The sequence below is a fragment of the Setaria viridis genome, chromosome 3 (assembly GCF_005286985.2).
Source record: "Setaria viridis chromosome 3, Setaria_viridis_v4.0, whole genome shotgun sequence".
NCBI lineage: Eukaryota > Viridiplantae > Streptophyta > Magnoliopsida > Poales > Poaceae > Setaria > Setaria viridis.
The window spans coordinates 7374189-7443424 of NC_048265.2; the positions used below are offsets into that span (position 1 = coordinate 7374189).

The following is a 69236-nucleotide window of genomic DNA, read 5'->3' on the forward strand; positions in this document are numbered from 1 at the left end:
CGAGATGGAATTGATATTCTGATTAGTGCTCACCAAATCATCACTTTATTGGCTGATTAGCTCAAGGCTTATGAAGCTATGATACAACGGGCATATGTTTTGCTTTGACCATCATCAACGGTTAAACTACCGTATAGATATGTTCATGTTACCACTTACCAACCAGGCTCATCTTGAAGGATACTTTCAAAATTTGTATTTATGTTTATTTAAAATAATATATTTTTTATATTGCTAATCAAATGAGACCGTGCATATATTGCTCATTTTTTTCAACCATTCGAAAATTTCTATATACGATGGGCTTCTATATCAGGATCCGAGGGAATAATAAATTTACATAACAGATTGTCAGCACAAGTCCCATTTCTGTGACGGAAGGTCGTGTGTTGAATCATCCATTTGACATAGCCCTTGTTTACTTCACCCCCAACTCCTAACTTTAGCACTATGCAAAAAGAAGATTCCCCATCACATCAAACTTGCGGTACATGCATGGAGTACTAAATGTAGATGAAATTAAAAACTAATTGCACAGTTTTGTTGTACTTTGCGAGACGAATCTTTTGAGCCTAATTAGTCAATGTTTGGACAATAATTCACAAATACAAACGAAACGCTACAGTGTGCTACAGTGCCAGCACAGTAATTTGGCACCTCCCAATTTGGCCAAGGCCTTGTTTAGTACCACCCAAACTCCTAATTTTGACACTATGCAAAAAGAAGATTCCCCGTCACATCAAACTTGCGGTATGAGTACTAAATGTAGACGAAATCAAAAACTAATTGCACAGTTTTGTTGTACTTTGCGAGACGAATCTTTTGAGCCTAATTAGTCAATATTTGGACAATAATTCACAAATACAAATGAAACGCTACAGTGTGCTACAGTACTACAACAGTAATTTTGGGCACCCAAATTCAGGGCAACTAAACAAGGCCCAACTAAACAAGGCCATAGCCCATATCGAAAAGCCCAGAAAATGGAACAGAAAATTAGTAACGGGCATTATATTATATGGGCCACAAAGTTCCATAGAATCATGCTAACAAGCTTGTTCTTTTCCATCACGCACAAGAAGCCCCCACTCATGCTATATGGGCAGTATTATTCTATACGGGCCAAACAGTTGCAGGGCCTAGGCAACCCCTCCTGGGCCCTGGCGACAAAACAAAACAGCTCGTCCCAACTCAATTTAGACCCTTTCCCCAAAACAGGCGGCACACAGTTATTGTACAGCTAGTGTACAAGTACAAGACAAACGGGCATTACACAATTATATTCATGTGTGAAACATAATTTTCAGGAACTAAATCAGCACATGAAAAATTCGCCATTCCGTGCAACAAGTCATGCATTTTCTAGAGCCTCTAAGAAAACAACCCTTAACCCCGGTTGCCCTTACTATGTCCTGAGCTCTGCTTCTACATTGCAGTCTGATCAGCATCACATTATAGGGTGTGTTCTCCAGGTCAATCTATTGATTGAGCCTATAGCTTCTTCCTCTGAAGGCACCAGTACCGCCGGTGTTGGCTGGTGGTCGGACTGGAGAGTTTGCCTGCACACCTATTCTGAATCGAGCAACGATGCTGTGTCTGTGCAAGTGCAGAGGTTAAGGAGACAAACAGAATATTGATGTAGCTATCTGCAATCTGAGATAAAACTATTTGCTCAAGACCGTGTAAAAGGATACACCCATTTCGGAGTCTTCAGATAATTCTTTCCAGTGGCTAGTGGGTGCAACACCGCCAGGAAGTAGTATAGATGTCCAACCATGATACCCAGAAGGCCAGGCAGTAACGGTGATCCAAATATCACATCCAATCCGAGCATAGCCCATGGAAGATAAAATGACTGCAAACAAGAGAGTATCATCAACAACTTGGACATATACTGGCAGGTCCACAAGGGCTACTGCATCGATTGTGCAACATAAAGATGGACGATGCACTCAATAGTTCAGTGATGTTGCATACCCTCAATTGGACGAGGCCGTACATATTTATCTGAGAATTCGGATACTCTCGGCTCCAAACATATAGAAGCATGCTGACCATAGGTATTCCCAAGAATGAAAACTCAAATAGGGGAATAGCTGACACTACCTGATTCAAGAAATACACAATCGACGCATGTTTAGTAATTGTCTCTTGGTTTGCGAATCGAAAAGGGTAAAACTAACCACTGACCAGTAGTGAGATAGCTCCAAATATCATCATCCACAAGAAATCTGCAGTCCGCTTTTCGAATGCACCCTTTTCCAACTGCACACCATACCTTGCTCTATATGCCAAAATGAATAAATCAATTTCGAACAACTACTGCAAGTTAACTATTGATAATATTGTGGAAGTAACCTGTTCACTAATTGGTGTTCAGAAAAACTAACTTACATCATCAGAAGGCGAATACCAAAGTTGATGGAAAATGGGCCCAGAAAAAAGAAATTTGTAAATAACCTCCATATCTGTAAGGCAAAAAAAAACATTTAAAAAATAAATAAGAAGATAAGATTGTAAAACAAGTATTGTACAAATTCCAAACATAAGCAGATGACAGACTGCACCACAGATTAAATTGATAAGACGATACTCTGATATGTTTATAAACGTACAGCAGGAGAGATATAGCAACAGATATTCCAAATCCAGGAGGAACAAATCCTTATCCTCCCCAATCTAATAATCAGACAAGGTGTGAATTCTGGGTACCATATACTATGCAGAGGTAATAATTTAGAAGGGGTCATTTATTCTTTGGTTGCCAGTTTATTAAAGAGTTGTTGTGACTTGATTGCCATTCAGTGTTACATCTCACTAGATACGGCTGTCGTGGAGAATCATTACCTAGAGAAACATTAAGGAATTAGTAAATTTTAGTGCTTGCATATACTCTATCTAGTCGCAAAGGAATGGTCTAATCTTTGAGAAGATTCCTCCCAATAAACATTTATGGAAGATAAGGTCAATTTCTGACATGGATCTCTTAAAGACAAGGGCGAGCCTTATCTTTTTCCTTGGCTTCATTTAATTTAAAGGCTCGTTATTTGATGATCTTGTAATTTTGATTTGACATGTGTGTTTTCCCATGTATCCATGGTCTCATACACCTTTTGTATACACCTATGCATAATATATAATTATTTAGTAGGGTCCTCCTCACCCAACTGTTCTAATAAAATCAGCACGTTGCAACTGTTATGATATACTCTAACAGCGACATCCCTCCTATGCAGACTTACAAAGTTTTGCAGGCACAACTGAGGAATCTGAATCTGCAGAAATCTGGTGCGATTAGGATAAGGAAAAGGGAAAACAGAAGCTAACCTCAAAGTTCTTGAACACCCAGGGGTAATATAAGGCAATAAATTTTGGGTCCAGTATCCGAAGCTGAACCAGGACGGTGGTAAAGAAACACAACGTCCCATATGCCTTGCTTATAGGTGGGAGTGAATTGTAGTACCTGAAATAGGCAAGTAAGTGACTACACATGATACAGAGCAAAACTAGCAAACTACTGGTCACTGGACATTTCGTAACTCTGATCAGAATTTTTCATTTCAATGGTGATTATGACAGGCTCATACCACGTTTGCCCCCATTATTGCATACGGAGTATGCTATATTACAAATGGACCAATGTTTATCATAGGGGCATACACTACCTGTTTTCCGGACAAATCAAAATAAATGATATGACAATAGTTAAAGTGATCAGCATAGGTGCAAAGACCTTACAGCAAAAGTACTTCCTCCATTTCGAACCATAATGCATACAGTTTTCTAATCTTGTTTAGTAATACCTAAGTTTAAAGGAAATTTGATCGTGATCTCTTTTTACCCTCATTTATTGTCTCTCTGTCCAGAAAAAAATATTAGAAAATTTACCCAATATAAACAAATTTATTCAGATTTGCTGAATGTAGGTTCTTCACAGAGTATTTACATACTATGCCAATCATTTACGCATAAAAAGGTAAAGATAAAAGGGTTCTCATTGGAGATTGTTGATATTCGAAACAACGATTGAAACAAAATGGAGGTAATAACCTCCTTGATCATCGTATTTGGGCACATATGCAATACAAAAGGTAAGAAAGGAGTGTTTAACATAGTCAATTACAAGCAGGCCTAAAACTGGTGGCAACACCAAAGCCCATATCAATACCCCAGGTCTCTAGTAACAAATATGAAGAGAAAAAAGAAATCAGAAAAGTTAACAGCTACATGGTCTGAGAAGGATGCCAAACCAGTTCAGTCATTATAAACTACTCCCTCCGTCCCAAATTGTAGGTCGTTTTGGCTAACTATGCACCTATATATAGTGTATGTCTAGATGCATAATAATATCCATGGATCTAGAAAAGCCAAAACGGCCTACAATTTGAAACGGAGGGAGTAGTACAAAATGGCAGAAGCAAGAGCAAATTCATGTATTCTAACTCTCAGCACAGATAGTTTTAATCAAGTCCATTTTCAAATTTGATGAGGCCGTCCCTTATATTATCAAGGATCATCAAACCGGATGTCTTCGAAGCAAGTATATTGTCAGCACAGTTTCCCAACAAATAGGCTTATTAAGGTGAAAGACAAACCGCACCCATTTGTAAATTTTGAAGTCAGCATAGTGCAAGAGCATCACTACTTTATAGACTAGCTCTGCACTTCAGGTGATGCACACTACAGGTCTTCCCTTGGTATTAAACAACTGGAGAATCACGCTTACGTCCAATCCATAACACTTCAGTGACACATAGATCAGAGTTAACGAAGAACATCATCCAATCAGCCTAAATACCACAAACCCTAAGGGTCCAAATTGGCATCACGAACACGCGCCCACAGGCCACAGCCTCCTACCCTCACAACACCCAGGATAAACCCACCATACTGGATCAAAATGATAAAATTAATCGATTATTCGGAATGGTCTAGCTCAAATTTTTCCAGCGATCCCCAACAGGAACGAGGCGGCCTAAAAATATACCACATCTGCGCGTCGGAATCTGAGATTGAAGCTCAAAGTCAGACGAAACCGCTGTCAGATTCGAGGGTACTCACTCGGCCGGCGAAGACATCTCGTCGCGTCGATCGATCCGAGGCTTCGGTGTCTCCTGGTCCAGTCTCTCGCGTCCGCGTCCTTCTCCTCGTAGGTCCGTTCGAAGCTTGGGGAGGAGGAGAAGAAGGGCTGGGGGTGAGAGGGGGAGGTCGCCGCGCCTGCGCGAACCTTCCTAAGGAGAAGAAGAGACACGGACCGTTGATTGCAGATCGGAGGGGTGACAACGGTTGGACACGTAGGGGGGCGCGCTGCGGCGCAGGCGATTGGTCGGGTTACGCGGCTGGGTGCTGAGGTGGCCCTGGTGACGTGGTTAATCGTGCGTTTGCATGAAATTCCACGGAATTTTAAATCCTGTTCGCAGTAAATAGAATAGAAAAAAATTGGAAAGGAGGCTGCTTCTAGCGGCTGAATGTATGATCTGGCGCTAGCATCGAACGCATTCTTCATTGTTCCACTATGGCAGCAACAAGCAATATTCGAGTGATCTGATTCGAAAAGAAAACCACCCACCTCAATCTGAACAAATTGAGACAAAAAAAAAACTAACGCAACATCTTCTGGTCGAGGTTCAATTGTAATAAAACAGCCACACCAAAATTGCCATGATCTCCCATTCCATGCAGTGCAATGGTGCAATAAATAGGGACGTCCTATGGGTTACAATCAAGCACCAACGATAAAAACTTGATTCTATTTTAGAAAATGGATAATTTTATAATTTATGATTGAAAATTACCATATAAACCCCAAATCAAATTGGGCAAATATGCTACAAACCATGCAAGTATCTGCCATAGACTTGTATACTTTCCACACGTGAAACTAGAATGTCGCAATAACAAACTTCACTCCCATGCTAGCATGACAAAAAAATGATGATGAAACGTACTCATGGTAGCACGAAAAATGATGATGAAACGTCCTTATGGTAGCATGACAATTTCAATTGGCATACTTTTCAGCCAATCCTCACCGACAATGCAACATCTCTTCTCTGCTTCACTCCAATGGTTTTCCAATTCATTTTTTTTTAAAAAAAACAAATATCTAAAAGAATTCCAATGCAACTCTTCAAAACATAGAAATGGCGAGATGACTTATTTCACGATAAGTTTGGAGGATACTTTCCCTTTTCTTCGAAGCCACTAACGTGGAACATTGGCTTTACATCGGATCGAGATTAGATGTTTGTGATTCCATCACAAAAAAATAAAAAGATTAGATGTCTGTGGTAAGTATATAGATATGGTTGTGAATCTTTTTGGAGGCGATTGGCCTGGTCATGCTGCTGTTGCGCGCTTGTGGTCTCGGGGCCTTGGATTGGATCACCCGATTGACCCAATAGTTAGAGGAGGGATCAATTACATGGGTCGTCGCGAGGAAAGGAGGCCACAAGAATCCTTCTTGCTGGAATATGCGGGGGAGCAGAGCCTCCTCGCGCGATGCCGCGGTGCGTGGCCCCGTGGCCGTGACGGGCGGTTGCAAGTCAGGCCGGCCGTCGTCGGGCGGGCTCCCGCCGGGGACGAACGACTACGAACGACTGAGCGAGTGCTTTGTGCACCGAACAGTGCACCACCGCAGGGATGGGTGCGGTGTTGTGTGGTGGCCTTGTGATCGGGGAACCCAAAGTACCCAGGCCCCTCATCCCACGTGACGCGACCAAGGGTCCTTGTGTCCCGTAGAGCCATGTGCCCGCCCGACCGGTGATTTCTCTGCCCGGCTACCGGGCTCTGATCTTATCCCAATCGCCCAGGCAGGCTCCCGTGCCGTCCGGTCCCCGGCTGACACGGGCGCGGCAGCGTGGCCGAGGCAGCAACAAACCAGCCGGATGCCCGGATCCAAGAACAAACCACGTCCCCTTCTCCTCTATCTCCTCCGCACCGGCGGCCGTCCTCTCCCTTCGTCGAGGCACGGATCGGAAGCCGAGCAGGTGCAGCGCCCCTGTTTGCGCCTCCTTCCTCTCTGCTTCCTCCGCCCTGCCAGTGCCAGGACAAGACAAACAAAAGGAGAGGGATTCTTTTTTAGAGCCAACAAGCTGTGTGCATTAGCAAATACTGGTTGAGTCGTGCGTCGAGTCAAACTATCACACTACGCTTTGAAACGCCAACTGGTGTAGCATTCGTAAGGCCCAAGTAAGGTGATGATAGGGATGGTGGTGCTACACGAGTCCGTGTGGTGACAAAAGGCAGGCGGCACGCGTTCGTAGCGCCCAAGCAACAAAGAATTCCCCGTTCTCTCTCCCCAAAGACTGCGAAATAGGGGAATGCAAAATTTGCATGTGCTTTTGTTATTTTTTTCGTTGCCTCGTCTCTCATTGAAGAAAAAGTATACAGCATCGGATTGATCACATTCTATTTAGCTCATTTAAGCTATGGTTCTAAGTTTGGGAACCATATACCAAGATACAACCGTTTCGTTGATCCCGGTACAATCATTCTAATTTGTTATCACCGGTTTTGGAAACGAGACAATTAATACTCTCATACGTTGGACGAAGTGAAACTTGTCTCTCCTCGAAGACTTATGATCGCAAGATGTTTTGAATGACACCAAATTTAGATTAATAAACATATAAAGATCGGTTTCTTTTTTTCTTGAGCTCTGCTCTTGTCGTGCATATTTCGAACCAGCCAACTAGGTATGTGAACCCAAAGCACCTGCTACATCCAAAGCCAAAATCAGAAAGGCAAAATCATGATTCGATGAACAACGAAAAGATCTGCAAATTTTATCTTCTGATGCTGCACGATTGGTGGGGTTTATCAGCATCTTGACCAGGCAACCCCAATCATCCCACAAAACCCAAACAGCCCCCTCCTCCTTTCCCCGTCTATAAATAGATCCCCAGAAACCCGATCCCCAAAACAAGCAGCGCACCAGGATCCTCTCCCCGGAGCAGTTTCCAATCCCATCCTCTTCTTCCTCTCCCTCTCTTGCAGTTGGAGCAGCCAGCGATCGAAGCAGCAGCCATGGACGGCGGCAAGAAGGGCCGGAACGCGCACAAGGCCTCCGCCGACCACCGCAGCGACCGCAAGTCGGCCACCGGCATGAGCGGCGACCCCAAGAAGGGCGGCCGCGGCGGCAAGTTCACCTGGGAGGGCGCCGACGGCTACGCCGACGAGGACCTCGACCTCATCTCCAACAAGAACAACGGCGGCCGCGCCGGCAAGGGGGGCGCCACCGCCAACGCCGCCAAGAAGGACGACGGCGACGACGAGTAGGCCTCGGCCTCCGCCCGCCCGCCCGGTCCGATCGGTTGCCAGCAACTCAAGCAAGTTCTCCTATTGTAATTCCTCAGTCGCTGTTCGGTTCTCGAGTCGAATAATCATGTGGGTCTAGGCGTCGTGTTCGCGAGTTTGTAGCCTGCTACTAGCGGAGAGCCAGTGGGCGATCGACGGGCCGTGCAGGGTCTGTAGATATCATCATCTCACCTCCTCTGTCCTTGACTTGCTGATGTTTGGGGTCTGAATTCTCAGTTCTTGGAAGGACTTATATTAATTTCCAGAGTCGTTGGCTGAATCGTGTTGTCTGCTGCTGTTCTTTGCTCTGAATCACTTCAGCACCCACTCTGGACTTTACTTTTGCGTTTGTTCATGATCGCCAGGTGCAACGTCTTTTACGGTTTCAGTCTTTCAGATGAGCAGATCCGTAACTGAAGCAGACAGCAAGGAAGGAAGGGGAATGATTGCAATGTTAACCTTTTTTTATTTTCGGGTGAGGGATTGCAATGTTTATCTTGAATTGGATAACGATGACTCTGCAATTTTTCCAAACGATCTGTTTTCATGACAACTCTGCTGTCTGTTGTCACTTGTCACCCATGCCTTTCCTTTGTTCACACTGAACAGACACTTCTCTGTATAGGCTGTAGCAGCACGGATCACGGAGCAAACGATGGATTCACTGAATTATCCCAACTCGTATGGCATTTCTCTGAAGATCTCGTATGATCTCGCAGTTGCATGCATCTTTGAGCAGTTCAGTGACCAGGCCATTCTCTGCAGCATTTTGTGATTCACAGTTGCAAGGAGTCGCTCTCGCGATCGTTGTCCTACCACCAGCGTATGAAAATCATTCATCACCACCCTTCCATTTTTTTAGATGGGAGATGGGTCCCCAATAATCTAAGGAAAGCGGATTTGTCATCATTCGGAGTCTATCCAAATACAGCGAATTTTTTTTATCCTATTGTATGGATAACCTGGAACAAAATGTTCATCTACTTACAGTTGATGGAGGCAAATAGTACGTGGCATAGAAATCACATGAAACAATGTCGCCGTGCTGCCAAACTGTTTCAGCGCTTGATGAACATTTGCAGGTCCATGATGACAAAATTGATGTTTATAACTGAGGAATATTGTGATAAACTAACCAATGGTAAATATTTTGATACGGAGGCAGTAATAAAGGATAACTCCGACTTTTTGTGGAAAAAGAAGAATAATCCAATGGGATAGCTGCATCAGCCCAACTCATTCATCATTGTCTTCAGGTTGGCCCTAACAAAATGAAAAGCCCACGTTAGAATAAAGGGCGCGTGCGGCCTGCAAAATAATGGCATTGCCGCCTTTCCCTGGAATCGTCCGTGGCCCATGGCCCAAAATCAAGAGAGACTTCCCATTTTGTTTCAGTCACCACTCTGCAAAAACAAGCTCATCGTTGTCCACCACATGCGTGGAGGCGTGGAGCCCTGCCGAAAGACATGCAAGAGCCCAGCTTCAGCGCCGCGCATGGCAGCATAGCGTGGCGAAAATAGCGCCGGCGCTCCGTATAATTCAGCAGGCACGCATGCGAGTGATCCCATCTCATGGGCCCAACGTATGATGATAGAAGAGTTTCACCACGTGATCTCGGCCCACCAAATGATCAGGTCCAATAATGTATAATGTATGGCCGTGCAATTAGTGGCTTTTCCGCTACCTCCCAAAAGAATTGTGGCTTTTCCCCTCCAGCTCTGCTCAGCTATCCGCCAAGCGAAGCGAGGGTGTTCGCCCAGCTCGCTTGGGTTCGATTCCTGGACGGTGTTTCATCGGTGTTTTTTCCCAATTGCACTCAGGATTAGTACTAAGTTTGTTAGAGTACACACACATACACATAACTAGTACTGCACATTTTTCGTGCACCGGAGGTTTAGACCTCCTAATATCTTCCATAAACGTGTGTATGGACGCGCACGCGTGTGCGTGCGTGGTGTGAGTGTACAGTGTGTTGGTTATGTGCGTCCTTGTTCCTTTTAAAAAAGCTATCCGCCAAGCATGCCAGCACTGGAGCATAGCATCTTCAGGGAATCAGCGGTAGGATGCATGGGATGTCCGTGGATTAGATAATCTGCATCTTTTGGCTCGTGTTTCTTCAGGGATCATACAACTCACGGAAAGGTAACGCGAGATTTCGGAAAAGGTCTGTCTGAAACTTGAGAGTGTCAATGGTGCAGCGGTCCCATGCGCTGTGCGAGCACGGAGGGCTCTCTGTACTGCACTGCAGTACTGGTCCTGTGCCGTCGTGCCGAGAAAATTCAAAGTGTGTCCATCTTCAGCGGTAGGCATGGAGAGGCCAACCAGCAACTGCTCTCCCGTAGCCGTAATAATGCAGCTCGTGGAGGGAACGGAGGCGGGGCAGCCTTGTTCCACTGATCAATCCAAGCACACTACTATTCCTTAAACTAACCCAAACTAACCTGTCCTGGGCATCGAACAATGGTGTTCTTCAGTTTTTACTTACTCTGCTCCAAAGGCACGTTCCTGTCCATTGAATGTTATTTGATACGTTTGTGTTTGATTGCTGTTAGCTGGATGGTATACGGACTTATCCACTAACCACCTTTCAATGAAAAGCATGCTTGTACTAAACAAAAAAGAGACCCTCTTACAGTCTTACTTATATTACCAAGTGTTGTCAGAGAGATGTAATGATGTATCGACCTAACAGGAGCAATAAGTAACGCACGGACTGATGTTGGTAATGCACGTAGTCCAATAACTCCGCTACCTAATTATGCTGCTGATTAGTGAACTAGTTAATAAACCGCTTCTCACCATTGTTCTACCGATATAGCATTCCAAATTTACATGACAAGGATGCCTTGCGTTGACAGTTGCAACCACATAGCATTTCGAGCCAATTACCTTTTATGGGACTAACTAGTTAAAATCTTTTAATGCAATTTTGTTCTCGTTCACGAATTGCACAACTCACTGAGGCCACTGTACTACGAAGCAGGAGAAAGATTTCGATCAATTTTATAATATATTCAGTGATCCTTGTAATATAAACTTGGATTATAGCGTCTATCAGTTCAGCTTGAGCTCGGGATTTTATATTACAAAAGAGGCGGAGTAATGAAATAAAACCATGCCAATTAAGGATCTGGGTGAGATAAATCGAGGCGCTATAACGTCATTCCACAAATCAAGATAAATATTAACTTAGGGCGTGTTTGGCTGACCGCGCCAAAACTGCTCCTGTACCGCCAGACGTTTCATCTGCCCGCCTTTTGGCATCGCGTGGTGCATAAAATAAACTAATCTCATGAACGATGGTCTGGCTGCGTTGCAACTTTGGCAACCAACCAAACGCGTGACTAAACTTAGGCGCGAGACCTTCGGCATGGCGCGACGAGTTCTTGTAACGAACCAAACACGACCTGAAAACCTGGAAAAGTCATCTTTTTTTTCCTTCACTAGTAAAGCTGTCTTAAACGACTCCTAAATGAAACATTTTAAGTTTTACTTATTGATAGCTACCTTTTTTGTCACTGATTTCAACTCGTCAATCAAGAGAGGCTTGTTCGCGAGTAGACCTGAGTATTTTAAGCACAGCCTGGTCCGAGCCTGATGGGTTTTGGCTCGCACACGCCAGCTACCGAGCCAGGCGTGGTCAACGAAAATCAAGCCCGAAAACAAAGGCCAGTCCAAGCCCACCCAAATAATTAATTTTATTTATTTTTCAACTAAAAAAGAATGGGCGTCCCAAGCTCGGCCCGACAACGCACATGTGCTGTTCGTGGGTTTCAGTTCAAAATGAACCGGACTTTTTGCCGATCTAACTTGCAAAATGCTCACGTCTATTCACGAGTCCAACTAGCAACGCTATTTTGCCAGGACAACCTCCACCTCCTCTCTCTCCCTCTCTCGTCTCGAGTCTCATGTCTCAATTCAAGGACAAGGCAGGACAACTAAATGGTACTGCAAAGCAATCAGACTAGGGATGTCAACGGGGAATTCCCCGTCGGGGACTAGGTCCCCATCCCCGTCCCTGCGGGGGAAATTTTCCCGTCCCCGTCACCGCCAAAGCTCGCGGGGGACGTTCTGCTCCCATCCCCGCCCCCCGGCGGGGAATATATCCCTGACGGGGTCCCCGTCGCCGCCTCCCTCCACTGCATGCTCGACCTCCACGGCATCAGCTGCTACTGAGCGACGCACATGACACGGTCTGCACCCTCCGGCGGTCCGGCCACAAGCATCAAGTTGTTTTTAGCACAAATGCAAGTATGAACTCAAACGAGAGATAAGATTGGAAATAGGAGAGGGACGAGAGCTCTAGAACAGAGGGGACTGCTCGATTCTCAATTTCTGCTTGGATGATAAACGCACAGCAATACATGGCGGGGGCGTCGGGTCTTCTGTCTTGTGCTAGTAGCTCGCGCTAGCGCCGGCCGGCATGCCACGTGCTTGGAGGGCAAGAGGCTGCAGGCTACGGAGAGTAATCGATGAGAGGAGGGTCGGAGTCTCAGAGAGGCCTCGCGCAGTCGCACGGTTGCAGCGGCGGCCATGAGCGGTCCGTGGGGAGGAATCGATGGGAGAGCTGAAGAGAGAGAAATGGACAGAGATAGAGTTAGTTTGGTGATATTTCTAGTACGCTAATGGGCCTTAGGCCTTAGGTTGGTTGGTTGGGCTGGCTGTATGGTTCGATTGGTCGTATGCACGTTGCAGCGTACCGGGGATGGGGAATGGCCGATCATGACGGGGATCAGATTTCCCCCGTTTAACTCCCCGTGGGGGATGAACTAGCACCATCCATGTCCCGGAAATTCCCCATGGGGCATCGGGGGTCGGGTCCCATTACCATCCCTAAATTAGAGACTTTTCACAAACTGCCAAAAGACTTGCGATGTTCTGTTACACACTCCACTGATCTTTGTCGCCGATGGTCTGCTCCACACTCAACTGGAACTCCAGCTATTCCTATGCTTTATGCCACCCAAGCAGGCCGGCAATGGAGGTCCCGCGGCCTGCAGCAGTGCGGCTTGCGTTGCGTCCATTTGGGACGCTGATTAGATGGTGTAAGAGGGTGTACGGTCCTCCTCCGGGCAGTAGTGGGGCCGGAGTACCACGTAAGTCTCTCATCCTCTCTTCCAATCAGTGACTCACATGTTGCAACCACATATTGATAATGACCTGACACTGTATTGGCATCTCTAAAGACCTAAATTTGGTGAAGTTTTTCCACCATGATTAGGCCACATCATCGAGTAACGTTGTCCGTCGGATCTCGGGCACTGTCAATCCCAACCGTCCAGCATGAGCTTCGCAATCCTTCGGCGTTCGCCCTTCGCGGCTCCTCGGATGAAGCGCCTCCGCGGATTGCTCCCGCTGTTTCTCCTCCTATCGGCCGCTTCAGCTAGCATATCAGATGGGGGTGCGACACAGAGTCGTTCGGGGTGGTCACGAATGGACAGGGGAATAATGACGCGCGAGCGTGGCTAGGCCCGGCGGCCGAGACTCCGTCACGCAATATCTCGGGCGTTAGCAAGAACAGCTAGGCCTGGCAGCCGAAACGGCTTCCTCACCGACACTAGACATCTCCGTCTGTATTCACGGCCGGTGACTGCCCTACCTTGGTTCATTCTACTCAAATCACTCCTTTTCAGAATTAGATATCCGGATTGAACTGTCTGAATTGCAGATAAGGAACCAAAAGCACTAGCACACGCTCCGACACCGGTGCTCAGCCAGCGACGACGGCTATGGAAACTAGCGGCGCCCTTCTCCAATTCACGCCAGTCCTGCGAAAGCGCTCAAATGGATGAACAAAGAAGAACTGAAGACAAGACATCCGAGGATTTAGCCAGTAGATATGGACTCATGCAGTGTGCCTGTCTGTTCCTTTAGCTTTGCTTGCTGTGCCGGTTCAACAGAGAAAGAAAGAGAACCCAGAGAAATCAGTTTGGTCACCGCGCCTAGCAACTCTAGCCTGTGATTTGCATGCGAGAAGAGAGAGATGCAGAGAAGCAATAGAAACAAGTGAAGAGCTAAGCAGGCAATCAGAGCGATAATTGTCATTCCAATTACCTCCTTTTCTCCATTATATTTAATTGGCAGATAAGCTCAATACTTGTCTAATCTTGACGATGGTGTAGTATTAAATGTACTAGTCCATCAACCCGTGCCCCACATGAGCTAATATTTTTAAAAGTTATTGTATTTAAATATTATTTAAAAATTAAACTTGTAACTAATAATAAAAATTGTTTACCTATTACTCTCTTATTTTTTCAATGCTTCAACATAATACTCATATCGATATGTACTTATCTTTGTCCAGTTGTGATTGATTTTTAATTAGTAATTATTCTATACATTTTTTCATCCACAGTCACAACTTTTTTTTATTTTGTATCGTACCTCCATACATTGTGTTTAGCATAAAAATCAATATTTTTCATCAATTCCTCACATAAATGTATAAATAGTCTAAATGGTGACACTCATATCATGCGTATATACAATGATATAAATAGGTAATTTAGAATCATATATTAGTTTACTTTTGAATATTTCTGTATTATGCACATGAAAATAATTCGATTAAAATTTAGGTGTTTACTTTAGGTTATTTTTAATAACAACATATGTGGGTAACTTATATACAAATTTAGAATGGTATTTTAAGTTATGCTTTTATATAATGATATGTATGAGTAAATTGAATGAAATTATGGGGTTACTTTAGATTATTTTTTATAATGGCCGAGCTCAATAATTTATATATAGGTTTAGAGTTTAATTTTAAATATTTTCATAATGATAGTGGTGGGTTACTTTTAGAAAGTATAATAGACCAATGACTATGATTATTAGAGTTTACAGGATTGATTTTTGATGTTTTTGATTTTTGCGAGAATTTTTAGGATTTGTCTTTTTTTCTAGCGTGTCTAGTGGGAACTAATGTAGAGTCTCTAATGAAAAAAATAAGACCACATTGCTATAAAACTATTACCTTGAGTTACCTCTCATTTGTTAAATATTCGAACACAATACTTATATAGATATATACCTATTATCTTCATCCAATTGTAATAGATTTTAGTTAGTAATTACTCTATAATATTTTCATCCATATTTATAATCTTTAACCTTTATACTTCATCTATATCTTTATAAATGGTGACACATATCATTCGTATATACCTTAATTATTATATCTTATACCAATAGTGTAAGAAATAGATGATGTAGAATCATAAATTGTTGTATATTTTTAATTAAGACGATTTGGATTTAAATGTTGGGTTACCTCATGTTATTTTTAATAATACCATATGTGGGTAATATAGATGCAAATTTAAGGGGTTACTTTAAGTTTAAGTTTTTTAAGTATTAGTGGTGGACAATTTAGTTGCAAATTTAGGGGGTTATTTTAAATATTTATAATAGCTTAAGTGAATAATTTTGATAAAAATTAGGGGGTTACTTTAGTTAATTTATTAATGGCAAAGGTGGGTAATTTAGATACAGATTTAGGGGGTTACTTGAGGCTATTTTCATAATGGTATAGGTGGGTAATTTTTTAAAAAACATAATTGATCCAATGGCTATGATGATTTGAGTCTACCGATTGATGGCTGGATGTTTTACTTTTTTGTGAAAATTTCTAGGAATTCTCTCTTTTTCTAGAGTATCCACCTAGGAATCCTAGGTGGCTTCACCTGGAAGCTTCAAAAGGAGACTCCAATTTGTGGATGCTTCTCATTTAGCATCATGCACACTTCCAAGTGCGATACTAATATCTAATCTATTCAATTTCAATTAAGGGTAAGTATTTCACTACCTTCTTTCTTCACTCGGAATTAATTACTAAATGACTTTAAAATATTTCCAAACTTGGAAATATGATTACACAAGCAAAACTAACATGAGTGCTGACTTATGTCTTGCTAACACATGTAGTTCAGCGTTTGGGTAATCTTTAACTTCCTAACTACATGTCTTTGTGTTGACGTATATGCGTATGTAACTGTACAAAATCTAAGAAAATATACACTGGTGAGCTCAGAAAGGGCGCGGCAACGACCGCGCCGAGTTTCCAGTGCTATAGCCTATAGCAGCTAGCAGGCTGCCAGTGCCATGGACCCTGGATCGAGCACCACATCACTCGCCACTACTGGTGTATAGGGCACCGCAGGCTCTGCAGCTGCAGACGGGAACGGATGGCCCAAATGCATGCAGCTCATGAGTCGTGAGGACGGGGAAATGTATGGGAGGAGCATATAGATGGCGAGAGTAGCGTGGAGCCAGTCAGCAAGTCAAACACAGCCTTTTGCACGCTTTCTTGCTGGCACTAGAGTGTGGAGTGACGGGTGACGGCGCGGTACATGTTGAAACGGCATGCAGTGAAAGTCAAAAGCCTGAAGAAGCATTCGCATATGGTAAATGCCAGTGGAATGAAGGAAAATGAACCTAACTAGTCATAACCGAAGTTTCGGTTTCTCTATCTTTTCTGTATTGTTATCAAGTGGATCAATGTTTCTAGTAGTTTTTTTTTTACCTAAGTCACTTAGGAGAAACTCCAACCTATTTTTTATATTTTTTTTTAAATTCCGAACTCATTTAATTTGTTTCTACGTACCGGATGTTACTCATGTGCCCTGATGATATGCTCAGTTGCTTTGATGATATGCTCAGTTGCTTTGCTGCAAAGACCAGGCGCGGACGGAACTTGGATAATTATTCAGTTTGCTGCATGGACCTTGTTAGTTTTTACTAACCAGCTTTCAATGAAAAGCATGCATGCTGCTTCTAAGCTCCAACAGAAGCAGCACGTACACAGAAGAAACCTCTTAACGGTTTTGAGTGCTGTTAAAGCAAGCTATCGGGCTAACGAAGAGCAATAAGTAATACACCTACTCTTGTTGGTGGATAACATAGTCGCTTGTTCAGGTCTACTTCATCCCTTAATCTCTAATATAAGTAATCAATTTATCATTAGGATCTCCAACGAGTCACATACCATTGATATTTAAATTATTTAAACTGTGTGATGAGTAATAATGAAAATTGCTATTTAGGTAATAAATTTACTGTATTGTGACCGAAAACATATAACATATCTATACCTACATGGATTAAAAAAAATACGCAACTGCGTTCGTAGGTTTTTATACATGATATACAACTTGGACAAAGTTTTGGTTGATCTCTTAGAGTTTGATTATCGATAATATTTAAAGTTTTGAAACATAACTAATCGTGCGTAGATTTTCCTTGAAAAATATTTTCACAACGTCTTACATCTAGTAGAATAAAAATCTAAATATATTATAATAAAAAGATAGTGTTCATCAAGTGCTATGACAGGGGCAGCGCGAGTTCTCCACATATCATAATTTTTTATTTATCTATTCCTAAATAATGAAGTACAAACCTTACTGTTGCAATTTATAGGCTACACGAACATTTCGGATCAACACATTTAACTGCTTGTTTTGGGACGACGTTGGATCAGAAACTGTACATCTTTGGTCCGTGTTTGTTCACGGATCACACAGCTAATGTTCAGATTTCAGAAAAAAAAGGCATGTCTAAAACTTTTTAGAGTTGACATGTACCGGTGTCAATTATTCCCGTGGTGTCCATGCACAGTGCAAGTACGGAGGGCTCCCTACTGTTCAGAGTTCAGGGAAAAAGATCGATTGGCAGAGGGAGTGGAGTAATAAGGGAGGACGGTCAAATTCATTTTTGTACTGTCCCATGGGATTCTCTCTCACACTTGCGAACCGGATCCTGCACCATTGCAATCGAGTGGTAAATTTCTAGGACTGATCATAAAGAGCACCAATTTCATGGTCCTGCTCCTGTGCGAGATTAGGAATGGATGATGAAAAGGCGATACAGGGAGAGGATGAATTAAAGAGCGATGGTACAGTTATGATTATAAGGAACGAAAGGAGCCAACACATCTACTTCATCCGTTCTGATCAATCTCTTTTTTTTAAAAAAATCAATAGGACTAGCATAAATTATAGGATTTATATTTTAAAACAAATGAAAAATTGGTGACATTCAGTCACATAGTCTGATAGCTTGTGAATGTCACATAGACTGATAGCTTGGCTTGATAGACTGATAGCTTGTGAATGAAAAATTGGTGACATTCAGTCACAGATCCATGGCCATGCAGCTGGGCCTCAGGATAAGAAATAATAAAACCATGTGTGATTCTTGGACGACTTCCCATTCTGGTCAAGTACCTCTCCAGAATATTGAAATAAAGAAAAACGGCCAGTCAACCTCCATGCAATCCATGGAAACTTAGTTAGATGTGCTCTAGTCTTTTTGCCAATTGGGAACAAAATGCTAGGACCTAGGCGTTCGCTACCTGAATGGCGTATTGGCGTATTGGACCTGAAGGGTGTGTCTGATTGCGAGCTTCATTACTAGCTTGTTTGGCAGAAACAAACTTAGCTTCCTTCATGTGTTCGAGATGGAATTGGCCCTGCAGCAAAGCAATAAGGTGAAATAAAATGCAAGGCTGCTAGGGATATGAAAGTTGATTTTTTTGCTCGGCTAGACGACGAAACATACGGGTGATTGAATCGGTGAGCTTACCGGTCGGTCGGTCATTCAAAAATAGCAAACAGATAATTTTAAGTAACATGCTCATGAAATATAAGGTAAAATGGAATTGTTTTCAAATTGTCATTACAAAGGCAAACTTAAATCTAATTGATCGATCTGTGAGCTTTGGTGGACTTCCTATGTGGTATACTTCAACAAATAACTGCAAGTTACACAATTAAGGTCCATTTCCAGTAAGTCCTATAGAAAAGGGTCCATTTCCAAATTCCAACTCATAAATTTTGCGTTTTTGCTGGAAATGTTACAGATCCGTTATATGCTCTGTTTTATCCCCTCTTCGTGTAGGTTTACACCGGCGAGTTACAGACAGTCCTCATCGATACTTCACATGAGTAACATTGTAACAAGGACAGGGCAATGCTGAAGACCATCAGCCAGCCAGTCCTGCACCCATCACATCCCAGTTCCAGCTGTGGTTTGATCAGCGAGAGCATCTAGCAGCACAACCCACATAGAGAGACAGGAAGAGAGGAGATCAATCAATGCATTACCACCCGAGCTGATCATCTCTCTCCTCCGGCCACTCCCCCACCGTCCCGTTCCTCTCACAAGAATCACTCCTGCTCCCTCCTCAGATCTCGCAAGCAAAACAGGCAAAGCTTTACCCGGGTAAGGTTACGGGTAGCCATGAGGCGGCGGCCACCTTTCCATTCCCGTGCCGCCGCCGCCGTGCTCCTGCTCCTAGTGCTGCTGACCCCCGCCCCGACCTCCCAGCTCGGCCTAGGCCCCGCCATTGCCGCCTGGATCAACGGCGCGCCGCCTCCGTCCCCTAGCCCTGCCGCCGCCGGGGCCTCCTCCTCGTCCGCGCCGAGCCAGGAGTACACGGCGCTGCAGGCGCTGAAGGCTGCCGTCACCGAGGACCCCCGCGGCGCGCTTTCGTCGTGGCAGGGCGCCAATGTGTGCGCCTACCGCGGCGTCTACTGCTCCGCGCCGCCCGACGGCGCCGCGGCCGCGGGTGCGCCCACGGTGGTGGCCGGGATCGACCTCAACCGCGCGAACCTCAGGGGCACACTCCCCGAGGCGGTCTCCCTCCTCGCCCACCTCACGTTCCTCCACCTCAACAGCAACCGCCTCGGCGGCGCCGTCCCGGACTCGCTCCGCGACCTGGAGTACCTGACGGAGCTGGACCTCAGCAACAACCTCTTCTCCGGCCCGTTCCCGTCGTCAACGCTGCTGATCCCGTCGCTGGTCTACCTCGACCTCCGCTTCAACGGCTTCTCCGGGGAGCTCCCGCCCGAGGTCTTCGCCAAGGACCTCGACGCCTTGTTCCTCAACGACAACCAGTTCGAGGGCCAGATCCCGGACACGCTGTGGTCGTCTCCCGCCACCGTCATCACGCTCGCCAATAACCACCTGACCGGCCCCGTCCCTGCCTCCTACGGGTACGCCGGCGGCCGGGTCCGGGAGGTGCTGTTCCTGAACAACAACCTGACGGGGTGCGTGCCGGAGGCGCTGGGGTTCCTCCCCAGCATCCAGGTGCTGGACCTGAGCTACAACGCGCTGTCGGGGCACCTCCCGGGGACGCTGTCGTGCCTATCGGGGATCGAGGTGCTCAACGTGGCGCACAACCAGCTGACGGGGGAGCTGCCGGACCTGCTGTGCGGCCTGCGGCGGATCACCAACCTGTCGGTGGCGTTCAACTTCTTCTCCGGGATCGGGCAGCGGTGCGACCGGCAGCTGGGGAGCCGCGGGGTGTTCGACTTCGTGGGGAACTGCGTGCCCGGGCGGGACATGCAGCGGCCGCAGCCCGAGTGCGACGGGTTCCCCGGGGAGGGAGGGCTCAGCTGCCTCCGTATCCCCGGGGCGCGCCCCGCCGGGTGCGGCGACGCGGCCGTGTCCGTGGGCGTCGGAGTCGGCGTCGGGGTCGGCGGTGTGCCGTTTGGGCTGCCGGGCGCCGCCGCCGGGGCCGGGGGCGTGGTCACCGTCACCGTGCCCTGATCGATCAGTCTGCAGGCCGCTGGCTTTGCTTCTTTTTTTCTTTTTCTTCTTCTCTGATTTCTTCTGAAATTTTTGGAGGCAAAGGCAATTAGCCTCGATCGGCTTGGCGTGTCGCATCGATCATTAATTACATGGCGATGGTAACGGGTGAATATTGGTTGGTTCTTGGCTGGTTAATACTAGTATAATCTCGCCATTTCTGTATGCACGATCAGTTAACAGTGCAGCGTTCCATGTTCTTGCTTTGTCATCATCCATGGCTAGAACACTGGCAGTGGCCGGCCAGCTGGAGTGCAATGCAATGCAAGTGAATGCAGCTGACTACTAGCTGTTGGTTGACAAACGACTGTTGAGGACATGATGATGATGTGAGGCCGTGGTCTTTTGTCGCTTGCTTTAGAGCTGGATGATGGGGAAGGAGAGGAGGATGAGGCGGCGACCTGCGAGAAAGGAGAGGATAGAAGAGAAGGGAGCTAGGGGAAGGGAAGAAGTGGATCTCGGGAGATGTGTTAATGGCGCCATGAATGCGCGGGGGGCAGGGAGGTTGGTGGATGGATGCAGCTAACTGCCACTCTCCAACAGCGCTGGCACTGCACAGCGAGGAAGGAGAGCGGGCAGCGGCAGCCGGCAGCGCATGGCCCCGGCCGGCGGCCGTGCAGGCCCCCGGGGTCTCCTCCCCTCGCTCGCTCGCCATGTGATGTGTTGCTATCTATCCTGTACACCTGTACTACCGTCTCTCTTGTGCTAGACTCCGCTGCCATGACTCGGACCTCTAGCCGCCCTCTCTCGCCGTGCTCCGATCTCTGGATCGGACCAAACTTTTTCCCTCCAAGTTCATGATCAACGGCACAGTAAAAACTGCTTCCAATTATATGGAAAAATAGAATTAGCACGAAGGGTTTCTGCATTCCACAAGCAACGGCTTGGTCGGCCGTACGGCCACCACAAGACATGGCAATACCTGCTGCTCCATAACCTCATGAATCACACATTCACGCAATCTAGTAGCGCGCATACAGGTGCTCCCGAATTATTCCATCATGTGGAAGTAGAAGTAAACGGCCATTCTCATTTGTAGTTGCGCAAGCATACTACAACGGCGATCAGCCATGGAGGCAGGCCGGATCTCACTATTCAGCCGACGTAGTACATGGGGTCGGGCACCTTGAAGGTGCGGTCGCCCTCCGGCGCGCCGACGAGGTCGCTCCACTGGTCGCCGATGTTTCCAACGATGCGGTACCCGGCGTCGACCAGCTTCTGACGCTCGCCGGACTTGTACGGCACCACCGACGAACCCAGCGACGACGGCCTGCAAAAGCATGCAGTTCCACCGAGAAGAAAGTTAGTTGTGTGAGTTGCGCAATCTGGCCCATAGATTGGGCCCAATTTTGAGGTATAAACTAGTAGCCCAGTTATGGCCCAAGCAACCGTCTGAGCAACTACTGTAGTTCCTTCAAGTGCATCATAACGGTGATTGCAAGTTTTTAAGTGCATGGACAGAAGACCAAAAAAAAAAGAAGAAGAAGCTCACGAGATGCGCGAGTGCCAGGGATTCCTGTAAAATTCCTTTCGAAGACCTCTCTTCCAAACGGGGCCTAAACATTTTCAAGACAGGATTTGAAATGTTTTTCATAAAAATTCGTGCAGGAGCCAGGAGAGAAATGGATAAACAGAGAAGCAAAGGCAGAGGGAGCGTACGCACTTGAGCACGAGCTTCTCCCAGGTGTGGTAGCCGGCGCTGCGGAGGTTCTTGACAGTGGGCTCCCTCTCGTACTCGTGCCTGCCGGTGATGAAGGCCACCTTGATGCCCAGCGCCAGCAGCTTCTCGTAGAGCTCCAGCACCTCCGGCAGCGCCGGCGCCGTCGCCTTCGCCACATACTCCTCGAAGTAGGTCGCGTTGTACGGCTGAGCCCTGCACGCACGCACGCAGAAAGCTCTCGCATCGGTCGTCATGTACGTCCTGTTCACTGCAAGTCTGCAACCAAAATGTTGTCTGCGTGCACGCACGGTGCACGGACGGGGACGTACCCGAACCCCGTGTCGGCGTAGTAGGGGAGGTTGCTGAGGGCGGTGTCGTCGATGTCGAACACCCACACCGCCTCCCCGTCGCCGGCGAGCTCCAGCCCCTCGGCGTATGCGGCGGCCTCGCGCACCACCACCGCGCAGTCCTGCCGGAACAGGTCGCCGAACATGTAGTCGCGGACGTAGCCCCGGCACTCGGCGGGGATGCTGTACCAGCCCCGGATGTTGTTCGTCTCCACCCCGAGGCGCCAGCTCGGGCACGACGCCACCGCTGGCGCCCCGCTGCTGGTGATGCCCGCGCCGGCGCCCGACGCCGCGGAGGTCGTCATCATCTCCAGGCCCATGTCGCGCGCGCGTGTCGCGTGAACCATCAGCAGCAGCACGAGCAGCGACGGGAGCCGGAGCGCCATGGCGACTGCCGCTTCGAGCTGGAAGCTTGATAATACGATTCAGATATTCAGGACGTTTGGGCCGCCAGAACATGGTATTGGAATGATCAGCAACTGTGCACTGATTTAGGATTTATCAGATTGGTCCGAAATGGGACCGCCCGTTCCTTATCTCGTGGCCTGGACACATGCATGTCGCTCTGCATACGTTGTTGTGCAGTGTTTATTGTTATGACGTGAAACTTCCGAATATCCGAGGATGAAACTTTTTCGTAGTCGATTGCAATTGCAACCACACACATTTTTTTGGATCTATGTGAAATTGTGCGGCATGCCGCTTTCGACCCGAGAGCACGTGGCGATAGTAGAATTGGGCCTGATAGTGACCACGCTAGCTAGGCCTAGTTCACTACTATATTGCACAAACACGATACGAGTTTGCACCCTATCAAAAACTATATATGAACCTTGTCGAATATAAAATATGAGTTCTCTATGGGTAGTAGTACGAGAAACATGTTTTTTTGAAACAGGAGGGGCAAACGTGTTAGCATAACAGCGGGTGGAGGTCGCTGATCTGATAGCACAAGCTAATAGAGACGGGTGGAGAAAGATGTGACAGGAGCATCACGAGTTGGAGGAGGGTCATTAGACTGGAGCCGTAATGAAGAGTGTCAAGGAGGATGCCTCTGTTGCTGATGTTCTAAGCAAACCCCGACAGTCCGAAATGGAACCTGAAGGCTCAGAACGTGAGGATTCCATTACCCACTTGATTGAGGGACTCCATGCATGTCCGACTGTCCGAGTATGCCCCCGGCCGGCCGGCCCACTGGCTGCCACACCTGTAAAGCTGACGTCGACTGAACAACCATAGCGAGGGAGGCGCGGCGGGGTGCAGTCTCAGATTTGGCTGCCTCTCCTTGGACACGGCCCATCCAATGCACTAGTGCGAGTATACCATTCAGAATCCAACCGTAGTATAATTGCTGTGTCGATTCTGTCATGGATCTCTGTATTTGGACGGTGCTTGCGACTTGCGATCGCTCTCCGTAATCACTCATCAGCTGCCCGATCCGTCATCACTCAATCAAGCAAAGGTGTGGTACGTAGCCTCCCCTGCTACCACTGCTTCCCCCGCTACAGATACCAATCAGCTAGCGCCACCCCTTTTCCTTCGCCGCTAGCCTCTTTCACCACCTCTTTGTCCATGGTCTCCAGCAGTAGCAACTAGCAAGACACCGTCGTTGACCGAACTAGCCCGTACGAGCTAATTATTTTAAAAATTATTGTATTATAAAGTTATTTAAAAATTAGATTCCTAACTAATAATCAAAATTATTTATCTATGACTCTCATTTATTTTATATTCTAACACAATACTCCAGTTATGATTGGCTTTTAATGTAATTACTCTACACACGTTTTTATCTATGTTCGTACTTTTTCACTTTATAATGCACCTCCATATATTGTGTTTAATATGAAAGTCAGTATTTTTTTATCACTTCCTCCTATATATGTATAAATGGTCTACACAGTTACACACATCTTTTATATATACCTTAACTTAGTATTTCTATATTAACAAAGGCAGAAATAGATAATTTATGATCATATATTTGTTTTACTTTTGGACATTTCTGTATAATGAACATGCAAATGATTGGATTAAGATTCAGGTGTTTAATTTAGGTTATTTTTTAATAACAACATACGTTGGTAATTTAGATACAAATTTAGAAAAGCATTTTAAATTAATTTTTATAGTAACATATACAGAAAATCTAGAAGAAGATTATGGGGTTACTTTAAATTATGTTTTATAATGCAAAGGTGGGTAATTTAGATATTAGTTCAGGGGTTTACTTTAAAATATTTTTATAATGATAGTGGTGAGTAATATTTTTAGAAAATATAATAGACTAATGGCTATGGTTATTATAATCTACATGATTGATGCTTAGATGTTTTTTATTTTTATGAGAATTTCTAGTATTTATCTTTTTTCTTACTGCGTCTCATGAAAATTAATGTGGAGTCTCTAATTGAAAAAATAAGGGCACATAGCTAACAATTAAAATTGTTATGCTTTGACCTCTCTTTCATTTGTTAAATATGTTAACACAATACTTATATAGATATACAATTATTATCTTCAACCAATTGTGATAAACTTTAGTTAGTAATTACTCTATAGAGTTTCCATCCACATTTATAATCTTACCTTTTTTCACTTTACATTGTAGGTATGCGCTTGAATTTGTTAATGGACCATAACTTTGAACTATATTTTAACTTGAAAATCTATATTAGCATCACTTCCTCTATATATTATAAATGATGACATGTTAAATGTATATACCTTAATTATTATTCTATACCAAAAGTGTAAGAAATAGACAATTTAAAATCATATATTGTTGTACCTCTTGATATATTTTTTGTGAAGGTGATTTGAATTCAAATTTTTTAATAATGATATATGTGGGTAATTTTAACGAAAATTTAAGGGGTTAATTAAGTTATTTTTTATAATGTTAGTGGTGGGTAATTTAGTTGTAAATTTAGGGGTTATTTTAAATTATTTTTTATAATGGTGGAAGTGGGTAATTGTGATGAAGATTAGGGGTTACTTGAGTACATTTATTGAAGCGTCCCCACATAAGTAGAGACTAAATGTGATACAAATATCAGCCCCAGGAGGCTGATAGCATATTTATTCAACTGATGGTTCATGAACCGTACAACTCCCGAGGGAGCGGGCGCGAAAGCCACGCCGAAAATAAGTAAAACGACAACGGTAACGATCCAAGCTACTATCCAGATGAACCATAGACAGCACTCGGCACTATGCGCCAGCGGAAGCATCCTGCAAAGGGCCAATGCCACAGGCAATATTGGGTGCGGAAACGACAACCTACTCGATGTCCTAGGCAACGAAGTCCGGGTCTTTTTTTTAAGCAACAACACAAGGATGAGTACAAAACTACTCAACAAGTCCAACCACACCCACAAAGGGGGAATAGCAAGAATATGCACAAGTCATAACAAGGATAAGGCTAAGGTTCCTTTGCAATAAAGCTAGATTTTTAACACATGCAAGGGTTTACTTTCAAAAAGGATTTTCACAAAGCATTTGTTTAGCAACAGAATTATTGAGTGGGGTTGATTCTACACAAAGGATCCAAATTTTAATGCTACCAGACTCCCCGTCTGTGGTAGCTCACAGCACATCTGCCGGACACTTCCAAAATCCAACACACGCCATGAAAATCATCCATCTCCCAAAAGCTAGTTATGTGCCCAAACTGTAACTCGTCCAATACCATGGACATGGCTATTCGAATAGGTTTTACCTCTACAGAGGTGTACACTTTACCTACAAGTATGGTACCATAGCACGATCATCTTAGTGTCAGTGCGGATCCTATCAAAGCCATTACCCACCTTAGCTAAGACCTGACTAGCCAACACGGAAGCAACCAAGGGGTCAATGACCTACCAACGAGGTCTTAACCGGGACCAAAGCGACACGTGCTTACTCCTTCTCCATGGTCTCCTGTTGCTCACCAGCTCTCCTGATGGCTAACAGACTAGCTAGTGGGATTTATGCTAAGCCTTCGCCACATACAAAGGTCAAATGGTTGCACGATAAATTGGGTTAGGTAAGATGACACATCAACTCGGTCCTTAATCAAGACAGGATGGATATCTCCCAACCTACTCATCCACTAAGGTACAAGCCCAACTTGGTATTTCACACAAGAAACACCCATCCGTCTCATCTAAACATCTTTCCTTATTTTCCACCAAAACCCCATTTATTTCCAAAACACTCACGCATTTATCTTCGGCAAAACATTGTATTCATGATTGAGTTGTATCAAAGAAAGTAACCAATTCCTAAGCATTCTAGCAGCAATTATCTTCTAAATAGAGCATTTCATATTTAGAGATAATTCTAGGTCACCAAGAAATAATCGTAGCAATCAAGGGGTGGCTATCCAACCGGGTCTTTAAGCAGTAAAACAATATGCAATTTATAAAAACGGCCAATAGGTTGTGTCTGTAAAACTGGGATAAATATGCATCAAAGGGTGGGATTGGACTTGCCGTCCTCAAAGCCTTCTGGGAGTTCCTGCTCGCGGTACGGGTCCTCGGGCTCCGGCTCGCGATACTGGCCTTCAAGCTCCTCTGTGGGCTCCTTCTCCTCGGTCACTCCACGATCTACGACACACACGAGCGAGCACACAATAAATAAAAAAATAAGGTTTTACCTATTGAGCTCAGAGAGAGAGAGAGAGAGAGTGAACCGAAAATAGAGGAAGGAAGAGTGTTTTCAGGGAATTGGTAGATGACTTAGTGGGAATATATTTGGGAATGATGTGGTCGAATTTGGGGTTCATGGGAGGAAATTTGGGGCAGAAAATGTCAGCAAGAAGGTGCTTAGGGGCTGCTTTTAAAAGGTCTAGGGACCTTTCTGTAAAAGAATTTGGGAGAGGGAGTGGTCTTGGGGAAAATGGGAAAAGAAGGGGGGAAGGGTCACGGTATGAAAAAGGGGAAAAGGGAGGGGTTTAAAGGCAAAACCGCCTTCTTCTCGAATAGAAATAGGGGAGGGAGGCTGGGCTTGGGTGGCCGGTCAGCCAGCGGCGGCGCCGGCGACCCAAGGCGCGGCGGCGACCGGGAAGTAGGGGAAAAGAGGGAGGAGATCGAGAGGGTCCGATTCCTCTTCTCACCTCGGCTGGGGCGGCTCCATGGCGGCAGGTGGAATGCGTCGGTGGCGGTTATGGGCGGCGACGCTGGGGACCTCGGGAGGGAAGGAAGATGTTCGAGGTGCTCATGGTGGAGTTGGGAGTGGAGCGGAGGCCCTTTTAGAGGCCGGAGGAGAGGGGGAGGGGGCGGCAATGGGCGGTGCACAGGAGGCTGCAGTAATGGCGGCTGGCGGGTGGTGCAGCACGTGCGGGGTGCCACAAGGCGGCGCTGTGCGCGGGATGCGTGGGCACAAGGCGGTGTTGTTCTTGTGTGGTGTAGTGACTAGACGGCGGGCGACGTGGCGACTTGGTGACAGGCGACGCATTGGCGGGCGGCAGGGGTAGTGGCATGTGCATGGCGTGGTGGCAGGGCGTGTGCGCGGGCGTGCAGGGGCGAGGTCGGGCGCGGACGTGCGTGTGCGCTAGGGCGGAGGGGGCGAGCAGGAGTCTGGGGCCGGGCGCGCATGCGCGGGGGGAGGAGGGAGGGGCGCAGGCGCGCGGTGAATGGCATACATCCATGGGTCCACCAGAAGGTTTGTACGGATCCATACGAGGAGAAGTACATCGAGACATACCAGGACATGGAGACTACGATACAGGGTGCTGTAGTCTACATGGACTACCAGGAGACTAGTCATAGACAAGGAAACTACTCTTCCGAGTTAGAGTTGAACTTTGTTGTCGTATCCGACTAGTACTCTTGTAAAACAACTACCCTGTAACCCTGCTCCCCCAGTATATAATGGCGGGCAGGGGCCCCTCAAAACAAGTTCAATCCTATACAGGAAAACAACATACAAGACGTAGGGTATTATGCGATCTAGCAGCCCAAACCTGTCTAAATCGCATGCCTACGTACACCATCGAGCTCCTAATTTTGGTGACATCCACCAACCAAAACTCTACCTTGGGTACTCCCTTGGTAGGTTGTTGGGTTTAAACAACGACACACGACCAGGGAGCAAGCGAGGCCGGGCTAGGCTGGGCTGGGGAGATAGGCGTGCGTGGCCAGGAGAGAAAGGGAGAAAGGAGGGAGAGGAAGAAGGAAGAGGGAGAGAGATAGAGAATGGGAAGAAAAGGAAAAGGAGAAAAAGGAGATGAGGTAAAAAGGGAAAGGGTTGGAGTAAAAATAAAAGATAGAAGTAAATGGTGTGAAGAGTTAAAGAGATAGAGAGGGAGACGACGGGGATTTCGGAAGCGGTCGCGGGCACGAGCGGCGGTCTTCCGACCGGCACACGGTGTGGCTTGCAGAGAAGAAAAGGGAGAAAATGGATGGTGGTCGGCTTTGGTGCCGGGACGACGGAATCGTCGTCCTGACGGGATTTGGGAGCTCAAGCGGTGAAAAGATTTTGAAAATAATTTTTAGCGAGTGATTTAATTTGGTGAATTTTAGAGATGGTACATTTATATAATGGTAGAGGTGGGTAATTTAAATATAGATTTAGGGAGTTACTTTAAACTATTTTTGTGATGGCATAGGTGGGTAATTTTTTAGAAAACATAATAGATCCAATAGCTATGATGATTGGAATCTATCTATTGATAGCCAAATATTTTGTTTTTTTGAATTTCTAGAATTTCTCTATTTTTTGGAGTGACCACCTAGGATTCTAGATGACTTCACCTGGAGACTTCAAAAGGAGTTGTCGGTGTTTTATACCCGTCAACCTACCGATGGGTATCCCGAGGTAACAAATTGGTTGGTGGGGGATCGCCGGACCTGGTACTTGATGGGAAAAACGAGGATACAAGACACCGATTTATAGAGGTTCCGACCGCCAATGTAACGTAATACCCTACGTCTTGTTTGGGGTGCTGTATATTGCGCTCTGCGCTTGGGTGTTATTGGTTTAGGTTCTACCCTAAGGTAATTCTGCTGATGTAGGTATCCATGCCTCCTTTATATACTTTAAGGGATGGGACTACTAGTCGGTTATAAGAGGAGTTTTAGTAGAATTATAAAGGTACGAGTTCTAGTTGAATTAGAAGAGAATTAGTTTGTTTTTTTCCTTGGGATCTATCCCGACATGTGCTGTGCACGGAAACAATGGCCAGCGTGATGCACGGCCACCATTGCTCCGGAGATCCTTCGGTACCACGCAAGTTAAGCCTGTCGCTGCGACGCTGTGACGCATGCCCTACCATGTCTGTACGTGACTTGACCAAATAAGGGTAAGATACATGTGGCGAGGGCAGTGGCCAAGTGCATCGATCGCCGTCGCCCTCCGTCGACCTCGGGACCCTCGTGTCGTGTGTCGTTCAGATTAGTAGATCTCTAGCTCTAGCTGGTGAAAAGATGCCACTTTTGCGGACACTCATGCCTCACCCTCTCTGCAAGCCGGCAAACAAATCCAAAATCCGAGGAGGAAAAAAAAAACAACACCAAAGCCTCGCCCTGTCACCCACCTGCCCCATTTCCACTCGATCCGGCCGCTCGCCCCTTCGCCTGCTGCCGTGATGTTCGGTTTCATGGATTAAAATTTAATACCTATCATATCGAATGTTTATATGCTAATTAGGAGGATTAAATATGAGCTAATTATAAAACTAATTGTACAAATGGAGACTAATTCTCGAGATGAATCTATTAAGCTTAATTAGTCCATGATTAGATAATATGATGCTACAATAAATATGTGCTAATTATGAATTAATTAGGCTTAATAGATTCCTCTCGCGAATTAGCCTTCATCTGTACAATTGGTTTTGTAATTAGTCTATATTTAATACTTCTAATTTATATCTAAATATTTAATGTGACAGGAACTAAACTTTAGTCGGTGGAACCATACACCCCTAAAGTCTTGTTGTACAGGAAGGAGGATGCATGCCGGGCTTTAGTGCGTGGCAATGGCGGTGCGTGGTGGCGGGCCGGCGACGGAGGACGGAGGACTCTACCTACCCGTGCACCTCGTTGTTAGCTTGCTGCTGGAACGTAGTAATCCTCCGCGCGCGCCCCAATCATCCGTCCACCCAAATCCTTGTCATCTGCAGTGCTCGGAATGGAAAACACGAGCGACTTATACGCTGCACCTGCACAACCGCGCCACGCCCTTACATTCTATTTAACGGTTCGCATAGCACCCACAGATTAAGGCCTCGTTTGTTTTAGCTGGATTGGGTTCCGGTCAGGATTACTACCAAACCTGGTTTTATTATTTAATCCGGCTAAGATTTAATTCTGCTAATCCAGTCGAAACTCAAAACGATCAGGTTCTTAATAAGCGCGAGAGGTGAAGAAGACTAGCTAGAGCTCTAACCACCGGCGGCGATGGCATCAGTGGCCAAGCTTCTCGCCGCCTTCCTCGCTGTCCTCGCGGCCGGCGGCGCGCGTGCGTGGGAGCTGAACTTCGAGATGCCATCGTCCGAGGTGATCGACGACGGCATGCCGCTGATCCACATGCTGCGGCCGCTGCTGAGCTCCGGCGGCCACCTGGGCCGGCGCGGCCGCGTGCCGTGCGACAGCTGGCGGTTCGCCGTCGAGACCAACAACAAGCGCGGCTGGAAGACCATCCCGGCCCGCTGCGAGAGGTACGTCGGCAACTACATGATGGGCGGGCACTACCGGAGCGACTCCCGCGCCGTCGTCAACGAGGCCATCGCCTACGCCGAGGGCCTCGAGCTCTCCGGCAAGGGCAACGAGGTGTGGGTGTTCGACATCGACGAGACCGCGCTCTCCAACCTCCCCTACTACGCCAAGCACGGCTTCGGGTACGTACGGTACCTTTTTCGATTTTGAAGCCTTACACGTACGTACGCTCGCTTTCTCTGCCCACGTAGCAGTGTACTCTCGATCGCAGGGCTGAGCCGTACAACTGGACGGCGTTCGGCGCGTACGCCAAGCAGGCGAACGCGCCGGCGCTACCGGAGACGCTGCGGCTGTACAAGAGGCTGCAGGCGCTGGGCATCAAGCCGGTGATCCTCACGGGGCGGCGCGAGGACAAGAGGGAGGCCACGGTCAGGAACCTCGCCAGCGCCGGCTACACCGGCTACCTCAAGCTCCTGCTCAAGTACAGTATTTGCCTGTGTACAGTACATTTCATAGCCGTAGGTGTGCGTGACAACGATCGATGCGCGTGTGCGTGCGTGCAGGCCACAGAACGTGAGGATGCATTCGTTGGAGTTCAAGTCCGGCGAGCGGAAGAAGCTGGTGGACGCCGGCTACGTCATCGTCGGCAACATCGGCGACCAGTGGAGTGACCTACTGGGCGCGCCGGAGGGGGATCGCACATTCAAGCTGCCGGATCCCATGTACTACATCGCCTAGGTCTCTACACGCTCTTCTCTACTCATGGACGATTACAAACAGCTGCAAATAAGCGCCTGAACGAATAACGTGCAATCATCAGTACGTCGTACGTGTGTGCCAAAATAAAATGACCTATGTACATTGATGAGTTGTATGTATGTATGTATGTATGTATGTATGTATGTATGTATGTATGTATGTATGTATGTATGTATGTATGTATGTATGTATGTATGTATGTATGTATGTATGTATGTATGTATGTATGTATGTATGTATGTATGTATGTATGTATGTATGTATGTATGTATGTATGTATGTATGTATGTGTGTTCCAGGATTCAGGACATAACAGTGCGTTTGTAGTCGTGAATATAATGAACCAATGGCGTAATAATAATTAGTATGTGCTCTTCATTTTTAGGGTGTTTCTTTCCATGTTCCATCATTTTTGTTGGCTGATTTTATTTTTACTTACTGAGTTGCTCTTATTTGGACCTAGTCCATACTAACTTGTAGTTAAATCGAACTTTTCCGGATCTTTTTTTATCCAACTGTAAGGGATTACACAAGTTTTTTTTTTACCGGTAGAGTACACATGCATGTTAACATTTCGCTGTGACCCCACACATCTGATCAACGCCAATGTATGATCGTGTTGCACGCCCTGCCATGTCTGTACGTGACCGGGCATGAGCATGACCCGCACCAATCAACCCTGTCCCTTTCTCTCACCCTCACCCTGTCTGCGTTGTCTCATCGACACCTCTAGATAATTCTGTCACAAGCGTAGCAGTCCAGACCCGGCACCTATATAGATGCGTGCTGAAGCTTGAAATGCCCACCGATGACAAGGAATGCCATTTGTAGGTTTCTTTCTTTGCGCGCATTCTAAAATAGTAATATTTTAGGGGAACAAGCCAGTCCTCTGGAGTGGCTTTGGATAATGTTTATAAGTGGGACTTTCCGAGTGGTAAAGATAGTTTTTGTGTGCTTCAATAGTATTTTTGTGGACCGGAAGAGAGAGATTCCATTGACTTTGCTAGTTGCCATTTTCGAATATTTCATTCATACGATACAATATGGTTTAAATAAAGTCGATCCTTGCTGAGCTCCCTTGCCTAACACTTATTTATCCACATTTAGCAATTTTTTTAGTTAGTATACAAAATGCTGGTAGTGCATGTAAGCTAATAAAATGGCCTATATATGTATACATGAAGTTGGATTATTGTACGCTCGTTGGTCCTAGTATATTTCAGATCAATGGCGTAATAATAATGGATAATAATCCACATCAAGAACATTTCAGATCGATGACGTGCAAGTCGCATAGAGCAAAAGCGATTCATCCTCGGCTGTGCTCTGCTTTGCAGCGGCAAATAATAAGATGCAGAGAGAGAGAGAGAGAGAGAGTCAGATTTTGCTAATCAGTGGTTAATTTTTAGATTTGCCTACTTTCAACCCCTCTTTCAGTGCGACACGCACTCCTCGTTCCCTATGTCGTCCCACCCGGTGAGGCTGCAGGTGGGGCCCCAACCTTATCCACCTCGAACGAACCATCGCTCACACTCTCACTCGCCGTTCACCAGCTCAGGCTGAGCTTGCCCATCTTCCTGAGAACCACCACAGCACAACAGGAGAAAGAAAGATGAGGAAAGAAGGCAAGAGGCGGTGCTCCCAACCCCTCGTTGTTGGCTTGATCCCCCACTCCATCTTAATCCTCCATGTAATATACCACGGATATTGAAAACAAAGTTTAATAATAACATACTCCTTCCGTTCTAAATTCTAAGTCATTCCAACTTTCTTAAAAACTCAAACCATCTTAAGGTTGATGAAATTTATACAATAAATTACTAACAATTATGATATCAATAACTACTATTAGATTTTTCATTAAATATATTTTCATAGTATATCTATTCATTGCCATAAATCTTTGTAATGCTCCTTATAATTTTGGTCAAATATAAAATATTTTGACTCTTCAAAAAAGTTGGAATGACTTGTAGTTTGAAATGGAGAAAGTACAAAAGATGGATATATTTCCGACCTATGGCCTTGAGTCCATGGGCCAGCAACGCTGGCAGGCCTATTGGGAGTGCAAATCCGACTCAGGCAGGCCACGCACGACCTTGTAGAACGGCGAGTGAGAGGGTAGTTACCAAAAATTAGCGTCATCATCAGCCTCTTTCCCATGGGCTCCCTGAGCCCAAGATTGAGCTATTCCCTCCTTAACCCCAAATCCTTAACCACACTTTTCAGAGCCATTAGAGGGTTGGAGAACACCAATATAGTGCGGATCAAATTATAGATTGGACTGTCAATAAAATCAAACCTTCAAGAGGGCTAAGACACACGACTGGCCACTGAAAAAAAACTTGACCGACTGTTTTGTCAACCCGTGCTCCCGCATAGATTAATATTTTTAAAAACTATTATATTTGAAAATTATTTAGGAATTAAACTTCTAACTAATAATCAAAATTATTTACTTACTACTCTCTCATTTTTTTCAATACTTCAACATAATACTCATATATATCTGTACTTATCTTTGTTCAGTTGTGATTTATTTTTAATTAGTACTCTATACACTTTTCCATTCACATTCACACTTTTTTTCATTTTGTATCACACCTCCATACATTGTGTTTACAATAAAAAATAATATTTTCCATCACTTCCTCACATACATGTATAAATGATCTACATGGTGATCGACACTCATCATGTGTGTATACCTTAACTTAGCATTTCTATATTAACAATAGCATCAATAGGTAATTTAAAATCATATATTAGTTTACTTTTGGACATTTTTGTATGATGCACATGAATGTAATTAGATTAAGATTTAGATATTTACTTTAGGTTATTTTAAATAACGACACACATGGGTAATTGAGATACAAATTTATAATGGTATTTTAAGTTATGCTTTATAATGATATGTATGAGTAAATTAAATGAAGATTACAAGGTTACTTTAGATTTTTTTTATAAAGGCAGAGAGCTCGATAATTTAGACATAGGTTTAGGATTTATTTTAGAATATTTTTATAATGATAAAGTGGGTAACTTTTAGAAAATATAATAGATCAATGACTATGATTATTAGAGTTTATAGGATTGATGTTTGATGTTTTTGATTTTTGTAAGAATTTCTAGGATTTGTGTTTTTTAAGAGTGTCTTGTGAGAATTAATGCGGAGTCTCGAATGGAAAAAAAAATGAGACCACATTGCTACAAAACTATTACCTAAAGCTACCTCTCCTTTGTTAAATATTCGAACACAATACTTATATAGATATATATAATTATTATCTTCATCCGATTGTGATAGATTTTAGTTGGTATTACTCTATAACATTTCCATCCACATTTATAATCTCTAAATTTTTACTTTGCATCACAAATATGCGCTTAAATTTGTTTAATAGACCCTAAATTTGAGCTACAATTTTAACATAGAAATCTATATTCTCATCACTTCCTTAATTATTATATCATACCTTAATTATTATAAATGGTAACACATACATCATGCGTATAAACCTTAATTATCATACACTAGTAGTGTAAGAAATAGACGATTTAGAATCATATATTGGTGTATATTTTTAATTAAGATGATTTGGATTCAAATTTAGGGTTACTTCAAATTATTTTTTAGTAATGGCATATGTGGGTAATATAGATGCAAATTTAAGGGGTTATTTTAAGTTATTTTTTAAGCATTATTGGTAAGAAATTTAGTTGTAAATTTAGGGTGTTATTTTTAATTATTTTATAATGGCATAAGTGGGTCATTTTGATAAAGATTAGGGGGTTATTTTAGTTCATTTTATATAATGGTAAAGGTGGGTAATTTAGATATAAATTTAGGGGGTTACTTTAGACTATTTTCATAATGGCGTAGGTGGGTAATTTTTTAGAAAACATAATAGATCCAATGACCATGATGATTTGAGTCTACCAACTGATGGCTAGATGTTTTGGTTTTTTTTTGAGAATTTCTAAGATTTCTCTATTTTGTTAAAGTGTCCACCTAAGATTCTACGTGGCTTCACTTGGAGGCTTCAAAAGGAGCCTCCAATTAGTATATATTTTAATAAATTTATACTTAAAGAAAGGTGGCGGCCTCTTGGTATCTTATGAGAACATTAAAAAATGCTCCTGTTAAAATAATATAAGCATTTAGATGGAACATATATCATAGTAAGAGGAGACGGTAACACGTATATTGGACCTTGGTGAATTTATATTGTTTTTTTGAACTTGCCTGGGCAAATATTTCACTAAGAAGAAACAAAAAATTTGCACAAAGTTCCATCTGACCTCTTACCTAAACAGGAAGGGAAACTTACGAAGAAAGGAAAAAGAAAAAAAACGACCTACCACTAATGATAGAATAAAACTACTCATAAGAACTAAAAACGACAACCCTATCATCCCACTTGCGATCCAGCATCCTCCTTCTGCAATGATATTGTTCAGCACCATTGTCAGCGATGACGCCTTCCCCTTGAAAACTGTGTGGTTCCGTTCAAACCAAAATTTCTAGATCGTGAGCATGATTAAGGAGTCAAAACATTTTCATATCGTTTTATCAATCCTCTTAGCACAACCCAGGAGTGAGCAGTGGCGGACTGAGAGGATTAATAGAGCCCAGGCAAAACGCAAGACAGATCACATCTCTGGTAGATCACAGAGGAAGAAGATTTCACAGCTAACCTCTTGCGATTATGGCACAGGAGCCCGGGCAGGCGCCCAGGGTCGCCCTGGGTCAGCCCCTGGGACTGGGAGTGAGGGCTTGGTTTCCGGAGATGCTAAAGACCCACCTTAACAAAAGCTGGTTTACCGTTTCTAGTTCCTGTGCACACGGAGCACAATTACCGTAGTTTGGAACGGTCCGATGTCCAACAACGTTTGTAGACTGCCAAGCAGAAAAAGAATTTGCAGAACATAAACATATTGTCCACTTGACCATACAAGACAATCAAGGTTAGCGAACATAAATATATATATAGCTATTGATTAATTGACAGCTCTCCAATGAGTCTTATTCCACTCAAATAAGACTCATTGCAGCGGTAACAAACTATATAAGAGTACAAAGTTCATTACAAAACCCACACGATGCATCTAACGGAGAGCAGCTGTTGGATGATACGGAGGCCATCGCTTAATTAGCCAATGTAGTAGAGCGGGTCCGGCAGCTTGAAGGTGCGCGCCCCCTCCGGCGCTCCGAGGATGTCGCTCCACTGGTCGCCGATGTTGCCGACGATGACGTAGCCGGCGTCCTGGAGCTTCTGGCGCTCGCCGGACTTGAAGCCGATGGCGGTGCCATTGTACCCGACGGGCTTGAGCATGAGCTTCATCCAGCCGGAGTAGCCCTCGCGGCGGAGGTTGGCGGCGGTGATGGCCCTCTGGTCCTCGGTGCGGCCGGTCACGAACACCGGCTTGATGCCGAGCGAGATGAGCTTATTGTACAGCCGCTGCGTCTCCGGCAGCACCGGCGCGCTCCCCTCCATGACGTACTCGTTGAAGCTCGTCGCGTTGTACGGCTTCGTGCTGGGTTAGCATGGAAAAAGAAGACAATTCGTGGCAAGGTTAAATTAACATCCTATTTGAGGCATAATCAGCAAATTGATCATTACTTGGGTATTCTACAAATCACACGCTGGTTTACACATGTACTCTACTCTTTTTTTTTTTACGAACTAGGCTAGCAAGAGAGCTACCGATTATATTAAAAAAAAGATGAAGTCCAGCAAATAAAAAAACAACAACACAAATACTAGCAGGGTTGTATTGGATCATTAACACATACCGCACCACACCATCGCACTCAACTCAACAACACATCGGCCGGTTGGATTGGGACATCAACACGTACCGAGCTCAACTCATCTTAAACATACTCTGCCCTGTCGGATTGGGACATCGACATGAGCCACATAACTGCCTTCACTTTGGGTAGCCCCTTAACACTCGTTGTCATGGTAACGGCCCTACCACCACCATCGGTCCACCAACACCCCCCAAACGAGCAGCGTCGACCACCCAACGAAGCCAAGAACCTACAAGGTCACCACTTGCACCGTCATAACTGACGATGTTTCACACCGAGCCAACTGCTGCCATGCAGGATTGGTCGCCACAAACCACTGCGAAGTCATGTAGCCATCGCACCATTGTAGCCGCTTGCGCCGTCTCTCGACATTGTTCTGCACCGGGCTAACCTTGCCAAGAAATATTAGCGGCCGCAGCCCGCTGCAAACCGCAAAACTGATTCACGAGTAGCCACCTTTGACTGCCACCAGGCCACCCACACCACCGCCAACCAACCAAAGCCCACTCCAAAAAAGCAGACACTAGCCGCCACCACCGAGAGATCCTCCGAAGCGATGTCTCCAACGAAAGAAACGACGTCCTTAGGCGTCGTCATTGCTGCTCCGACGGGAGCACAACTTTCACCATGAGGACATCCCATCGAGGGAGAGAGTAGGCATCATGCCGACGCCTCCAAGGAGGAGTATGGCGCCCAAAGATGTCACCGCCGCAAGACTTTTGCCCGCTGCCACACTAACTCAAGCCAGCAATGAAGCAACCTGGAGAAGAGAGGGGGCCCATCGCAATCAATCACACCCCCATGGCATCGCTGGTAGCAGCAGTGCAGGACACTGGCGGCCACACCACCACGGCGCAACCGAGAGCTTTGTAGGCATATTCTCTCCACACCTTCGCTCCTCTGCAGCACAGCAGCCGCCCGTCGCTTGAATCAAACCGCAAGGCCACCACCTCCTCCCTCCACATCGGGCCGCCGCCATGAGCAGCTCCTCACCCCACGCGACCTTGCTGCCCCACGGGGTCGCCTCCATAGCCGCCCTTGCCTTGTGCCTACCGTCGCCAATGCATGGCTTCCTCGCGCCGCGTGGGCCGGCACCTCGCGACCTCATCTCCCCACCCCGCGCTGGCCGCCGTGACACGCGGCCTCATCTCCCTCGCGCCGTAAGGCCTCCTCCACGCCGCAGACCAGTCCACCATCCGGCCACCGTTGCCCACACGCCGCGCCTCCGCATGCCTCCTCCACTGCGCCCGCACGCCGCCGCGCCCCAGATCCAGCGCGCGGCCCATCTTCCGCCACCACCGCCTACTCCTGTGGCCTTCTCGCCCACGCGCATCGCCGCCACGTCTACGCCACCGCGCTGTCGTCGCGGCTGAGATTCGGCCGGGTCTCACCCCGAGCCGCCAAAGCAGCCCCGCCGCGACCATCCTAGCCCTCATGCGGGCTTCTGGTGCCGGGCTCCAGCGGCAGCGAGATGGGAGCTGGGGATTGGGGTGGTGGCGGCTAGAGTTTGGGAGGTGCCGCCGGGGTGAGAGCAACGCGGGGCCGAAAGGAGTTGCGATTATGGACAATTAGCGTTCCTCAGTACGTACTCTACTTTCCGTACGTACTCTACTTTCATGACAAACTGGTGTGTGTGTGTCATTTGCAAAAATGGAGTGTGTCCAGTTTCTCCGTACGTGTGTCCAGTTCTAAAACAACTCTATTACAAAAATGGAGCACACACGCACGTGAACAGTAGGCGATCTTTTGGATATGACATTTGCGAAAACGATAAAATTTTGCAGCCACCAAGAATTGGCCAAAGGCCAAAGCGGACCACGCTGGTCCTACTAGATATGGCCTGCATAATCTCTTCGACGACGTCGCCATACGGCAATAGTTTTGCTCGGACACATAAAAGAGTCCAACAGGATCTGTGTGACTGTGTCCCTTTCCTATCTTGAGATATAGAGAAAGAGAAGGACGAAGAGAGAATAAAGGAGAGCTGTACACATTTTTAAATCCTTCTTAATCCTATCTCTTGAGATATAGAGAAAAATATTATGGCATCAGCTAGAGCTTACCAGTGTTTTAAATAGCGGGATATATAGCGGCTCCCAAGAGCTGCTGGCCTGCTGCTATAACCGCTACAACAAAAGTATCATGCTATAGCGGGATATCGTGCCGCTTTTAGTGGCTGAAACCCTATAATATGCTATTTAGAACACTGAGTTTTTAGTGGCTCAAATCCTATAATTCGAGATTCAGTACATGTGCCAGAGCATACACGTACCAGACAAAACATACACATACTCCTACTCCGTACGTGCGTTGAATCGCGAAACAACGTTACGTACCCGAAGCCATCCGTGGCGTAGTAGGGGAGGTTGGAGAGCGTGGTCTCGTCGGTGTCGAACACCCACACCTCCTTGCCCTTGCCGCCGAGCTTGAGCCCCTCGGCGTACGCGACGGCCTCGTCGACGACGACGCCGGAGTCCTGGCGGTAGTGCCCGCCGAGCATGTAGTGGCCGACGTAGCCCTCGCAGTCGACCGGCACCGTCCGCCAGTCGCGCTTGTTGTACGCCTCCACGGCCAGCCGCCAGCTGTCGCACGGCACGCCGCCGCGCCGGCCGAGGTCCCCGGCGGAGCCCACCATCGGGCGCAGCGCGTGGATCACCGGCGCCGCCACGTCTGCCTCCTTCTGGCGCTCATCCGCGGCCGCCTGGACGGCCGCCCATGCGCTGCAGGAGCTGCCGGCCACGAGGGCCACGAGGAGGACGAGCCTGGCCGTCGCCGTCGCCATGGCCACTCTGCTAGTGCTAGCCGAGACTATGGACAGTGTGCTGTTTTGCTTGAAACGAGCACCTGCCCGTCGATGCGTGTGAGGTTTAATAGAAGGTGCTTGCCTGCGCAATGGATCTAGCGAGGCTCACATTGTCACCTGGTCATCAGCACGTACGTGAATCGCATTGGTTGCTTTCTAAATTTTTGTTGTTTTCTAAACTTTCTCACGGTAACTTTATAATTCCTTAATATGTCCATAGAAAAAAAATGTTACGAGTTGTATGACAACAAAAATTTGAAAAATAGTTGTGGAGTTGTCACGTAGTTCGAACGGACAATTGTTTCGCAATCCAGCACCGACGTGGCGACGTCCTGACCTTACGATGATAACGATCGCTTGTGTCCTTCACATTGGGCTCTGCTTGATGGCCGTGTAAGCTTCTTGCCCAAAAAAAAAAAGATCGTGTAAGCTTCTTGGAGGACAAAAAAAAGTACTTCTGTTGTGGTTGGACGCCATGAATATTGCGCACGTGTCAAACTATATTCTAGAGGTAAACTTCATGAACCATTCGCAAGAGGTACTTTTGTTGTGGTTGGACGCCATGAAACACAAAAGGTGCTGGTGCAATTGCCATCTGCTGACATAGTTTTCTTTTTTATTAGCATTATAGTTTTCTTATGCTTTGTCAAACTTTTGGTTCAATTTTGTTCATATTTGGATCAAAATACGAATTCTTTGACCGGTCAACACAACTGAATTCTGGTCTGAATTTCATAAAATTCGATAGGCTCTGAAATTTGAGTAAAGTACGTGGTCGGTCCTTAAACTTGTCTGATCCTTAAACTTGTCTGGCTATGTCACTTAGGTCTCCATACACTCAAAATGCATATCTGGCTCCCGAAACTTGGGTTCAGGTATCATTTAGGTCCATGTACTCTCAGTATGCACATCTAGCCCTCTAACCTTGGTTTCGGATGTTATCTAGATCCATATACTCTCCAAAAGCATTGTCATCTCAACTAAATTGATAAAAACTTGTTTTTACACATATATCATTTAACTATAGTCGAATAAAGTGAATTTCGACTCGGCCTGTCTAGAGAATACTGATGAGCTGAATCCGGAAAGATTGAAGATCTTTTACTTTGGAGGCAATATCTTAACTTACTAGGTGCGCATGATTGGCGTGCTCTATTATTCTTGGAAGATTATTCAAATTTGAATATGCATTTACTAAACTAAAATCAGGGATTTATAAGATAAATTACTGGACAAATATTGGGAGAAGTTGAAGGGGCAATAAAACAAGTCAGGAAATGTACCACTGAAAGTATTAGCTTGCTTGAATGCATAAAATTTGATCTTATGATGTTTTATTAGTGGGATGACACTGCATTCCATGAGTTAAGGGACCTGTATGATACCCGAAGTCAAGTTTAAGGAGTGAGATTTGCATTTTGAGAGTATAGGGACCTAAATGACATCCGAGCGGAGGTAGGTATGCATTTTGAGAATACGGGGACCTAAGTGACGTATACGGACAAGTTTATGAAACGACCTACTCCTGAAATTTTGAAGTTTTTGAATCCTATAGCCTTATTGCTGGTTTTTTTTGAGAGGGTACAACAAAATGCACACATCCAACGCACTCCACACCGCACACACGTAGCCTTATTGCTGGCTGGGCTGGCGCATGGTGTGCTGGGCCAGTCCAGTTAGGAGTTAGCTGGGCTGCACGTTTGATGGACCAGATTATTAAGCGGGCGGGCCCACCAGGGCCCACCAGGTAGGATAGGTTTAGGTGGGCCGGTTGGTAACTGGGTCGGGGCTAGTCAGCTTGGTAGGGCCCATGTTGTAGTCAGTAGGCCTAGGGTAGTTAGAGCCCAACTTCGATAGGTTAGCTTTTGATTTATATTTGAATTTTGAATTCAAATAAAAATTACACTCAATATCCAAATAAACTACAAATTCCACACTAAGAATTATTTTCCCTTACAGTAAAATTTAATGTTTTACTAAATTTCTTAGTTAGGGATTACACATTTTTTAAAATCCACATTTTTCTCACATTAACATTCCAGAAAAAGAACTGAAATGTTACAAATTAGAATGGCCTTGTTACTAGCTAGTAGATAAAAAAAAAATCATATTATGATAGCAAGAGGAGAAGGTAATACTACGTACACATGATAATGTCCATTTGACCTAACAAGACAATCAAGGTTATCGAACATAAATAATTACTTCCTCCGTTTCGAATTACTATTTGTTTTGCCTTTTCTAGATGTATAGTTTTTACTACATATCTAGACATAATATATATCTAGATGTATAGTAAAATTTACGTATCTAGAAAACCTAAAACGAATAATAATTTGGGACGGAGGGAGTATTGACTAATCGAATCTTATTCCACTCAAATCCTAACCGTTGAGTAAAAGACGACATGGAACGGTTTATTAAGAACCGAGGGGTAACATCACGCAGTTCATTACAAAACAGGCGATGGATCGAGGGAGAGTAGCCGGCGCTGGATGTTACGGATCGGAGGCCATCTTCGCTTAGCCGATGTAGTAGATCGGGTCGGGCAGCTTGAAGGTGCGTGCCCCCTCCGGCGCACCGAGGATGTCGCTCCACTGGTCGCCGATGTTGCCGACGATGACGTACCCCGCGTCCTGGAGCTTCTGGCGCTCGCCGGACTTGAAGCCGATGGCGGAGGCCTTGAAGCCGACGGGCTTGAGCAGCAGCTTCATCCACCCGGAGTAGCCTTGGCGGCGGAGGTTGGCGACGGTGATGGCCCTCTGGTCCTCGGTGCGGCCCGTCAGGAACACCGGCTTGATGCCGAGCGCGATGAGCTTGTTGTACAGCCGCTGCGTCTCCGGCAGCACCGGCGCGCTCCCCTCCAGCACGTACGCGTTGAAGCTCGTCGCGTTGTACGGCTTCGTGCTGGGTAAGCATGCATGGAAAAAGAAGACAATGCAAACTCATCACTTGTCTACTCTCTACAAATCACACACTGGTTTTACGTTACGGTCCTTTCATACATGACAAACTGGTGTGTCCAGTTCTGAAACAACTTTATTAGAAATGGAGCACACACGCACGTGTGAACCGTGGGCGATCTTTTGGATATGACACTTGCGAAAACGATAAGATTTTGTAGCCAGCACGCATTGGCAAAAGGCCAAACGGACCACGTACGCTGGTCCTAATCGATATGGCACGCACAATCTCATCGACGACGTCTCCATGTGGCATCGGACACATGCATGCGTCCTAAGACTCCAAGAGATCTGTTCCTTTCCCATCATAGAGAAAGAGAAGGACGATGAGAATTATAAAGGAGAGCCATACGTTTTTTAATCCTACTATCTTGAGATATAGAGAAAGATATTATATTATTATGACATCAGCTAGAGCTAATAACCAGCAGAATATAGCGGCTCCCAAGAGCTCTCCTGCCATAACCGCTACAACAAAAATATCAAGCTATAGCGGAATCTAACTGGCTCTTTTAATGGCTGAAGAAGACTGCCGCTAAATCCTAGTCCTCTATTGAGGGTGTGTTTGGTTGAGCTGTGGCTTTTGAAAAAGTTGCTGTGAGCTGTGGAAAAGTAGCTGTGAGAAAGCAGCTGTGGGAAAATCAGAAGACCGTTTGGTTAAAGGAGCTGTGAAACTGTAGGCTATGTAACAAATACCTGTAATGCCCCTAAAGGTCTGTGAGTGTGTTTATATGCAAATTGCTCGTAACAAAATAAATTTTATATATTTTTCATCCATTAAAGTGATTGGTCCACATAAATAGAATTATATCCATCAAAAGTTCTATACAAGGATGCCATCCTTCAACATGGATGAGCAGGGAGCAGCGGCGGGGTTCTGTGGCCGGGGTTGTTGGGCGGCGGCCGTCCGGGGGGCGGGGTGTGGCGGGCGGCCGGGGGCGCCGGGCCGGCGACCGGCGACCGAGGGCGGCGGACAGCGGGCCGGCGGATGGCGAACGGCTGGCCAGCAGCCGGTGACCTGGGGTGACGGGCGTCGGGCGGCGGTGGTTGGGGTCGTCGGGCGGTGGCCGTCCGGGGGCGGGGGGTGTGGCAGGCAGCCGGGGGCGCCAGGTCGGCGGGAAGCGGACCGGCGACCGGGGGCGGCGGATGGCGAGCCGGCGGACGGCGTCCGGCGGCGATGGGCGGTGGGGTGCGGCGATAGGAGGAGCGGACGGATGCATCGGGAGAAATAGATTGGGGCAAAAAACGAACCGTTACCTTCATAATCAGTGGCAGGTGGGTAATTTTTTACCCCAAAAGCACTTGAAAGCAGGGGGGAAGGTGCTTTTCATTTTGTACTAGAGCAAAAGTAGCTTTTGAGCAAAAGCACGTAGAGCTTTTAGGCCTTTTGGTTGGCTTTTGACTTTTGCAAAAGCAAAAGCAGGTTGGAAAGCCCAACCAAAGGCAGCCTTAAAACACTAAGCTAGCTCACTATTGCTTTTCTCTAGAATCAGTACACATGTTCTGGTGCATATACGTACAAGACAAAACATACAGATACGACGTGTAGTGTACGTGGCAATGCCTCTGTTCTCATTTGTTTTGACTTTTCTAGACGCATAATTTTTTATATTCACATATTATATTTTCTAGACGCATAACTTTTGATATTCACCTAGATATATATTAGAGCAACTTGTCAGGTGAGTACAGATTGGTCAAACAACTTATAAAATGCTCAATCTAGTACAATAACTTGTAAGATGGGTGCAATTTAATCCAACAACTTGTAAAATGTTAAATTTAGTATATTAACTTGATAGGTGGTTGCAGATTAGTCCAACAACTTTAAAAAAACTCAAGTTTGAGTATTTTACAAGTTATTGAACCAATCTACACTCACCCGATGTATTTACTCTATATATTATGTCTATATATAGCAAAAGTTAGATACGTGAAAAAATCAAAATGAATTGTATTTTGAGCCGGCGGTACATATACGCGGGCACATGAGCTGGCCGGTTAACATGATTAATTAGTACGTGCCATGACATGGATTCCTAGGTGCCATGCGTTGAATCGCGAACAACGTTACGTACCCGAAGCCGTGGGTGGCGTAGTAGGGGAGGTTGGAGAGGGACGTCTCGTCGATGTCGAACACCCACACCTCCTTGCCCTTGCCGCCGAGCTTGAGCCCCTCGGCGTACGCGACGGCCTCGTTGACGACAACGCGGGAGTCTCGGCGGTAGTGCCCGCCGAGCATGTAGTGGCCGACGTAGCCCTCGCAGTCGGCCGGCACGGTCCGCCAGTCGCGCTTGTTGTACGCCTCCACCGCCAGCCGCCAGCTGTCGCACGGCACGCCGCCGCGCCGGCCGAGGTCACCGGCGGAGCCCACCATCGGGCGCAGCGCGTGAATCAACGGCGCCTTCTGGCTCTCATCCGCGGCCGCCTGGACGGCCCACGCGCTGCCGGCCACGAGGGCCACGAGGAGGACGAGCCTGGCCGTCGTCGCCGTCGCCATGGCCACTCTGCTAGAGCTAGCCGAGACTGGACAGTGTGTGCTGTTTTGCTTGTGGAGACGAGCACCTGCCCCGTCGGTACGCGCGCGTGAGCTTTAATAGAAGGTGCTTGTTGCCTGCGCAACGGATCTAGCGGGGCTCACATGTCACCTGGTCATCAGCACGTGAGTCGCTAAATTTTTTGTTGTTTTCTAGATTTTCTCACGCTAACTTTATAATTCCTTAATTTATGTATATATAAAAATATTATAAATTGTATGAGAACAAAAAATCTGAAAAACAAACGTGGGGTTGTCTCGTAGTTCGAATATGGACAATTGTTTCGCAAAAGAAGATCGATTCTTCCCTCTGCCTCCATATGTAATTTTTAAAAATGTTACTCCGTTTCAAATTGTAAGCCGTTTTGATTTTTCTAGATTCATAGATGTTTGTTGTAAGAACTATATATGTACCTAGAAAAACCAAAACGACTTACTCCCTTCGTCCCATGGAAAATGCAATTCTATTTTTTCTATTCGTCCCATGAAAAATGCAATTCTAGTTTTTCTAGGACAGATTAGCCGTGGCATGAAAAGGCTCCAATGCCCTAATTTGTTAGCCACATGCAATAAATTTTGACATGCAAATCAGATCTGACCACTTAATTAAACAGGCAATTAGATTTATTTCCTAGGATTATTGCACTTTTTTGTGGGATTTTTTCAAATACTAGAATGGTACCTTTCATGGGATGGAGAGTGCAATTTGGGAGTACATGATATTGCATAAATTTATTTACGAGTCTGCCCAGTCACAGCATGCATGCAAGGCTGCTTATTTGGCGGACCACCCGTGGCGGTGCTCCTCCCTCAGCACCGACGTGTGGCAACGTCCTGGCCTTACCATGACAACGATGGTTTGTCTCCTCCACTTTGGGCTCTGCCAATGGCCTTGTAAGCTTCTTGGAGGAAAAAAAGAACTTCTATGCGAATCTCCTGTCATTCAGAATTTATACACACACGTGAGTAGCACTTACAGTGTGTGCTACTGTGCTTACAGTTTTAGTTGTATTACTCACGCGCGCCCTTGTAAATTGTAAATTTGTAATGGATAAAAATGACTGCTTATTTGGGGGGGTTTCCGTCTCCTGGCCGCATTCTTTTGTATGCGCACGATTACAGATTTGCCTCTTTTTGCCTTGTCGATCTGATCCCTCGATATATGCCTCATGCATACGGCACTGCTACACCCGTCGTGTCAACTGCTGCTCGAATCAGATCCTATACAGGCATCCAGAGCACCACTGCTTTTTCTCTGAGCTGACCTGCAGAAAAGAAAGGGCTTCAGATTAGGTCCTTTGAAATTCCTATGTTGTAGGCTGTATGTTCCACGAAAAAGGCGCTAACCATTATTGCACATGTGTGCTAAAGTACTATAGAAATTTCATGGAAAAAACCACTCTAGACATGTCAGTTTTAATCACAATGTTCATCTGTTTTTTAATCAAAAGAAGCTGATTTTGCTCTCGACATGCTATTTAGAATACTCAAGTTCATTCCTACTTTGATACTCCCGTTTAGGGTGTTTTTGGAAACCTCTTGATCATACTACATTTTTTTAGGCAAAAACTATGGGGAAGTTCTTCACAGCACTTCATTTCAAAAATTAAGAAAGGCACAAGGACAGGAGATGAGGGGGGATTAAGTTACACTAGTGTCTCTAGCCATTGAATAAAAACTATCTACAGGTGATCATACTACATTAAGGATATTTTGCCCAAGGGAACAGACCTCGGCCTCCTGAGCCGCTCGCCCGAGCGCCTCAGGGGGCGAACCTGCCCGTACACTGCGAGCCCCCTCTCCCCCGGTGCCATCCCCGCCTGCCGCCGTCGCTCTGGCCATAGCTCGTGACGGCGGCAGGCTCTCAAGCCGCAGCAGTGGCCTCGGCTCGCTCCCCTCCCTCCCTTTCTCCCCGTTTTGCTATTTCTTGCTCCAGTCCAGATCTTGTTGATTCAAATCTTGGTCGCCCTCATCTTCGGCTTCCTTCCCCCGCCTACCTTGGTGTCTGCGCCTCTGCTCAGGCCGACGCTACCTCCTTTCCTCGCTCGTCGGATTCGCAGCCCCCCTGTGTTGGCCTCTAGGCTGGGGGCTCCGCCGGCGGTGATGCATCCTGAGGTTTAGAGCTGTGGTTGGAAGGTGGCTGAGCTGCTGGGAGGGATTCGTAGACGGCTTGTGCCTACTCCGTCGCTCCTCCGGTGGCAGATCTACGCAACCTCCTCCTAGGTCGTCTGGTTCGCTGTCCCCCTGTGCTGGCTCCCTTACCGGGGCCCGTCGCTGGCGATGCTCAATGGGTGGGGGTTGCTGTTGGCAGGGCTCATCGGTGGTGCCCTGAGCCGTCCCTCTCCCGTGCCGCCGGCTGCAGATCCACGCAGTGCTCCGCTGGCGGGGCTATCCATATGCTGTTGGGTCTGCACTCATCCCCGCCGCCTCCGGCTATGTGCGTCCTGCTCACAACCTTGGTGGCTCGGCATGGTCGGTGCGGCAGCTGCAATGCGAGGGTTCTGGGTGATGTGCAATGAAAGTGCCGCACCCAGTGCGCGGAGAGCGCGGTAGGTGCCAAGCACCTCTGCATGATCTAGGCAAGTTCCTTTCTTCATGTTCTGGTCGGATGCCGTGCAGCGCAAGCGTCGCGCTCGGTGTGTGGGGAGGTGCCCGGACCTCTGTATGGCCCGACCTAGGGTGTTATCTCTGGCATCTTGTGCAGCTTGATGGTTCTGCTTGTTGTTGTGTGCTTCTGAGGCCAACCGTGAATGTTGGGTTTGCCCCGGTGAATCGATTGGGTGCTAATGATTCGATTCAGGTGGGGCTTAGCCCTCCCGTTGCCGACACTCATCGGCGGTCGGTGGTGGTTCCTTCATTCGTGTGCCTAATTTGCTTCTTCTTTGTCGAGTGAGCGTGTGTTGCGATTGTAATTCTTTGTGGCTCCCTTTCTTCTTCTGCCAATTTGTATCCTGATCACCACCCCAGTTTGGGAGTGGCTGCGTGATGTAATATCTCCTTTGATGGAATGAAAATGTTCAGGTGGGCTTACTTAGCCCCCCTTGATTCCTCAAAAATACTACATTCATGTAGACGTAAAACATTTTAGTCCCATATAGGCAGATGTTATGTCACATTTAGATTTTAAAGCATATATATATAGATAGCACACACGCTATCTACAGGTGATTCCTTGCCACGAGAAAGGATGCGTGTATCAGGTTTAGCTTGTTCTCTTTTCATGTAGTAATGAACTGGTCGCGGCCGGCCGGGCGCATCTTTCTGCAGTTCGTCACGGGGCCGCATGTCTGGGCCGGGCTGAAGTTGGCACACACGTCGAGTTCCGGAAGATGCATGCGGCCGAAGGGGCCAAGGCGCATGCAAAGCACATGTGCTGATCATGGCTGGGGCCGGGCTTGTTTGTACCAGCAGCCGGAAAATGCAAAACTGTACATGTGACCCTACGAACTTATTGATTTCTCTTTTCATCCGACTGTTGATCTAGTACCTACCCATAAACTTCTTACCTACTCATATATATTTCACCGTTAATTCAAAAATGAATGATTTGGATAGCTCATGTCGTCGTGAAAAATCCATAGGCAGGTACTCAATCATGCTCTTTTGGCGTTTCCACAAATTATTTTAATTCCACGATATGCCGTGATACATACTGTGGTCCTTTTGAAAAACCACGTATTGTGGTCCTGGATGTGTCCTTTTTGTGCTCTTGTTAGTTTGATTTTTTTAGTGAAAAAAAGGGAGCTTTCCAGATTCCAAACCCACGATATATCAGGCTCTCTCCAACGGACATCGCCAACATGCGTAAGCATTTTCGGTGAACATGGAGGGAAGAGAGAGAGGGAGAGGAGGGAAAAAACATCTACTTTCTAGTAGGTCGTTTTCGTTTTTCTAGGTGTATAAATATTATTATACATTTACATATAGTGTATGTTTAGATGCATAATAATATATATGAATCTAGAAAAATTAAAATAACCTACAATTTGGAACGGAGCGAGTAGCTGGCAGCAATCTCAAATCATCAATCGCACAAAATTTGGATAACAAAATAGGGAAGCATACAAGCAGTTATTTTTTTCTCTTCACAAATTTAAGAGGCTTGTAGCACATATGACACGTGCTGTACACTATTTGGGACGGGGAAAATAATTTGTGGATGGTGCACATGCATGAGCTTTATTTGAACAGAGGCGGCATACCTACAACGTATTTGGTTTGGGATGCCGGGTGATCCGGAATCATCCGAACCTAGAACTGAAGCTAGCCGAGCCGTTTGGTTCGCATCGCCGGAAGAGCTCATCCGTCATCGACTGCTTCCATCTAGCGCTAATCGCACGCAAATGTGCCAGACCACTTGATTCCGCAATTAATATTCAGATGGAACCATTCTGTTTGGAGGGGAGCCGGCCCATGCCGCACCGCATCAACCGCTAAACCAAACACGCTATTTAAGATCGAGTTGAAGTCCAACTGACTGACGCATCTACATGGGGGACTGACGCATGATGAGGGTGTGATAAAAAATAAAAAGCAGCTCATCACAAACAAACACTGCAAACCCCTGAATCATGGACAGATTATTGATGGATTGACGACGTAGAGCCGTTGGATGCTCGATCGGCCGGTGTTGTCGAGCGGGTCCTAGCTCATTAGCCGATGTAGTAGAGGGGGTCGGGCAGCTTGAAGGTGCGCACCCCCTCTGGCGCGCCGAGGATGTCGCTCCACTGGTCGCCGATGTTGCCGACAATGACGTAGCCGGCGTCCTGGAGCTTCTGGCGCTCGTCGGACTTGAAGCCGATGGCGGTGCCATTGTACCCGACGGGCTTGAGCAGGAGCTTCATCCAGCCGGAGTAGCCCACGCGGCGGAGGTTGGCGACGGTGATGGCCCTCTGGTTCTCTCTGCGGCCCGTCAGGAACACCGGCGTGATGCCGAGAGAGATGAGCTTGTTGTACAGCCGCTGCGTCTCCGGCAGCACCGGCGCGCTTCCCGCAAACACGTACGCGTTGAAGCTCGTCGCGTCGTACGGCTTCGTGCTGTGTGTTAGCAATAGCATGCATGGAAGAAGACAAGTGGAGACCATTAGATCAGCAAATAAACTCATTACTTGGATAATCTACAAATCATTCACTGCCGGTAGTTCCTCCATTTCAAATTATTGATCGTTTTAATTTTTTTTTAAATTCATAGATTATGCTAAAAATCTCATACACGTGCATAGAAAAACTATGAAATAAAAAAGCTAAAACAAACTGTAGTTTAGGACAGAGGGAGTATTTGTCGTAGGAACCACTGTGTATAGTTCTAAAACAACTTTATTACAAATGGAGGACCAGACTTTTTTGTTTTTTAGTCCTTTTTGTAAAAGATTCTCACAAATACGTCCCTGGCGGAACCAATTTAAAAAATGGACGCTTAGCTTGGCGCCATCCACACTGGCGCCAAGCTTACACGTCTCGGCGCCAGCCACCCTGACGCCAAGGTCCATGCGCAGCTGCTGACGCGGATGTCGACGTGGCGGGGGCTTGGCGCCATCCATCTTGGCGCCAAGCCTTGGCGCCGTGGATCTTGGCGCCAAGCTTGGCGCCGTAGATCTTGACGCCGAGCTATCTACCACGTACCTCTTCGCGTTTTGAACTAAACAAGTATAATTATTCCGAGAAGTGTGTAACAAACTAAGCTGTGGTTCAACTGGTTAGGAGGTGGGCTTCTTTTCTTGGAGACCTGAGTTCAAACCCACCTCCTAACCAGTTGAACCACAACTTAGTTTGTTGCACGCTCCTCGGAATAATTATACTTGTTTAGTTCGAAACGCGAAGGGGTACGAGGTAGATAGCTCGGCGCCAAGATCTACGGCGCCAAGCTTGGCGCCAAGATCCACGGCGCCAAGGCTTGGCGCCATGATGGATGGCGCCAAGGCCCCGCCACATCAGCACCCGCGTCAGCAGCTGCGCATAGACCTTGGCGCTAGGATGGCTGGCGCCGAGACGTTGTAGCTTGGCGCCAGCGTGGATGGCGCTAAGCTAAGGCTCCATTTTTGGAATTGGTTCCGTCAGGAGCCTATTTGTGAGAATCTTTCGCAAAAAGGCCTAAAAAATAAAAAAGTCAGAATGGAGGACCGGTAAAAAATATCTACTGTTGTATGATGCCCACTGGTCGTCGTCCTATACTGACTGTCTCTCATCGACGTCACGTCCCCATCTGCCACTGTTGTGCTCGGTCATGCATGCATGTGTCCCACAGGACCGGTCCCTTTCTTGATAAAAAACCAACGTGTTCTTGTGCAAATATCAGATTCTGGCATTTTATCTCCGGCTACGTAATTCTGGCATTCCTAGATCCTGAGAGTAAGTACGTACAAATACCAGCCAACGGCGCGGCGCTATACTACGTGACAACGTAAACGTGTATGTACAAGAACAACTTATACGTATTTGGTTAAAAAATAAATTAATCTGCTTATCTTCAACATCATATATTTTGAGAACGGAAGGAGCACGCGGTGGTGTTGAATCCTAAACAACGTATGTACTTATTACGTACCCAAAGCCATTGGAGGCGTAGTAGGGGAGGTTGCTGAGGGCCGTCTCGTCGATGTCGAACACCCACACCTCCTTGCCGTTGCCAGCGAGCTGGAGCCCCTCGGCGTACGCGACGGCCTCGTCGATGACGACGCGGGAGTCCCTGCGGTAGTGCCCGCCGAGCATGTAGTTGCCGACGTAGCGCTCGCACCTTGCCGGCACCGTCCTCCAGTCGCGCTTGTTGTTCGTCTCCACGGCCAGCCGCCAGCTGTCGCACGGCACGCCGCCGCGCCAGCCGAGGTCCCCGGCGGAGCCCACCAGCGGGCGCAGCGCGTGGATCACCGGCGCCGCCACCTCCTCCTCGACGAAGCGCTCCGCGGCCGCCTGGACGGCCCGCGCCGCCGTCGGCATCCGGAGGCCGCTCAGCTCCCACGCGCCGCCGCAGGAGGTGCTGCCGGCCACGAGGGCCACGAGAAGGACGAGCCTGGCTGTCGCCAGCGTCGTTGCCATGGCCGCGCTCTGAGTCTGCTAAGCTAAGCCGGTACTGGACAGTGTGCTGCTTAGCTTGTTGAGATGAGCAGCTGCCCACGTGAGCTTTAATAGACAGTGCGTGCCTGCATGCTGGGATCTGGCGGGACCCGCATGTCAGTTCAGCGCGGGGTGACGAGGGTAACGCTTGGACGTTGTCGCGATAGGGTGAAATTATTGGTCCGTGGACGGTGGAGGACCAATAATACAATGCAAGGCTGGGCCTCTCCCCTCGGGACGGCGTCCTGGCCTTAGGCGGTTAGGCCTCCTCCAATGATATGAGCTATTACCTAGCTCTGGCAAGCGTGTATGTGTCTGTCTCTCTCCATTGCTTCGTCCTGGGAGCTGAGAGAGAGGGGCAGTACCAAACTCTTCTCTATCTTGCCTTGCTTTGCGCAGCAAGGCTGGGCAAACCTTGCCCAGCTAGCTTAAGCTAGCAAAGGATCCAAGCAGACCCGCAGGGAGAAGGGAAGACCGTACTTAGCACATTTCGTTCTGTCCATCGCCCTTAGCACATTTCTGTCCCATACGTATATGCATCCTTACAATGTATGACATATTTAGATTTTAGAGTATACGAATTAAACGGAACTAGCATTTCAGTTTGTATAGGTGTGATTTGTTGCCATGAGAAAGGACGCCTAGCTTAGCCATCACCGTTGGCACGTACTGTACTGGGATACAGGATTATCTTGTTCTGCTTCTCCTGTTGCTTGTCGCCGGCCGGGCGCATCTATGTGCAGTGTGGTCGTGGGGCCGCATTGTCTGGGACGTGATGCGCGCCTTTTCTTTTTCGGAGCGACATGACGCACGCTTGGGCAGTTGCCTGGGAGGCTGAGTCTGGGAGGGACGTGGTGGAGCGGCAGCTCCCAGCAGAGAAAATAGAGGGCAGCGCATCTGATTCACGAGTTCCTGAAGATGATGCGGCGGACGGGGCACGAAGCAAAAGCGCGAAGCATGTGTGCGTGGGGCGCCGTGCCAATAATGCAACGCTGGCCGGGCCGGCATGACTTGGTTGGTTTTGTACTAGCAGCGGCAAAGTAGGCGACACTCACACAGTTAATCATGCTCTTTTAATTTGGCGCTTCCATGATATGCCGTGATCCTGGTCCTGGATGTTAGAGAGATACTTGTAACGAGTTTAGTACTATCGTGATCATAGAGATTGACTCGGTTGCTTGGAGGAGATAGCATCCTCTTGTAATTCAAGTTATAAGATAAACGAGTTGTAGATGATCACAATAATACTATTAATTCAATAGTACTCATGTAAGTCTCTTGGTGAATTTCACTCCATATAGTGTCACCATATGCCCCGCACCGGCGCTACTAGGAGTTGTCTCCGAGAAATTAACTCGAGACAACTACCTCCTATGGAAGGCTCAATTCCTTCCTGCTATACGAGGAGCTCAACTCATGGGGATCCTAGATGGATCTACCCCTGAGTCGCCCAAGATTCTGGAGGTGGTCAAGGCGGATGGCAAGAAGGAGATCGTCCACAACGCTGAGTACGACACTGGATTGCAAAAGATCAGCAAGTACTAAGCTACCTGTTGAATTCTCTCACCAGGATGCATTAGCACCGGTGGCAACAGTAACCATAGCAGCAGAAGCATGGGGGCGCTTGAGAGGATGTTCTCAGCGCACTTCAAGGTGTGGATTGCAAATTTGCGCGTTCTACTCTCCACAACCAAGAAGGGTAATATGCCCTCCTCAGTTTATTTCACCAAGATGTGATCTTTCAAAGATGAGCTAGCCATGGTTGGAAAGATTATAGATGATGATGAGATGGTCCACTTTATTCTGAATGGTCTTGACTTTGACTATAATCCCTTTGTGTCATCTATGCTCAGTCGTGTTGACTTTCTCACCTTGAGTGACTTGTATTCTCAGTTACTCACATATGATCAACGCATGGAGATGTTTCAAGAAGGAGGACAATTCCAGTCATCAGCTAATATGGTTGGTAGAGGATGCGGCTACTATGGTAGTCGTGGTCGTGGCAGTAACAACAATCGTGGTCGTGGCCGTGGCAATTGTAGTTGCGGTGCATCATATCGTGGCAGCAGCTCCGGCCCTAGCAACCCCAACACATCCAAGCAAGGTGGACGCAATAACAAAACAGTATGTTAGATCTGCAAGAAAGTAGGACATGAAGCAAATCGTTGCTGGTATAGATATGATGATGATGAAGATCAACAAAATCAGAAGAGGGCAGGGGCGGCTACTACTGGTTACGGTTATGACACAAACTGGTATGTAGACAATGGAGCGTCTGATCATGTTACTAGTGAACTTGAGAAAATGATAGTTCATGACAAGTATAATGGGCGAGATCAGTACATGCGCCAATGGAACAAGTATGAAAATTAGTAACATTGGTCATACAACTTTACATACCCCTAGCAAAAATATTATTCTAAAAAATATTCTTCATGTTCCTAGTGCTGGTAAGAATTTAGTTTCCGTTCACATGCTAGCTTGACATAATGATGCCTTCATAGAATTTCATCCAAACTTCTTTTGTATAAAGGATCAGGAAATGAAGAAAGTTATCCATCAAGGTAGATCCCGAGGAGGCCTCTATCCCTTAGGATCTCATCTAGCTCCAGAAGATTCCAGAAAACAAGTTTTTGTCGTCCAAAAGCCCTTTACTACACGATAGCATAGTAGACTGGGGCATCCAGATCTCCCTATTGTAGAAAAAATTCTTAGTTTAAATAAACTTCTGTGTGCTAGTGATAAAAAATCAGAATCTATTTGTAATTCTTGTCAGATGGCCAAGAGCCATCAGCTTCCATACCCTATATCAAATAGTTCATCTGAATCTCCTCTTGATTTAATTTTTTCTGACGTTTGGGGCCGGCTCCCTTATCTGTTGGACGACATAGCTATGTTAGCTTCATTAATGATTTCAGCAAATATACATGGATCTACCTGCTAAAGAAAAAATCCGATGTATTTCTAGTCTTCCAAAATTTCCAGCAACTTGTAGAAAGAAAATTCAACCAAAAGACTATACAACCAGATTGGGGAGGAGAATATGAGAAGTTGAACTCCTTCTTTCAACGTATAGAAATCACACACCGTGTTTCTTATCCTCATGCTCATCAACAAAATGGTGTGGCCGAATGAAAACACCGCCTTTAAATATATTGGGATCATACCTTTCTTACTGCTACTTACCTCATTAATCTCCTTCCAAGCAGTCATTAACTTTGATGTTCCTGTTGCTCGGCTCCTTCATGAAACTCCTGATTATACATCACTACAAGTTTTTGGTTGAGCCTGTTGGCCTAATTTGCAATCATACAACTCACAAAAGCTTGCTTTCCGCTCTACTTGCTGTGCCTTCTTAGGCTATAGTGCTATGCACAAGGGTTTTAAGTGTCTTGACATCTCCACTGGACGCATCTACATATCTAGAGATGTTGACTTTGATGAGGATTTTTTCCCTTTTGCCCATCTCAATCCTAACGCCGGTGCTTAGTTGCGCCAAGAAATCATTCTTTTACCCTCACATTTGCTTAACCATGGGGATGTAAGTTGTCTAACTGATGTTGCTAATGTTCCTGGTGAGGCCGTTGATGATGTGCAGGTGTCTGTCCCAGCAATTTTGGAGTCAAACCATAGAGAAGAAGAAGTTGCATATGATAATATTGAAGGCGCTAACGGAGTCTCGGCCGTAGAAAATCCAAGCGGATACGCCTGCACCTACAGCTGGCGGATCAGGCGTGCAGGCGTATCCGGCACGGGATACTGGGTGGATTCGCTTGCGCCCGCCGAAGCCAACCCGAGTGTGACGCGTGGGGGGGGGGAGGGCAGAGTGCGCGCATCCCGCGCCTCCGCGTGCGCTTCCCAGTCGTCGACCGCGCGCGCGCCTAGCGCCTCTTTGTCACCGACGTGTGGCGGCTGGTCTCCATCCGTCCTGACCGCTCCAGCAGCTTCGCCTGCGCGCACGCTGCAGATCTTCTGCGCCTCCTGCTAGATTCAGCACGCAGCTGCAGTCATCAGTAAATGATGCACCTCCTCTACGGTGCACACGACTTCAACATGGTATTGTTCAACCCAAAAAGTTTACAAATGGGACTATTTGATATGGAAATTTTTGTGCTACTGGAGAACCTGAGAATTTGCTGGAAGCATTAAACAATTCAAGATGGAAACAAGCTATGCAGGAGGAGTTTACAACATTACTCAAGGAGGAGTTTACAACATTACTCAAGAATAATACCTGGCACTTAGTTGAGCCGCCCAAGGGTGGTTGCAACTTAATTGATTGCAAATGGGTGTACAAGGTTAAAAAGAAGGCTGATGGGACATTTGATAGATACAAGGCACGATTGGTAACAAAGGGGTTTCGCCAAAAGGTATGAAATTGATTATGAGGACACATTTAGTCCAGTTGTCAAGATTGCTACTATAAGGCTTGTCTTGTCTTTAGCAATATCTAGAGGTTGGTGTTTAAGACAGTTGGATGTTCAGAATACATTTCTGCACGGTGTTCTGGAAGAGGAGATATATATGAAACAACCTTCGGATTTTGAAAAAATTGATGCTCCACATATAGTACATAGACTTGACAAAGCAATTTATGGTCTGTAACAAGCACGCCTACGTGCTTGGTATGCAAGAGTGAGCTCCAAACTTATTGATATTGAGTTAATAGCTTCAAAATCAAATAATTATCTATTTATTTATCAAAAATTAGGAGTTGTCATTTTTATGCTTATATATGTTGATGATATCATTGTCACTAGTTCTACTAGTGAAGCTGTTGCGGTCTTGCTATCAGATTTGAGGAAAGAATTTGCTCTCAAAGATATTGGTGACTTGAATTGCTTCTTCGAAATTAAGGTTTAGAGAAGTGAGGAAGGACTGTTACTTTCTCAACAAAAGTATGCAGAAGAGATTCTTACACGGGTTGGTATGGTTCTCCAACACCACTGTCAAGTTCGGAAAAACTCTCAAGTTTTAAAGGTGAACCGCTAGGTCCAGAAGACAGTACACGCTACAGGAGTATTGTTGGTGCTTTGCAGTATCTTACTCTTACATGGCCGTATTTAGCCTTTGCAGTTAACAAGGTATGTCAATTCTTGCGTGCTCCGACTTCTATTCATTGGATAGCTGTTAAACGAATTCTTCGTTATGTTCAATATATGTTGGATATTGAGTTAAATATAAAGAAGTCGAGCTCCATAACTTTGAGTGTCTTCTCTGATGCTGATTGGGCTGGAAGTGTTGTTGATAGAAAACCTACTAGAGGTTTTGCAATATTCTTTGATCCCAATTTAGTGTTTTGGAGTGCTAGAAAACAAGCTACAGTCTCAAGGTCTAGTATTGAAAGCAGAATACAAGTCTATGGCTAATGCTACCGCAGAATTGATTTGGCTAGAATCGTTATTATTGGAACTTGGAGTGAAATTAACACAGTCGCCTATTTTATGTTTGACAATTTGGGAGCCACCTATCTTTCAGCAAATTCGGTTTTCCATGCTCGAGCAAAACATATAGAAATTGATTTTCACTTTGTTCGAGAGTGAGTAACCAAGAAGCAGCTACAAGTCAGATTAATATCTACACATGATCAGGTTGCAGATGGATTCACCAAAGCCTTGCCGATTGGTAAGCTAGATAGTTTCAAAAATAATCTAAATCTCAAAAGAAAGAGAAGTTTAGATTGAGGAAGGATGTTAGAGATATACTTGTAATGACTTGTAACGAGTTTAGTACTATTGTGATCTTAGAGATTGACTCGGTTGCTTAGAGATAGGATCCTCTTGTAATTCAAGCTATAAGACAAACGAGTCCTAGATGATCATAATAGTACTCATGTAAGTCTCTTGGTGAATTTTACCCTATATTAACATGCAATCGTGGCCAGCTAAGATAGACAACTACGTTTCCTCATATTCTTACACTGGATGCGTCCTTTTGTTGGCCTTGTGACACTGTTAGTTTTTATCTTACCATGCCTGTGACTTTTTATTACCCACATGGTATACATCAGAGTTACGATCAAGCTCAAGGCGCATCGACAAACTCTCGTAGTGGTACTTCTTCATCAAGCCACTCCTCACTGATCACCCTTAACACTACTAGAAAACTGAGCATTCGTCACAAGGCTCAGTACCGGTCACATTAGTACCGGACCTAACGGCTAGTCCCCGATGAGGCCCCCGTAAACCCCTTTAGTATCGGGTGGAGACTTCACCTGGTACTAAAAGGTTGCACATTAGTACCAGGTGAAGCCTGCACCCGGTACTAAATGGACTTCACTGGATTGAAGTCCACCACACGCGTCCGCTCCTCACCATCTTATCCGCACGCCTCTCTCTCTCTCTCTCTCTCCCGAATGGCCCTCCTCTCACCTTCACCCCCCACGGAGGCCTTGCTTCTCTTCCTCCCATTCTTCCAAGCGTGCCTCTCCCCTCCCCTCACGACTGCCCCTCGCCTCTCCCCTCCGCGCGTCCCTCACTGCGACGCCGGTGAGGAGCGCGGCGGGATAAGGTGAGGTGACAATACGGCAATGGTGGAGCGCATAGGTGGAGTGGCGGGCGACGGCACGGGGACCTGCAGCGTGGAGGCGTGGCGGGGGCAGCGGGATCTAAGGGGTGGCGGCGCAGCAGGACGAGGTGCATGGCCTCACCCCTCTCCCTCTGGGCGAGGGCAGCCGGCGGCATGAGGGGCAGCGGAGCGCGTCGCGAGGGCGGCCGGCCGAGCAAGGGGGCCGACAGGGGGTTGCGGGGGAGTCGAGGTGGTGGGTCGTCCGACGAGGAGGAAGAGCGGCCGACGGTGATGAGGAGGAAGGGCGGCCGGCGGTGACGAGTCGGAAGGGCGGCTCTCTCTCTCTCTCTCTGATGCGGGGCTTAGGTGCTGTGCGGTCGGGGCTTCAACACTCGAGTGGATGGCGGCGGGGTGCGGCCGGGCTCTGGTCGGTGGATTTCTTTTTTTTAATATTTTAATACCCCTTTAGTACTGGTTATTTGATCCGGTACTAAATGACCCCCTTTACTACTGATGTAGCACAACCGGTACTAAAGTGGGTTTGGGACAGGTACTAAAGGTGGATTCCCGAACAGCAGTGTATAAGGAGACAAGTTTGGCACATTCATGTGCTGCCTGCGGGTGATTAATTTTCCGTAAATCAAAGGCTGTATCTCTTGTCCGAAAAATAGCTTGTCTCATCGCCTAAGCTAGCATTTCAGTTTCTACAGGTGCGATTCGTGACGCTAGGGATGAACAATGTTTGCCACTAATGTAGCACCTGTAACCATATAGTCAGTAACGTTCCTCACCTTGGATTCATCACTAAATCTATGGCAACAAGAAAATGTTGCTAAAAACGTCATAACTTATATGCCCAATTCTTGTTGGACCCGGTCTATTTTCCCTCATCTTAGGTTTGGCCTTTTTAGCCCAATTTACTTTTAGCACAGTCCATTTTGGGCTCAATTATATATGGGCCAAGCTCGGGAAACAATCGATTAAATTTTATATTACATACATATCATTTGCCTTGAAACTGCTCAAACTTCCACTGTTTGCCTCATCAGATTTCCTGGAATTAACAAGCTTCACATGTCTGTCATGGAAGGAGCAATTGATTGGTGATCTAGTCGTAGCCTGGCCGGAAATAAAATCTGCAATTCCTGAGATGGAAGAAGAGGGCAACATAGTGCATCAAGGCCCCTTTATATATGGCTTTGATTCTGCAGGAAGTAGTGCGACTCCATGCTGCATCATGGATACTGAAAATGTGGGAGAAGACGAATAGTAATATATCATGCTCATGCATAGCAGCTCGGCATCTAACAAGACAAGCAGGCTCATGGCATGGGTCGATGAGTTTTATTTCGAGTCTCAACTCAGAACACCAACAGCAGCTACATGGAGTTATTAATCGATGAACACTGATGAGGGTGTGATAAAAATAAAAGCAGTTCATCACAACGCAAGCACAGAAGCACATCTTGACAAAGAGCCGTTGGATGATCGATCAACCGATGGGTCGGAGGCGAGCGCGCTCTAGCTTTCTTAGCCGACGTAGTAGAGGGGGTCGGGCAGCTTGAAGGTGCGCGCCCCCTCCGGCGCGCCGATGATGTCGCTCCACTGGTCGCCGATGTTGCCGACGATGACGTACCCGGCGTCCTGGAGCTTCCGGCGCTCGCCGGACTTGAAGCCGATGGCGGTGCCCTTGAACCCGACGGGCTTGAGCAGCAGCTTCATCCAGCCGTAGTAGCCCTGGCGGCGGAGGTTGACGACGGTGATGGCCCTCTGGTTCTCGGTCCGGCCCGTCAGGAACACCGGCTTGATGCCGAGCGAGATGAGCTTGTCGAACAGCCGCTGCGTCTCCGGCAGCGCGAGCGCGCTCCCCTCCAGCACGTACGCGTTGAAGCTCGTCGCGTTGAACGGCTCAGTACTGCAAGGATGATGATGATGATGAAAAGAAACACGCAGTGGTTAATGGCAATGCCAGATTGTTAATCGTAGTTTTAGACCGTAGCAGATCCAGTGACCAGCCAACTCATAGTTGGCTAATACACGACTCAAACACTTCCAATTATATTATTTCCGTTTAGAAAAGTTCGTATGTGACTTGATCGACGACTTGGAGATGGTCGATATCGATACGGTCAGCAGCAGCAGGCTGCGCCGCAGCCTCGATGATGACGACACTGTTGGTGAACAGCTAAAGTTGGCCAGGTGGACCAGTAAACTAACTAATCTTCTAACACGAATTACACAACCGACACGTCTCAATTCCGATCTGGCATCGATGTCATGGAACCTTATCCACGTCCCCATCTGGCGAAAATCGATATTTTTGAAGGATCTGAAAATTTTCTTTTAATTTTTTGCTGTCCGTTCATGCTTGCTAATGTCCCATACAAACACAAGAATGTATTTCTTTGATTTTCACGTGCTTGTAAATTTATTTTGAAATTCTCCTTGCAACATTTGTGGAAAAAATTAAACATGTTTTGAGAAAATGTTGCATGGCATGTATAAAAAAAGTTACTTTCGTTTGTAGATGGATATTTTGAATTAATTTGTCCAAAAACTATGTGCAAGAATATGTATAGGATCCTAATAAACTAATTTTTAACGATATTTTGAATTTACTTTGTTCAAAAAATCCGTGCAAGAATATGTAGGCGACAGGCAAACTAATTTTTTTGAAACTAAGATGGCAAAGGTGCACCGGTTCCATGGTCCCTCGTTAATCTCACAACCACTAACCCATTCCTCACATTCTCTCTCCACTACGCTGTCAACGGAAGATGCCCGCCGGGGTTGATAACCTCCGAATTGCCTCGTCCCCCATCTGGCATGTTTAATTTGCTCAAGCTCAGGATGCGACATCGCCCAACACGGCCTGCCTTTCCCTTTTCAGAGATGGTCAGATGGATATGATACGATACGACGATGCAGATCCGTTCATCATTTTTCTCATTTGTTTATTTATACTCCATTATTGCGTAAACAAATTGAGCTTAATACTTTTGCACCATTTAGCTTTGGTGTTAGTTCTGAGTTTGTCAAGTTTCAGTGCTTGCAACTCCCAGCTTAACTGCGCTGGAGCGTAGATGTACATACTAGGGAAATAAAAAATATACGTGCGATTTAACCGGGTATTTTTTTAGGATTTATCCAGTTTTTAATACTCCCCCATCCCAAATTATAAGTCATTTCAAGAATCTTGGAGAGTCAAAGCATCTCAAGTTTGACCAAAATTATAGAGAAAATTATAAAGATTTATGACATCAAATAGGTATACTATGAAAATATAATTGATGAAGAATCTAATGATACTTAAATGACATCATAAATGTTATTATATTATCATATAAATTTGGTCAAATTTAAGATACTTTGACTCTCCAAGATTCTTGGAATGACTTATAATTTGGGATGGATGAGTAGTAGGCAATACACTCGTACGGTTACAGGAACTTCGTAAATTTCAAAATATGCAGGTCTGGAAATTCTCATAATGTTAAGATATGTATGCATATATGTATCTATAGGAGTAAGTATGTATATGTGTATACGGCTGTCTATATATCTATATTATCTTTAAAAAAATATACAAGCAGTACATGACCAAGTATGTTAGTTTTTTAGCGATGGATGGTTCTTTGTACGTTCGTTGTATCATCGTAGTATGTTCGTATATGTACGCGTACCCGAAGCCGTGTTTGGCGTAGTAGGGGAGGTTGGAGAGCGAGGTCTCGTCGATGTCGAACACCCACACCTCCCTGCCGTTGCCGGCGAGCTTGAGCCCCTCGGCGTAGGCGATGGCCTCGTCGACGACGACGCGGGAGTCCCGGCGGTAGTGCCCGCCGAGCATGTAGTGGCCGACGTAGCCCTCGCAGTCCGCCGGCACCGTCTTCCAGTCGCGCTTGTTGTACGCCTCCACGGCCAGCCGCCAGCTGTCGCACGGCACGCCGCCGCGACGGCCGAGGTCACCGGCGGATCCCACCAGCGGGCGGAGCGCGTGAATCAGCGGCGCCGCCACGCCGGCAGCGGCGTCCTCCACCGCGCGCGCCGTGGGCATGCGGATGTTGAGCTCCCATGCGCCGAAGGAGGAGCTGGCGGCGGCCACGAGAGCCACGAGGACGACGAGGAGCTTGGCCGTCGCCATCCCTAGCTAGCTAGCTACTGGTGATGTAGTATGCCGTTGCTCGTCGAGATGAGCAGACCGTCGTGGGAGCACGTAGGGTTTAATAGAGGCGTGTTTGATTGACGGGTTGCTAATAAACTTGTGGGGCCCGCACGTCAGGGGGTAGACGTGAAGCGCGTGGACTGTTTTTCTTTTTGGTGCGAAAACTGTCAAAAGGGAAGGTTTGATGGGGTGCTATTCGTCGCATGCTGCGACTAGCTACTAGTAGCGGTCCAGTCCCAGTAGAACATGGTCTACAAATATAATATTTTATATTTACAGATATAATATTTTATATTTACAAATATTTGTAGTCATTTCAGCTAGATGCATTGTCTAGAACTTTAATAAATTTTCTAGAGAGCACCTTATATATAATTTATAATTTGTAGAATGTAACACCGGAAGTTGGCACAGAGATATGGTTCATAATATTGAAATAAAATAATATTTTTACACATAGAACAATTACAAATATTCCAGCTAGATGTTCCAGAGATATTATTAGGAACATTTGTAATTAATCTAGCCAGATGTATTGTGTAGAATTTTTATATAGTTGTTCTAGGAACCATTTAAAAATTTTGTAGAACTTCTATAAATGGTTAGAATATCAGAAATCGTTTTGAAACAAATAATGTTCTACACTCGAAAGATTTAGAAATTCTTTAGAAAATGTATGAAATAATAATGCTTAAGGCAAGCTTTTGGCTGACACATTGATTTCTTTTATAGCGATGATCCTGACAATGCAAACTGGATTAACCGCGAATACCTAGCCACGAATTAAAGGAGATGCTATGCTATAGTGTTGCTGATCATTGATGTTTTGACGGTACGGTTCGACACAATGATGATTATCTTTAGCAGATTTGGCACACGATCGAGTCGACGGATTTTATCTTTAGTTTGCGCACCACAGTGTCAGCCTTCTCGTGCTGTCACATGCATGAATAATCATGAACGGCGCGCGCGACAAGGCCACTTTCATGATCAAATATATAAATAACCTACACGCGAGCTATGCTTCGGCTTTGCTAAGAGCAAGTATAATGGGTCCACCAATTCGTCCCCAAATTTCCAAAACCCAAACCCTAGATGCCGTCCCCAAGATGAGCCGGCAATCCCCTATCTTTGTTTTTTTCTCATACATACAGTCACGGAAGTTGTTGATCCAAATGGCTGATTTCTCCTTTGTGTTGAAGATGCAACTATGGAGCTATGCCTTTGTGCTGAAGATGTTGAGATGAACTATGTTCCTTCAATTCGATTTGTTTTGATGTGTTGTAAACTTGTAATGGCTGATTGCCTATCTATATGGTTTTCATATTGTGTTGTGTATAAATGGCCATGCATTTCTTGGCGATGCATTTCGGATCTTGGACCTTGCATGACAAAATAGTATATGCCACCAATGAAAGAAAATGTCGAATTAAGGTCTGTTCATTATCTCCTTATCATCGGGAGAAAAGGACAGCAGAAGAGGATTAGTAGCCTATGACCTAGCTACTGTATTCCCTCAACTGCCACTTCGGAACTTAGTTTTGAATGGTGAGATAAGGTGTACGTACTAAAGTTTACAGAGCTGCTTAAACATCCCATTTCCATCGCCTATGGCCCCAGTTGCGCCCTAAGAGCTGTCGACTCATCAACTAGCATCGGCGACTACCAATGTATCAAAAAGGAAAAGACTCCAATGTCATGCTTGTCCCCGTGGCAACGATTGACATCTGCAATTCTGCACATCCAGGGGATGAGGAGACAGAATAATGGGATTAGTCCTCAAAACATGAGAACATGCTGTTCCGAAAGAGGGATTTCAATGGAGTTTTTGCAAAAGTCGCTGGGTTGGCTGACCCATACTTCTGTGTACGGATGGGCCAGGAAAGACTTTAGAAAAATGTTTCTACCAGGAATTATTTGGAATATATTTCGCAAAAAAGGGAATTCTTTGGACTACACGTACGATTCATGCATTAAGCTGCATTTGAGAAGCAGTGAACACTCAAGCTTGAGGCTTAATTAATTGCAATCCTAAGAGCTTGTCCCTTGTTTAGTTGTTTAGCATGGGTGATATATTACATTTTTATTCAGAAATGCTATAGCAGACTAATTACTGTGTAGTTATATTTTTCATTGTCAACATATATATATGAGTCCCCAATTTCGAGTGGAAATTTAACTGCAACTAACGGAATATTACTGAAAACTATGTGCTGCACATGGTTGTTGGGCTAAAATTAGCAAAGTTGAAGTTCCTTTCTTTCTCCTGCACCAAAATAACCCGTCAACTTAAGTTCCTTCCATATTACCTTTGCTTATAAATGACAAGATGTTACCGCAAACAATAACATATCTATACAGCTTATACTAGTACAATTGGAAATGTCTATAATATTACCCATAGCCTTAAAAAATTGCTCTAAGAAAAACTTGTTCAAGATCACGAAATAGGTGGAAAGTTTGGTTTGATGCCGCTACGGTTGTTGAATACTAATTATAAGCTTCATTTGGTGCTACTAGCTACATTGTAATTGATGTTGATCTTGGTTGTGATCAGGAGGCCAGTACAGGTGATAAGGCCGTTGCACCTCCTTGGACTGAGTTGATGCTCCCTGTACATGACACACAAACGAAACAGGTCATCTAAAATGAAGTGCCTTATAAAGTGAAATACTGAACTCAACGCACGAAAATTTTTACTTGAATGGTAACCACATATATGATACGCGACTATGAAAAAAAGGTGTTTTGCAGATTTTGGTATTATATATGCATGAATAGTAGCTTCCTACTTGGCAACTCAGTATAGATAGAAACTGATATTTTGCATGAATAGAGAAAGCATGAAAAAATAAAGATATTTCAGTTCAATTGGAAATGAACAGAGTAAATTAGCTGGAGGAAATTTGACATTGCTACATACACGATGACAATATGAAAGATACCAAAATAGTAGCACTAATATTAGTATATGCATAAACACAAATATTTATAGGAGGATAAGCATTATGAGCAGTGCTAACTCTTTATTTTCCAGAAGATGTTAAGGAACATTTTAGATAGCAAAGTAGGGAGACAAAGCAATGATTCGACAAGAATAAAGGTTCCTGATTTCCTGCCCATGTCGTCATGCTCTTGAAATAAAGAAAGTCTGGTCATGTATTAATTTCCACTGCATTTGGGCCCTAGTATAAAGTGTAAAAGGATGGTCCTTTGTCTAGATATATATATGCATGCTGTTAAAAGGCATATGTAAATCTAAGATGACCCATATATTGAAGCCAGTATGAGATGAAACTAGCTGCCATGCTAAAGTCCTGTTTATGATGCTAGCATAAAACAATTACTCCCTCTGTTCTAAAATAAACTAACATCTATGACATCAAATTAGTTTAACTAAATCAGCCATGAAATATGTCAAGATAGCATATTTATTTGGTATTGTGTATGTTAATATGGTATTCAATAAACTTGATCAACAAAGATAGTGTATATGTGCAAAACTAAAAAAAGGTCTTGTGTTTTGGAAAGGAGGGAGTAGCAAATAGTACACAAAGGTATCCTCACAGTTACTCAAGTCTAGTTTGTACAGGACTCCGAAGCACTCGAGAGTTTCGAAGATATTATAGAAAGCTTACCGCTTCTGTGCTTGCTGATTGGCAGTCAATTATCAGTTCTTCCATTTCAGCAGATCTGCAGCCAACTTTCTGCTGCTGCTCCTGTTGCATTGTTGAAGTTGGAATGGAAGCCAAGTTACAAGAAGATAGAGTGCAGGTACGATATAATGCTGATCAGAACCTGTTAGCTAGTTGCAATGTATTTCCAGCAAATGGGTTCAAAATAAACTGAAAAGCACCTGGTTCTTTTCATTTTGATGAAGGATTGCTGGACAACAGAACCTACTTCTACTGTCCAGGACGAGTGACGTACGTATGTTTCACTTCAGGTTATATTGCTGTTGAAACTGTGTTCGATGGTGTACCGACATGGAAAGGCATGGTGGGTACTTGTTTTGCATGCAGATCTGATCGGACATGCTGTTGTGATGGTATGTGGTGGTTGTCACACTTTTCTCTCCTTGATCACGTGATACCTGATTGCCTACTGCACCAATCTGCAATATCAATCCATGAATGGTAAAGATTCTATATTTCCTAGAAAAACTCTCATTACTTGAATGAATTAGGGTACACGACACACTAGAAAGTTGTTGAATACTTGGTACAGTGTTTGTTTTTGCAGTGGGTGGATGTAATTTTGCCCAGAGGTAGCTTTCATTTTGAGAGAAATGATGTGAGTTGAATTGATAGATGGTTCATACATATGCTGTTTGTTCTCCTTTTAATTTGCTTCGTTGTGTGGTGTATTAGACAATTAGCTCCCTATAAGCTGGTCATACACCAAACTAACTGATCATTCTCCATGCAATAGTTGAATCAGTAACAAACATATCAACATTTCACTTTACTAAAAAAACATAGAGGTGGATGGTGAAATAAATGGAAAATTCTGGCTGTGAATGAGAATGGACTAGTCTTGCATTAATTAGCAAACATTAGTGTCTGATATTGACATATATACTGATATACAGCCAGGGACAATCAATATTATTTTTTCCACTTTTCTTCAATGCTAGGAACCTAGAACTCCTAACTCCTGAGTGAAGTTTTTTTTAAAAAAAAAATCAAATGACTGAGTGAAGGTAGCGTACTTACCTCATGAGACATCTTCGAAGTAGCAATGCTGCAATGGCCACCAGTAGACTGCCTCTGCCGTTTCTGCTGATGCTGGGGCACCATGGCGACCGTCGCTGCTGTGGCATCAGCAGCACAGCCAGGGAGCACATTCTGCATTGCCTCCGAGGCCTCTGCCACATTTTCACCTTCCCTCGTGCGCTGTTCCACCATTGCTGTGCCAGAACGCAGCTGCGTCTGGTAGAAGACCTTGGATACGACCAGCTGCCCGTCCTTCTCCTCCTGGTCGCCGAGGTGGTACTGGTGCATCACCCAGTTGGTCTTTTCCGGCTTGCCTTGTTTTCCGTAATTAACGTACAGCACCAGGATCTTTTTGCACCCCTTCTGCTGGCCG

At 45.9% G+C, this 69236-nt stretch overlaps 9 protein-coding genes and 1 non-coding gene across 13 annotated transcripts in view; 4 read left to right on the top strand and 6 right to left on the bottom strand.

Moving 5' to 3' along the window:
* Positions 1-1246: 1246 nt before the first annotated feature.
* Positions 1247-5225, bottom strand: LOC117850687 (derlin-1). Its single transcript, XM_034732546.2, has 7 exons — positions 5062-5225; positions 3328-3463; positions 2395-2468; positions 2191-2284; positions 1978-2106; positions 1695-1855; positions 1247-1596 (listed from the first exon to the last, which is right to left on the bottom strand). The coding sequence occupies exons 1-7, from the start codon at positions 5076-5078 to the stop codon at positions 1479-1481; spliced, it is 729 nt and encodes a 242-aa protein (XP_034588437.1). The 5' UTR covers positions 5079-5225; the 3' UTR covers positions 1247-1478.
* Positions 5226-7763: 2538 nt separating this feature from the next.
* On the top strand, positions 7764-8578 carry LOC117847085 (uncharacterized). Its single transcript, XM_034728244.2, has one exon. The coding sequence runs from the start codon at positions 8029-8031 to the stop codon at positions 8278-8280; it is 252 nt and encodes an 83-aa protein (XP_034584135.1). The 5' UTR covers positions 7764-8028; the 3' UTR covers positions 8281-8578.
* Positions 8579-19276: 10698 nt separating this feature from the next.
* On the top strand, positions 19277-21033 carry LOC117850039 (leucine-rich repeat extensin-like protein 7). Its single transcript, XM_034731818.2, has one exon. The coding sequence runs from the start codon at positions 19546-19548 to the stop codon at positions 20854-20856; it is 1311 nt and encodes a 436-aa protein (XP_034587709.1). The 5' UTR covers positions 19277-19545; the 3' UTR covers positions 20857-21033.
* A 709-nt stretch (positions 21034-21742) lies between these two features.
* On the bottom strand, positions 21743-23470 carry LOC117850041 (acid phosphatase 1). 2 transcript variants are annotated; one of them, XM_034731819.2, is made up of 4 exons: positions 22885-23465; positions 22559-22768; positions 22388-22451; positions 21743-22165 (listed from the first exon to the last, which is right to left on the bottom strand). In XM_034731819.2, exons 1-4 carry the CDS (start codon positions 23286-23288, stop codon positions 21887-21889), a joined length of 957 nt encoding a protein of 318 aa, XP_034587710.1. In that variant the 5' UTR covers positions 23289-23465; the 3' UTR covers positions 21743-21886. The 2 variants fall into 2 exon arrangements, with proteins under 2 accessions (XP_034587710.1, XP_034587711.1); XM_034731820.2 differs by lacking the exon at positions 22388-22451 and having other exon boundaries at positions 22885-23470.
* A 7624-nt stretch (positions 23471-31094) lies between these two features.
* On the top strand, positions 31095-32690 carry LOC117850043 (stem 28 kDa glycoprotein). Its single transcript, XM_034731823.2, has 3 exons — positions 31095-31729; positions 31819-32028; positions 32111-32690. The coding sequence occupies exons 1-3, from the start codon at positions 31290-31292 to the stop codon at positions 32283-32285; spliced, it is 825 nt and encodes a 274-aa protein (XP_034587714.1). The 5' UTR covers positions 31095-31289; the 3' UTR covers positions 32286-32690.
* A 4588-nt stretch (positions 32691-37278) lies between these two features.
* LOC117850042 (stem 28 kDa glycoprotein) lies at positions 37279-40909 on the bottom strand. Its single transcript, XM_034731821.1, has 2 exons — positions 40464-40909; positions 37279-37847 (listed from the first exon to the last, which is right to left on the bottom strand). The coding sequence occupies exons 1-2, from the start codon at positions 40907-40909 to the stop codon at positions 37463-37465; spliced, it is 831 nt and encodes a 276-aa protein (XP_034587712.1). The 3' UTR covers positions 37279-37462.
* A 2372-nt stretch (positions 40910-43281) lies between these two features.
* Positions 43282-53529, bottom strand: LOC117850194 (uncharacterized). The gene is made up of 4 exons (XM_034732000.2): positions 52974-53529; positions 51098-51466; positions 45972-46151; positions 43282-43837 (listed from the first exon to the last, which is right to left on the bottom strand). The coding sequence occupies exons 1-4, from the start codon at positions 53459-53461 to the stop codon at positions 43453-43455; spliced, it is 1422 nt and encodes a 473-aa protein (XP_034587891.1). The 5' UTR covers positions 53462-53529; the 3' UTR covers positions 43282-43452.
* A 1720-nt stretch (positions 53530-55249) lies between these two features.
* LOC117851122 (small nucleolar RNA Z247) lies at positions 55250-55388 on the top strand. Its single transcript, XR_004639483.1, has one exon. It is a non-coding gene; the product is annotated as a small nucleolar RNA Z247 (small nucleolar RNA).
* A 5928-nt stretch (positions 55389-61316) lies between these two features.
* Positions 61317-64179, bottom strand: LOC117847974 (stem 28 kDa glycoprotein). The gene is made up of 2 exons (XM_034729284.2): positions 63670-64179; positions 61317-61901 (listed from the first exon to the last, which is right to left on the bottom strand). The coding sequence occupies exons 1-2, from the start codon at positions 64125-64127 to the stop codon at positions 61517-61519; spliced, it is 843 nt and encodes a 280-aa protein (XP_034585175.1). The 5' UTR covers positions 64128-64179; the 3' UTR covers positions 61317-61516.
* Positions 64180-66425: 2246 nt separating this feature from the next.
* LOC117849534 (NAC domain-containing protein 75) overlaps positions 66426-69236 on the bottom strand; it is a 4908-nt gene continuing 2097 nt past the window's right edge. The window contains exons 4-7 of one of the 3 annotated variants that reach the window (XR_004639041.2): positions 68864-69236; positions 68005-68262; positions 67787-67867; positions 66703-66760 (exon numbers count right to left, since the gene is read on the bottom strand). The exon at positions 68864-69236 is cut by the window's right edge and continues 172 nt beyond it. Coding sequence is in view for 1 of the 3 variants with exons in the window: in XM_034731108.2 (XP_034586999.1) it covers positions 66665-66760; positions 67787-67867; positions 68864-69236 (550 nt within the window). In the remaining 2 variants the exon portion in view is untranslated. Of the gene's footprint in view, positions 66761-67786; positions 68263-68863 lie in introns of all 3 variants that reach the window. The other 2 variants (XM_034731108.2, XR_004639042.2) reach the window with 2 other exon arrangements.

Coding starts and splice junctions, on each gene's coding strand:
- LOC117847974 (XM_034729284.2), bottom strand. CDS start 64,127: ATGGCGACGGCCAAGCTCCTCGTCGTCCTCGTGGCTCTCGTGGCCGCC. Junction 61,902..63,669: donor TACGCCAAACACGGCTTCGG/GTACGCGTACAT, acceptor TCATCCTTGCAG/TACTGAGCCGTTCAACGCGA.
- LOC117850043 (XM_034731823.2), top strand. CDS start 31,290: ATGGCATCAGTGGCCAAGCTTCTCGCCGCCTTCCTCGCTGTCCTCGCG. Junction 31,730..31,818: donor TACGCCAAGCACGGCTTCGG/GTACGTACGGTA, acceptor TCTCGATCGCAG/GGCTGAGCCGTACAACTGGA. Junction 32,029..32,110: donor TACCTCAAGCTCCTGCTCAA/GTACAGTATTTG, acceptor GCGTGCGTGCAG/GCCACAGAACGTGAGGATGC.
- LOC117850687 (XM_034732546.2), bottom strand. Junction 2,285..2,394: donor GGTATTCGCCTTCTGATGAT/GTAAGTTAGTTT, acceptor TTTGGCATATAG/AGCAAGGTATGGTGTGCAGT. Junction 2,107..2,190: donor TTGGAGCTATCTCACTACTG/GTCAGTGGTTAG, acceptor TTCTTGAATCAG/GTAGTGTCAGCTATTCCCCT.
- LOC117850194 (XM_034732000.2), bottom strand. CDS start 53,461: ATGGCAACGACGCTGGCGACAGCCAGGCTCGTCCTTCTCGTGGCCCTC. Junction 46,152..51,097: donor TTCAAGCTGCCCGACCCCCT/CTACTACATCGG, acceptor CGACTGCGAGGG/CTACGTCGGCCACTACATGC. Junction 43,838..45,971: donor TACGCCACCCACGGCTTCGG/GTACGTAACGTT, acceptor ATGCTTACCCAG/CACGAAGCCGTACAACGCGA.
- LOC117850042 (XM_034731821.1), bottom strand. CDS start 40,909: ATGGCGACGGCGACGGCCAGGCTCGTCCTCCTCGTGGCCCTCGTGGCC. Junction 37,848..40,463: donor TACGCCACGGATGGCTTCGG/GTACGTAACGTT, acceptor ATGCTAACCCAG/CACGAAGCCGTACAACGCGA.
- LOC117850039 (XM_034731818.2), top strand. CDS start 19,546: ATGAGGCGGCGGCCACCTTTCCATTCCCGTGCCGCCGCCGCCGTGCTC.
- LOC117847085 (XM_034728244.2), top strand. CDS start 8,029: ATGGACGGCGGCAAGAAGGGCCGGAACGCGCACAAGGCCTCCGCCGAC.
- LOC117850041 (XM_034731819.2), bottom strand. CDS start 23,288: ATGGCGCTCCGGCTCCCGTCGCTGCTCGTGCTGCTGCTGATGGTTCAC. Junction 22,452..22,558: donor TGGGAGAAGCTCGTGCTCAA/GTGCGTACGCTC, acceptor GAAAATGTTTAG/GCCCCGTTTGGAAGAGAGGT. Junction 22,166..22,387: donor CCCTGGCACTCGCGCATCTC/GTGAGCTTCTTC, acceptor ATGCTTTTGCAG/GCCGTCGTCGCTGGGTTCGT.